Genomic DNA, 72089 nt, shown 5'->3' with positions numbered 1-72089 from the left:
GATACAAGCAAAGATACTAAATGGAAGACTTGAGGGTACAACGTGAAATTTCACAGGTGATAAAAGAGAGTAAGATTATCTTCTCTTACTCTTCCTCCTTCTGTCACTGGGTATATTTCTCTCGAAACAAACCGTAAACTGCTTAAGTCATTAAATCATTACATCTTCTTCTCCAGCTGATGGCCTCAGCAGAAAGAGGAAGTGTTTTAAGGAGCGCAGGGTCCTCAGCCTGGAGGCCTGTGTAGCATCTGCTGTGCCAGATCTTCGTCCAACACTGCATCTGCTCCCAATATGATAAGTGAGGGCATTAACAGTGAGAGCTGAAATGTATTTGGCTGGAAGATTATTAAAAACAAAGGAACAGTCTGATATTTAGTGAAATACATCTGTTCTTTTACTACACTCACTCACGTGAGAGGATTAATGTAACATCCAAAAGAAATCCACAGCGAGTACATGAATCTTCTAAGGAAAGTGGTCAAACAAAGACATTTCACTAAATGTAAAAGTTCACGAAAGCTCTACAAATTAAGCGAGAACCGCTGGTTAAGGGCTCGTTATGGCTCTTTTGGGGGAACTGTGCCAAATAAAACCACTAAAAGTGTTTGTTTTTTTGCCACTGACAGACTCAGATTGTTATTTCTAAGAGTCTGACAACATTACGGAGATGATCCCTACAGAGAGAGAGACCTGGGAGATCCTTTTTGTTTAACCAGAAGCAGCCGCTATATCACGCTATTCAAACCCGCTCAGACCAAAAATGCAAGTAAATCACAGGCCATATGTATTTTCTGCGTATATCCACAGCACAACAATTCCTCAAGGCCTCTGCATGTTTGGTTGTACAAAACAATCTCATCCGATATTATTGATGTTACAGATGTTATAACAGTCAAATGATTGGCCTATGAAGGGCTCCTCTGTCACTGGGTTGCGTAATCAAATTAACAGAAAGGTCACAGCCTGCCGGAGCTTTAAAGAGGGTTTGTATGACAAGGGTGCAAATCCATGAAGCGGAAAAGCAGAATGTGCACTGAGAGGAAAAAAAAAAAAGACGCCGTACGTTGGATTTGTTTCTAATGACAACATATCGACTTACCAGCATGCTCTGAAAAAAAAAACGCTTGATACCAGGCTTTTGTTGCATGCTTGTCTGTACCTGTCACGGCATAATGAACGGAAATTTCATAATAAGTTTTGTTGTCAATAATAAACCAACATCGTTGACAAAACTCGGCCGTGAAGTTCTTCTACAGAGATACTGATGACGAGAGTCTACAGCCATGCTAGCACCTCAGTGAGGCTATACTCAGACACAGCTGTGCGTTGAGCTAAATGCTAATGTTAGCATGCAATCTGGCTCATTTTGATAGTGCTAGCATGCAGATATTAAACAGATGTCATGTTCACCATCTTTAATTAGGGTTTTGGATAGGAATGCTAACATTAGCGAGCACCTCAGTGAGGCTATACTCAGACACAGCTGTGCGTTGAGCTAAATGCTAATATTAGCGTGCAAACAACGCTAGAACGCTGTAAAACAGATATCACCTTTATTGTTCTCATCACCGTAGTTTAGGGTTAGAAATGCTAACATAAGCATTAAGTCTCAGAATTAGTTTTGCAGGTATTAGTTCATAAATCAATGTATTGGACAAATTAGTTCTGAGCTGTTGGAATATTAAAGATGACCAAACTGTTTTTAACACATTTCACTCAACACCACAAATGTCAACCTCATGGTGATGTTAGAGAAAATGATCGCCAAAAGAAATAGGATTCATCCCGTGGGGATCATCGATACCTGGACCCAATGATATGACCCAATGTCTATGCTTATCTACTCACATACTCAACTAAAATTAATTTACCAACCGTTTATAAACCATGCAAATCATTAAAGCACCCAGTGAGGCAACATTTAAACCTCTACTAACAAACGCACATTAAAAATAATAACCCCAAAGTTAAATAAGCAACTTGAACAACTTGAGGTCCCAGAAAGAGTAGCTGCTACCTTGTTGGCAGCTAATGAGGATCTAAATACAGAGTGAAAACAGACAGACTATATTGAGGGGGCAACATGGTGGCCCGCTGGTTATGATGAAGGTGACTCATGTCATACCTTCCCCTCGCTCTCTTTGCATGGCAAAATAAAGGCAAGATACCAAGAAATGAAAAGGCGTTGGCAGACATTCAGACAGACTTACATGTTGCTCTGTCGCCAAATGATTTGCGGCGCGTCTCCTGTTGTGTTTTTTGATGTGGGTAAGTGGAATCAGCATGATATCTGATGACTCACACAGCATTTCCTTGCTGGTTTACTGTAAATGAGCTCTTGGTGTGAACACAGCCCGAGGCCAGTACTATGGCCTGCATGTGTTCATAAAAGGCCCCTTATTGCTTCTTATTTTACTTCCATAACACTTGCGCCATTAATGTCAACCAAACCCACCACAGAGCCCAAAATAATTCCAATAGCCTCATGTGGTGTGAAGACGGGATTAAAACCTTTGAGCAGTTTTCGGGGGTATGAGAACCGGTAGCGCTCAGCAGAAGCAGACAGAAGGAGGTTTGAACTCAGAAAAGACGGCAGAGCAGACAACTTAGGTCACTTTTGTTCTCATTATGTCACTAAACAGAAGCGATTTCAAGTTTGCCGGCTCTTTGCCCCACATGCCTGCTTTGAAGGAGGCAAAAATGCGGCACACTCATTAGCGGTGTGAATTCAACCAACTGCACTGAAGGCATCGGTTGTAATTCAAAGTACCCCTGTGATGTCCATAAAGAGTCTCCTTCTCAGAATGCTGTTTTACTGCCTCTGTTATGTAATTCTGGGCCTGTTTTGACACCTACGGTCAAACCGGGTTGCTCCTCACGAGGTTTAGTAATGGTTCATAACAGAGTCTTATTGTAACATCTCAACAGTACACTTGTCTGCTGTTTAGATCCACATCTGAACACAGACGGGCTTTTATCTAAATACTTCAAACTTATCTGTTGTTGATCTTTATTATAGATTTATCATGATTTCATCATTCGCATTCACTACTTGGTTAGATAATACACCAACTATGTCGAAAATGTCTGCTTCATTGAAAAAAACTGCAGGCCTACATAATGATTTTGTAGATAATAGAGGGGCTTAAATTCTGCTGCTGTGCTGCATGGGGGGGCTGAATTATGTTAGTAGATGAATTATGTTGTTGCAGTTTTAATCGAATTTAGATTACAGACTCCATTTTGCTTTAGCTGACGTCTTTGAAGCTATGTTTTTTGTTTGTGGACCGCCGTTTTGAAGCCTTGAGTTTGGCATTTTGGCCATCGCCATCTTGGTTTTGGAACCAGAAATGACGTTTGTCCCCTGAAGACCTGATCGGTTAGGTTTAGGCATGACCTGCCTCCGATTGGTAAGTTAGTAGTAAAGCATGCTTCACTTCCTGGTCTATTTCCCTCTAAATGGGACCATAATTTACTAAATGAGCATCCTGCTGTGCTGAAGAAGACTGTAAACTAGCGACTGAGACCATAAACTCATCAGGAAAATGTTCAGAGCTGATAAATCAGGTGAGAAGCTCATTTTCTCATTGACTTCCATCCAATCAGACTTCTGTTTGGAGCCAGTGGAGTCGCCCTCTGCTGGACATTGGAGGTTTAAGGCTTCACTACGACCACCTCTTAAATATAGTCTATAAACTGTTGTGTAAATGGCCACAGGATAATCATATATATATAGTATCATCCAGGAGATTATGTTGCACTGTTGAGCACAGTGAGCGCTTTTGTAAATGCACTTTATCTGAATGTACATTTAGAAACTAATATATCGATGGAACCACTTTTTTTGTCACATTATTTGATGGATTTAGATTAATATAAAATCTACAAATGTTTTTGACATTTAATGTTATTTTTTTGTGTTCACCTCAAAGACAAAAAAGGAAAATTAAAGAGCTTATGTTTAAGATAAATTACATCAATATTATATATTAATGCTTTGTAAAACAAACGCTTTAAACATGTAATAAAGCTTTTATGAATATTTCACATGCTTGTAATGATAAACCCACAACAAATTATCTCTTGATTCTCTTATATGTAATTTCTTTAGTTTTTGGGAAGCAAAACTTTACTTCATTAAACCCACAGTACATTACCTAGTCATGGGTTATCTGGTAAACCCCTCAGAGGTATAAGCAGGTGAATATTTGATCACCAGAAAAGCGACTCAAAATAAATGTTCCAGCTGCTCTGTCAAAACAAAGAACTCATCATCAGTCAGAAAAATCACAATATGATAATTTTTTCCATATTCTGCAGCTATAGACTGAACCCTGGGTCACCTCTGTCAGCAGACAAGTTTGATCCTGATTTAATTGAGCACAGGGCTTTCCTCTATACGTGTGCATGAAAGAGGTTCACTATTAAAAATCTGATTATATAACAGGGACTGGACTGGCTAGAGGCTCTGCAAAGCAAAATCTTAGGCCCCTTTTATTGCAAAGATGTCAAAGAACAATGAAACATTTGGTATCAGCGATCGAACACCAAACTAACTTTGACAAAACTTAAAAGCTTGACAAAAAGAGCCTTCAGAAGGGCTTTTCAGGATCCTTGACGTCACCAGATTTTCTACAGCGACAAGCCCTGTCTTGATATTAATACTGTATGTGTTGGACGCAGGGGGATTTTGGAGAGCTCAACGTTGTGTGTTACAGCAGCCTATTTGTATAATGATACTGTTGTCAGCCGAACCGGTCTGTTCTCTTCCCCAAGAGGTCAGAGAACGATCAGCAGGAAGCAGGCAGCGAAGCTTGGGTGCTTCCTGAAACGGGGACTTCATCTTTAATCAGAAAGTGTCTAATCCGTCCTCTAGTCTAGACCATCTGTACAGACTCCTGGCTCCTGCGTGCGTTTATTCCCAGAGATACTGCAGTGGTTCAGAGCCACATGCTCTCCTTCTCGCCTGGGACTGAATCCCACTTGTGATTTCTCTGCCATATCTGCTCTTGCTGGTCTCCTTCCCTACTTTCCCACTATCTAAATAAAGAAAACAGCCGTTAAAGGAGAAGCCCATCCTCACATCCCATTGCTCATGTGTCAGAGTTTATCCAATTTCAAAATTTCCCCTGCATTTTGGAATTATTTTCAGTGAAGCGTTCAAAACTCAAAGGGATGCTTTGACATTTTGGGAGAGGAGTGCAAAGCCTGTTCAGGGTTCGGCTGTTCTGAGCGTATGCCAGGTCAGAACGGACCAACTGGGTGGATCCTGGTATTAAAAAGCGTGCCAATTCGGAGCTGGACAATTGTTTGGCCTCCAGAAGTGATGCTTGAAGCGTTCTCATCAAATCACTTCACTGTCAAACTGCACTGCAGCGGTACATCCGTCTGTGAAATAGATGAACGGTTGTTGACAAAGGCTTAGATTAATTTGCTGTCTTACCAAGCGTTAGAGAATTGATACCATTCTTACATTTGTCTGGTAAATGTGAAGCTGTGCTAAGCTTCCCGTGTTAGCTTAGCATAAAACAAAGACTGTGAATGGATGGAAACAGCTAGCCGTATGGAAGTCTCTGCTCCGGGCAAGAAGTAGTCCTCACATAACCCTCCTGTGAAAGCACAACATGACCTCAGGCAGTTGTGTGGATTAAACAAACAGGGTATGCATGTTGTTTCCTTGTTTTTTCCACTTTCTGTGTCAAGCTAAGCTTCATATTCACCATACAGACATGATCTTATCTAACTCAAGGCAAGGACGCGAAGAAATGCCAAACATGTTAAGCCAGTCCTGAAAACTTTTAACATTTTTGTTCCCAGCTTCTCTCAATTGTTTACTTCTGCTGTGAATACTGAGTTCCTCTGTTTCCCAGAATGCTATTTGATAGTGGGTGTGATGGCAGTGGTGACAGAAACTTGTTTCTGGCAAAGTAAAACAGGTCATTGGTGTCATTAAAAACTCTGCAAACACTCCATAACTCTGTGTTTCACCTTGGATGGCTGTTTAACGGTGTCGCTGAAGCTGCTGGAAGCAATATGTCTCCTTAAGATGCACACTTGTTGTCCCTGGCACTTCTTCATGCTCAAATCAGCAGACACACTGCACTGACATTAGCACGGTGAGCTAGGAAACAGCAGAATGGCCCCGCGCCGGCCGTCTACATGGGAAAGAATTTAGTAGCTATTCCCACCAGCTGCGTTATTCATTTTCCCATATGTCAAATTTTGTATTCTCTCGCAACTGGCAGGGGCGACCCAGGCTGCCTGCACCCACATAAAACTGAGAAGGATTAAGTTTGATCTTTCTAGCGTGGTGCGGCCGTTGTTGGAATTGGTTGAAAAAGCACACTAAGAACATAGTCTCTTAATCTAAGACAGTTGTTCTGCCGGTTCATGTCATGTTAACATTTTAATGTGGATTCCAGATGACTTTGTCAACAGTAGGAAGGCTAACTTTAGCTCCCAGCACCATAAATTCTTCTTAAGAAGCACAGTGAACCAGTAGTTCTCCCCTGGGAAACAGTCGGTGGTTTCTTCCCGTGCAGGCTACCGTGTTACACGCTCATAGCAGCAGATGTACATGTTATCAGTCGTTGGCTGTGGAGGATGTGTGGGTGTCATTTTCAGACTATAAAGACTGAATTCAATTGATGTTAGATGTTGTGGTTGCTGCGGGTGGGAAGCCAGTGAGGGAACATGTCTTTGACTGGCATCTACAGGGTGAAATGCACCATTTTGGGGAATAACATGACCCTCCTGTCCTTTGTGTGGAAGCTTGGTGTGAGTAAGGATTAGACATATTAGACAATTACATCATTTATTATTCACAAACCGGCATTTTAAATCTTTTTATTAACATTAATGGTTAGAATCAGGCTGGTAAAACACTTGTGTGTTAATAAAATGGTTTCAAATGCATTTTTTGTTTTAGTTGTCTGAGTCTAAATTAACCTCAATCGTAGTTCAGTTGCTCTAACATGACTCCTCATTAACCCAAACCTTAATGAAGTTCCAGACAGCGTGAAGTTAAAATGTTGGCACTGAGACCTAAAATAAGGCTCCAGCCTGACTTACCAGGAACACGAAAGAACATACCAACGTGTCAAACATTCAAAACTTTTCTTTGTGGGGAAATGAGTTCACTAGAAAAGCAGTTACAACAAATGGTAGCAAGATGCTCCTGGAATAAAAGCCGTGGAAACCTTAAACTGTCACTTTGCTGGGAATTATGATTTAGAAACACAGAGCCAAATACGTCAATACAAAATATGATTTTTTAGATATTTGTCCCTCAAAGTTTAAGTGCTGTGCCGTAAAGTAAAGTTCTAAAGAATAATAAAAGTAATAATAATGATAGTAAACAGAATAATCAGTATCAGCTGAGCGTGCACATACCAGTTAAGGGTCAGGCTTTAAAATAGATCTGCCCACGTTGTGTAGTGATAAGATTTTTAGATATAAGACGACTAGAGGTCACGTATTATTTTCCTCTTGTGTAAACTGTTTCTGCAGCTGTCCTCTGAATTAAACTTGGGTGTTGCAATCCCTCACATTTCTCCTCGTGGTGATATGAAATCAGATCCTGTGTCTCTCATCACAGGGCATGCAGAGGCATGTTCGTGGGAGAAAACAAACAAACAGATTTATTTCATTAAAAGACATCAACGGCGCCCACTCAGAGAAATCAAAACCAAAAAGTTGAAGCAAAGACAAAGAAAGAAACAAAGAGAAAAGAAAAGGCAATGAAAGATGAACGAGGGAGGAAAGAAACACATCCATCCTCCTAAGTGCAAGCCATGATCCCTCTCCTTTTCTCTCTCCATCCATCATTCCCTCATCAGACAAAGTTTTGACATCGCTGTCCGCCAGCCGCCCCAACACTTCCCTTCCTCTCCATTATCTCCCTCCTCCCTCGTCACGCCTTCACACTCAGGCGCTGACTCGCACCTTTCTGCCTCCCAGTCGTTCAAACTCTCCAGTCTTGATGGTCCACATAATGTCGTCATGTTCAGTGAATATTTATGAAGACAGCTTTGGTAGCTGAATCCGAGGTGTCAGACGAAACATGTGGTCATAAAAACCCTGAGTGGTGCTCTCTGCATTGTGCCGTGTGGAGACCACGCAGCTCTTTTCACACCAGCTCTGTTCAAAATAAAACTAATTTAAATTGCATATGTACTGTTTTAATAAATCCACTCTTCTAATTTAACACAAAAACACAAAAAGAAATGAAATGTAGTTCTTAGTTTTTCTGATATAGTTTAAAATCTGTACATGAATTCTCAAAAGTTGCTTTAAAGACTATTTTCCATCCCAACAGCGTCAATATTTTGTGTTTTATAAAGAACAAAATTCTATTCAAACAGCTTTTACAATTACAGTCAGCCTGTAATATCAAACGGTGGCTGAAGGTGGCTCACATATCTGTTGGAAATGAAATAAATTCAGTACGTACACATTAGGTTCAGACTGTGGTGGGTGTTCAAAAGCTCTGTTGTATCAGTCAGCAGGACTTTTAACACAGGACACCAGCTAATGTTTGTATTTCTACCACGTCAGACTTCACTCAGTGTATTTTGAGAAAAAAAACACACCTGAAATCAAGAGATTTAGTCGAGTTAAATCATTTAAAGCAAAAACAAAGGAGGAAGAAGGAGTTCAGTGAACACACACTGACCACTGCAGGGTGACTCTGTATCCATCTACGCTAACTATGGTAGCACAAACTAAAACAGGTGGACTAAAATGATCGGATCTGATAATCTAATCTAATTTCCAACATGCCTCCTGAATTATGTCCTCTGTTAACATAATGAGGAAATGCAACGTACCAGGCAAGTCACCAAAAAGTTCACCGACTGGGTTTTATTTGTTTTCTGTATTTCACGTCGTACATATTTGTTTTACCAAACTCATGATCTCTCCCTAACCTTAACTCTAACCTCAAAGTGCTTTTGCTGCCCAAACTTCACTGCAGAGTTTGGACTCATAGTCTGTAGACATAATCCAGGTTTGTTAGGAAAACATAATTCTGACATTTAGTCGTCTACAGATAGAATTTGTAGGAGGCAGGGTTGGAGAGTGCGGAGCGGCTCCGCTGTCCTGAATCCTTCCCTCTGCCTCCTCATACAGGACAGGACTGTGGAAATAATTCATGTTGTGTGTCTGTCCTCCCTGGGAAAGAAATAAAAAAAATGCTGCCGACATGTCTGGGACGAGAGGAGACGGGAGGAGAGCGACGTCTGAAAATAGGAGGATGGGATGAGGGGATGGGTAGAGTGAAAGAGGGTGTGTGGGACAGAGAGCGACATGTCAAAACTTGGCCTCTTCGCTGCCGCTCCAACTGCTTTTAGCAAACCGGCCTTACTCAGGGCAGTGTGTGTGTGTGTGTGTGTGTGTGTGTGTGTGTGTGTGTGTGTGTGTGTGTGTGTGTGGCTCTGCGCTCGAACCCCCTGCTGATCTCCCATCAACTCGTGGCAACAGTTTTTAGTGAAGTAAATTAAATTCTTGAGTAGAAATAAGCAGATAAATACAGTTTTACTTAACAAGTGTTACATACATCAGATAGACTTGCAGTGAAATCTCATCTCACACACACACACACACACACACACACACACACACACAGAGCTTTGGTCATTTGTAAATGTGTGTGTGTGTGTGTGTGTGTGTTGGCATGTGCTCATCTTTATCTTGAAAACCTCTCAAGAGCAACTGAACCTCTTTCTGTAGCTCCTTCAGGGACCCTTCAGGGAAACTTCTCGTAGATCTCTGGATCCCGTTCAAGAACACATACTTGCCGCACTTTTAGCCTGAACTGCTAATGATAATGTGAAAAAGGTCTTTCACATCCTCTGCACATCCTTCGCTTCAACATAACAGGAAGAAAAGCAACAAAGCTGCATGTGGGAGGAGTAAATAAAAGTATGTAGCTTGGACAGATGGCTGAACTTCCACCCTTACATTAGATTCTTTAATGCTTGATTGGTTGTTTTTACTTGTGGGTTTCTAGTGCTAGCAGGACAGAAATATTTCTATGGATCCCCATGAAATAGACAGAATTTTAAAGGTCTCATTTTATGTAAAATGCACTTTTTAGTGTCTTTTCGACATAAATGTGTCCCTGTTGTAAAGTAAAGACCGTCCGCTCTCAGTTTCTACTGCTGCATCCTTCAGTAAATGTGAAAATGAGCATCGAGCAGCACCACTTTTCCCATCAGGCTCAGTTTTATTGTTTTATTTAGTGCTGATTTGCAAAGCTAACACACAAAATCTAGGTGGTAAACTTGCAATCAGCATGTTACAGCGACATTTTCATATTAGCATGCAGATTTTAGCATCAAGCTCACAGAGCTGCTAGCATGGCTCATTCTTAAAGTCTTAATCGACATCACATAGCTTCTGATCCACCCAGGACACATTTTACTCACTGCTCCCTTTCCTCTTTCCAACACTGTAACCCCTGGTGGCAAACGCTGGAAGCACCTCTGCAAGAAGCCCGTCAGAAGCCCCTAGAGCCCCTAGAGCCCCTCTTCAGGCCCCCCTGCAGGTTCCCAGGCCCCAGTTTGAGGGCCACTGTGTTGTGATCAGGTGGATGTTCCCGTTAAATCTATAATCCCATTATAACCCAGGAATGTGAGACATAAGTACAGCGTTTGATGTATAACACAATATGGAGCATTTACAGTGGCGGAAAAAAAAAAAAACCTGTTTGCCTGCCTACCTCGTTTCTCTTTCTCCTACACACACACACACACACACACACACACACACACACACCTACACACACACACCTACACAAATGACTAGAGGGTAGCTTCTATAGGGGCATGACATTATACATGGGATTAAAAAGGAATAGGTTCATGTTACTGTCAAAAAATCACATGGCTCTAGTTTCAGGCCAGACAGTCAGTGTGTGTGTGTGTGTGTGTGTGTGTGTGTGTGTGTGTGTGTGTGTGGGAATCTATTCAGTTTTAAATAGGCAAAGAGCTTTTGTCTATTTATGGTGTGGAATTTTGTGCATATTTAAATGAGAAAATCAAAACATTATTTATTTAAATTTCAGTTCGGAGCAGAAAAACTCTTCCTGCTTCGCTGCCAAATAAATGAATGAGCGTGAAGTTGGATCCAGTCAAAACTTTGATTGTGCTATAATTTAGCTATGAGGCAATGTGAGGCTGCAATGTAAGACAGATGATGAGGGGGGGGGGGGGGGGGGGGGAGTCACGAGGGAAACAATAATGGAAGGGAAGGGGAGAATGATAAAAAAAAATAACTCTCTGTTGTTCTCTCTCCTATTCTCCTGGCACTCCGGTCTGGGATGCTAATTCAGTAATTGATCCTGAGACGCAGCGCTGAGGATACTCTGTGTGTGTGTGTGTGTGTGTGTGTGTGTGTCTGGGGTTACAGCCCTTCTTGTTCTGAAGCAGGGATGTGGAAGAGGAGGAAGAGGAGGAAGAGGAGGAATGAGGAGGAAGGGTCACCCCCTGGGAAAACAAAGAGAGGGAGGAGGAAGCGACAGAAAGAAAAAGAGAGGAAAAGAGACAGAGAGAAGTTTGTGTGACGGAGAGCTGAGATGCCTGGACGCAAGGTTTAATGTGAAAAGGAAATAATTATACAGATACAGACGAGCTTGTGTTGGTGGAGCATTTGGCTAAATGGCTGAATCCCCTTCTGAAGAAAACATCATATAAAAGAGTAAAAACATTACTGACAAAACAAGACTGACAGCACTTGATCATCAGCGTCCTGGAGCTGAAGCCTGTCTATACTTTAGCTCACTGGACACTGGATTCAAACCACAGATGATCTAATATCTGTATGTAGCTCTTGCAAAATCTTATCAAAACTATATCACATCGATATCATGTCAAGTGAACGAACAACAGACTCCACCTTCGTCGTCAGAGCTGATTTTGCATCCGCCTGCACCACCAACCTACAGGTCATATAGAAACGTTAACTATCGTGTTCGTTCTCTCTTTTTGTTGGTAAAAGTTATCGCTTCACTTTGCGCTAGAAACAGAGCTCAGAAACAGTCTGCAGGCAGGCAGGCAGGCAGGCAGGCAGGCAGGCAGGCAGGCAGGCAGGCAGGCAGGCAGGCAGGCAGGCATTATACCAGTGTCCTACACCCTGTGAGCCTGACTAGCTTCTAGATAAATGAGAAGTACAAATGATTCAGGGTCAAATTTTTGTTTGATGTGTGCACATGTTCTTCATTTTGCCTTTAACAGAACATTGTTGCACATTTCTTTTTCTTCAGACTTCAACAAAAGCATTTTTTAACCAAAGCTGACAGTAAAGTCCAAACGATTCCTGCAGACACAGAGAATGAATTGTGAACTGATTGAATTGAGAACAGTGAGATTTATCACACTTCAACACCCTCTTACTCATCCTGAATATTCTGCTACGTTCAATAGACGGCCCCCACAGTTGGATCGGGGCGAAATAGATACGTGGATGAAAGACAGGAAGGACAAAAGAGGAGCAGAATGATGTATTCCATCTGAACAGCGAGCAGGTCTTTAGAGGACGCACGTGTTGACGTCTCGCTCAGTGCATCATGTGACCCCTGACCCACTCTGCATACATAAAGATACAGCTTTCAGAACAAAGAACGACAGCAGTATTTCACACCGTTACAGCTCCACCGTGATCTGAAGACTTTGCGGCCGAGGGCTGCAGCTTTAAGCCAAGCTGATCCGAGCCAACTGCGAGGCTTTTCAAAATAAAGAATTGCTGCTTGTGACTGTATTTGCTTGACTTTTTATATCTAAGAAAACAAGCATCCAATATCCAAAACAGACCTGAGGCACGGAGGACATAACTTCATGTCACTGAGGTTGTCTTTTCATCATCTGATCCCTGCTGCACTTGTTTACGGCCGCACATGCACCAACCAACGACAGAGATACAACAATATGCAACAGCATTTCATTAATAAGAGCTAATAAGAGTGGCCGTGGTGGTAGAGCATCATGGGAAGATTGGTTGTTTGATCCCTGGATCCTTTAGTCCGCAATCGGTGTCTTGGTGTGTTAATCATTAGTTTCCTCAGTGTGTGAATGGGTGAATGCAGTACTACAGCACTGTGAGTGGTCTACACTAGACCAATACAGATCCATATTTACAAGGCTGAGGGTGATCAAAACCAGAGACCACTGCACCTCTGTCCTCACTGAGATTCTTCAGCTCTGCGTTTCAAATTGCATACTAATCACATACCGCGGCTGCTCCCAATAAGTACGTATGTGGGTCATACTACTTCATCATAACATTGAGCCTTGACCTTTGACCCTCCTGCTGATACACCAGTCTCAGTCTGGAGTGCAAACATTTTTTTTTAAATTATATATTTGAAGATAAAAGAGGCTGATTTCAGTCTGACTGTAAACGTTGTAATGACGCTGCAGCAAATATCTTAGCTTCTGGAATAACGTGTTTGAGAAGCTCTGATGGAGCTCAGGAGTTACCTGGAGGATGGTGGCTTTACTCCAAATAATTTCACTGCATGAACCTGGACATTAGATCCTGACTGATTTAGTTGGTCATCTCTGTGCTTCCACTCAGCTAGTTGAAAAAAAAGAAGAAGCATAAAAACAGGATGATGCACAAAAGGCTCTTAATATCTCGTGCTGCAGTATTCCACACCCACAACATAAAACTGCAGATCATTGCAGAGCAGAAACATGATCTAGGGGTCGATGAGTTACTGAGCATGCCTAGAGGCCCCGGAGAGGTCAGTACTCAGCGGTCAGGGTCAGGGTCATGGGTAAGGTCATGGATAAGGTCATGGATAAGGTCATGGGTAAGGTCATGGATAAGGTCAGGGGTAAGGTTAGAGTAGAGTTAGCGAAGGTGTGCGATCACCTGCAGGGGAGGGAAATGACACCAATGCTTTCTCTTAGCTTCTCTCTCCCTCTCTTACATACACACCTATACACTTGTATTTCTATATTTATGGGCCTTATCCCAACTCTAACCCTCACACCTAAATGCCTAAACCCAACACTAACCTTAAACTAATTCTAAGCTTAACTTAGAACCAAGTTTTAACCCTATAACAGTCATTTGAAGTTGTGACGATCGGCCAAAATGTCCTCACTTCCCACTTCCCACTGTGTAGCATGTACCAGACACACTTAGACACAAATTGAATTTGAATTTGAATAATTGAATTTTCCCATCCTTAAGGATTCATTCCTATTTCTATATAGTTTGGTGTGTGTGTGTGTGTGTGTGTGTGTGTGTGAGAGCATTTACGTGTGAAAGTAACTGAAAAGCAAAGAGGGCTGTCAGCACAGATTAAAGTAATAGAGATTGATGTGTCAGCAATTCTGCTTTCAATTTACTGACCCTGGAAAATCTGTTTCTGGTATTTGCCAACGTGTGTGTGTGTGTGTGTGTGTGTGTGTGTGTGTGTGTGTGTGTGTGTGTTTGAAGGAGAGGGGCAAAAGAAAGAGAGAAACCTGAATGGTGATGGACAGAGAAAGTAATTATGGAGGTCAGAGTTGAAAAGCATTATTTGGGTTTCATGCACACTGTGGGTTAAGAAATAAACGCACACACACACACACACACACACACACACACACACACACACACACACACAGAGTTTTGTAAATCTTGTGGTAATATGTGGTAAGAGGACAATTTTTTGAAGCGACTCCATCATTTTCTGTTTCCCAGCTGCTCATAAGTACAGACATCTACTACTATTTACTATTGAATATCATCAGTCTGAAAGTATGCTGTGATCTTATCAACCAGCGTCTAAACATGCGTGAATGTTTTAAATGTTAACGTCTTGCCATCAGTCATTTATTGTTTTTTTTAAGGTTTTACTTTGGACTAAAACTCATCAAGCACTCATTCATCTCCTTGTATGGCTGTACAATATGAAAGTGATTTTAACAGCAGAAAAACAGACACATGGTGGAAAAACTTTGAGATGCCAGCGTGTCAGCTTTTGACCGATGAGCCCCCGATTTGAGAAGAGTCTGTTTTTCATCATTTCGTCAGCCCCAGCAAAGCTGGAGTGCAGGACCAAGGGTGAAATGTCAGAAGAGAGCAGCAGCTGGCTGAATCAACAGCAACTACACCCTACTGGGTAGAACGCACTCATGAACGTATGAAGAAAGCTGCATACAAGCTGCATGTGGCGGCCGTTCATTCCTATGAAAGTTGTGCAGTGGTGCATGAAGCCAAATTACATGGACATCCATGCTTTGGCATTTTGGGGCCCGAATAACGTGTGAAATAATAACTTCCACTTGGCCTTTCGCTAAGGTCAATGTAGTTAAAAGATTTAATCGATTTAAATTGGACAAAATGGTTCAAATTCTTTATTTCACTAATATTTCCCTGTTGTGGGTCTAATAAAGGAAAATCTTATCTTTTCTTAAATTCTGATAATGACGTGCCATTTCATGGGACAGACGTCAGAGTAAGTCCATCTCTAAAAAAGTCTTTTTGGCCTCCAAGTGCATCACATGATTAATCACTGCATCAAATTGGCTTCAAATCCTGGTGCACTTCCAGACGGCTCCAAGTAACTGGGCAGGAGAGAACTCCTGCAGGAGATCTGCGTTCACACACAATAACTTCAAACTGATAAATGAGAAGAGAAATCTACAACAGACCGAATAAAAACAAGTAACTTTTGAGAAACATGCACATTGAAGGATGAGAAGATCAATACCACACTAAAATATGGCTCAGCTTAAACATTGGAAACAGGGAAAATGGCTAATCTGGCTCTGTGCAATTGGAGAAAACAGCCTTTTTACTTGTTAATAAGTGAAATCTTGTCTGTTTAATATGTGCACATACAGTAATGTAACGGACAGAGCGACGTCAGCAACTTCCCCCATCAAGCTAAGCTAATGCTAACATGGCATAAGAGTGGCATCAATCTACTCATCCAACACGAAGCAGCGACAGCAGGAATTCTGTTTGGACAAAACGTGACACAGGAAGTGTCCCAGTGGTGTTTTTACCCGTCGTCTGTCTGACGGACCACATCTGTGGTTCTACTTTATAAATTACTAAATGAATATCTCACATAGCTTGCAACCGTTTCCCACATCGTACCACAAGCCCTTAAACTAAATCCACTAATTTTCTGCGATAGAGAATCAGTCACAGTGAAGCTTTGTTCGTCGTGATAAGGTGGTTGTGAGCTAGAGTCATTTTTAACCCGAACCCAAATGACATTCACACGAGCGTTTCCACAACATGTTCGCTTTGGCTTCGCTTTTCATCGGCCAGCAATAAAAATGTTGAGCGCTGGGATGGCGTGACTCCAGGCTGCGGCGCTTTACGACCTCCACATGTTGAGCAGTGAAACATGCAGCCACTTTAGGGATGAGAGGACAACAACAGATGGACACAGGTCATACTGAGACAGCGGAATAAGTCCGATCTTTAACCTGCACATGAAGGTCTGATCTCGTTCAATTCAGGTAAAACCCATCAGCAGCGAGTCAGAAAGACTTCCTGCTGTGTTAATCCCACCCTAGATTATTAACTATAATCTAATTTCTGTATAAGAAAAAGTAGTTCCAGGAGGCAGACTAACCCCATATTGACCTCTTATTATTGGTTTTGTCTTGGCACAGCTGATCTCACCCTCTGTGTGTGTGTGTGTGTGTGTGTGTGTGTGTGTGTGTGTGAGAGGGAGATTACTGGCTATTGTAGCTCAGTGGGACAGCAGCCAACCTGTTCATCTGAAGAGGAAAACGGTGCAGTAATTTATTTATTAATACCAAGAATGTCAGTCAGGTCGTATTGTTCGGTCAAGTGCGGCGAGATGATTGATCGGCGTGGCCCGTTTACTCCGAGCACCACTCCCTCGTCTTTATTCAGCAGCCGTGTCACACGGAGATGAAGAATTGGTGCACTGGGGAGCCGTTCTGCCATCCTGACTACATCATAATAATGTCTTTATTTCCATTGCACTTGTCAGTGCTTTTAAATGGCTCCTAACCCAGGCAAACAAAAGACACAAAGACTGGGTTATACATAGAAAAGAAATGAGTGCCACTGTGTAATAGGAAAGATACAGATAAATGTTCCCCTGATAAAGCTGAGAAATGCAGCTCATTGGTCACTGTAAAGACATGAAAAGGTCAGCTGTGGCTGTAGGTCAAAGGGCGTGTGTGTGTGTGTGTGTGTGTGTGTGTGTGTGTGTGTGTGTTGTGATATTACACTTCAGTTTGTACAACAATTTGTTCTTTTTAGCCAGAAACAAAAAGACAGACTTTTCTCCACAGATAGAGCTAATACGTCAATCATCATCATCATCATTTCACTACGTACATGTGGATGAAAACCATGTTTTAGCCGTGGCAGCAGCACCATTAGATATCTAAACTATCAGATAGATAACTATGATTGCCAATATTGCCATTTATCTTGTGCAGATACTCATTGTCCCCATAAAGCCTGATGACTTTGGTGAGCTTCCAATTTTACCAGCATCAGAATCAGAGTCAAAATCAGGTTTATTGCCACAAATTTGCGAGGAGTTTTCCTTGGTATGCAGGTGCATGATCAAGAAACATATTATACATAATAAAAAATGAATTATAGAAATATAAAATGGTGGATTCAAGGCTTGGTTACATAGCTAATGTTGCAACACAGTTAAAATGCTATTGTGAAGACGGCAAGAAGGCAAATTTATTTACTTAATTTTGCTGATTTCTTTTGCAGAATGTAATGCAAAACAACCTAAACAGCAGCAAGCTAAAACAAAGACAAGAGTAAAACCTACAGACAGCAGAACCAGAGGTAAGCTTTTAAGAAGCTCCTCTAAGTGTTTCTGCCTCATCACCAGAGCAGACAGAGCGTTCAGCCGCACCAAAGAAACGCTCCGCTTGCTCAGGTTTACAGATGGAGAGGGCGAGATAGCGTCCAACTCAAATGCACTTCAGCCACATGCTGTTCTCAATGAGCCAGAGACGTTTATGAGTGGTGATGAATGTATGTGTGTGTGAGTGGAGAGGTCGGGGTGAAGTGGAGGAGGAATATTGGGAGGAATGTGGAAGAGTGTTATATGGCTGTTTATCTGTACCTGTGGACATGAGTGATTGACTGTGTTGATTTTGCCGGTGTGTGTGTGTGTGTGTGTGTGGGTGAGTACTTTGTCCTTGTGTCATGTGAAGTTCCTGTTTTACGACTCATTACGAGCCAGTCGAGAGAGGAGGCACAAGTCTGTCACTCCTGGCTGGTAACTCCGTCTTTATCAGCCCCTTTAATGCACAGAACATGGAGGTGTAGCTGGGCAGGTAAAGAGAATAACGCTCTCCTCCCTCACCTCACCTCACCTCACCTCACCTCACCTCACTTCTCCCATCACCCGCCAAGTTTAACAACGTTGCATTCGAATTTAAATTTATATGTTATGATGTACTCTGTCAGAGACCTCATGTTTCACCGTTCTTGTTTTCATAAAGAAACATGTGGAATGTACTGCCCTGGGTTATCAATGCACTCTTTTACAAAAATAAAAAGTAATAACCTAAAAAAAACAGAAAAGAGAATAACTCAGATGGAGAGTCCTGTGATGAAGCTATAGATATTTGCTGTTGTTCACTCTGAAACACCAAGACAGCATCAACAAAACAGTCGACTTTACCTGCAAAGCTGATTTTTTTTAACACTTTGGGGCAAAAAAAACAAGCTGTGACCACAATTTTGACACATTATCATCTAATAAAAGTTAATATGGCAAACAGTTAGACACCGAGCATTTATTTAGAGTCGTGTTTCGAGTGTTCTCCGGCAACTCTTGAGGGAAACTAACTATAGTTGTTAAATAAAATGACACTATGAATGCTAAAAGATGCTAAAATGCCCCGTAAAACTAAAAGGACTCAGCAGGTAATTCTCTGTGGATTCATCACCATGAAACCTCTTTCACATACAAGTCATAACGTGATCTCTTAAAAATATTTAAAAAATATTGATTATAACCCACATCAGCTGTGGTTTTTTGTTTCTTTACAAAAAAGATTCTCATTCATTAAAATCTGTGCAGCAGCAGCTTGTTCAGTAAATAACTGAATACATATTTAGTCGTCAGTGCTGAACAGAGCTGCAGCGTATAATCATAGAGGAGGTCAAAGGACATGGTGGAGGTCAGTGCATTCAGCCGGCAACACACACACACACACACACACACACACACACACGCACTGTACAGTATTGCTGGTAAGAGAGAGTGTCAGCTGTGACTTCAACCGATTAAATGAGAGAGAGAGAGAGAGAGAGAGAGAGAGAGAGAGAGAGAAAGGGGGAACGATGACGCAATTTAATGCACAATGCCTCATCTCACCTTAATCACTGATACCAGTGTTGCAGCTGTGTGTGTGTGTGTGTGTGTGTGTGTGTGCTCAAGGTCGATCACTCTCCGCCCGTCCGTTGACCCTCTTGACTCCACGTCTCTATCACAGCATCCATCCCATCACCTCCTGCTCGGCCGCCTTAACCTCGCGGTGAATAACTGACATTCAGATGTGTATCAATTAATTGAATCTTCCCACTGATCTATTGATGATCCCAAACAGCGACGCCCCCGCCGGGTTCACCTGTTGTCGAGGCTTAAGGTCACAGACGTCTGCTGATCATATCTTGGTAGCGATCGGACGTTTGAATCACTTTGTCGTCTCAACACAGTAAACAGTCGGGGGGGTTGTCATGGTGACATTGGTGCACAGACGGCGACCTTTGTTTACAAGTTCATCCTCTGGGGAACATAAAAAGATAATCCCTCCAATCATGTTGAGATATTTCAGCGATGGACGCTGCTAGCATGGCTAACGATGCTACACTGCTATACATGTTTTTGCTCTGTATGATTTTCAGCACATCTTCACACGGAAGTAAATAAAAAAAAAAACTAGGTTTAAATCTACAAAAGTAGCTTTGAGCAACAGACAGTGTTTCCAAATGTAGTTATTGTAATGTATGTTGTTTTCATTATCTTCCAGGCTAAATGAATTAGGACTCACTTGATATGATGGAGCATGTTTTAAAGTCTACAGGCTGCACAGTACATGTCGTACATGAGCAGTAATAACTGCAGCATGCTTCATCGTATTAATGAAAGAACACCGCGTTGGTCGTGACATTAATCTTTTGAATGCACAGCTTAAATGGAACCAGTATGGACAGTTGTGGAGGTTTTACATAAGACATCTACGTGTTGCTGCTCACGCCCAGGTTAGACTGTGAGGAAAGGGCGGTGCTGGAAAACGCTCGCTGAGTAAATAGCGCTTGAAAAGATATCAGACATGTGACATGAAAACTCTCCGTTGGGTCAAACACAGCAGGGCTGAATGTGAAGGTTCAGATGGCTCCTTTCAGCAGCGACGGACAGAGTTCGTGGCGCCTTCAAAAGGCCCCGGCTGACTAACAAAGCCAGTGGAGAGTGAAAGAGTTGAGCAAAGAAAATAAACTCTATCAAAGTGCTTCTAAAAAAAACACCACAGATTATCTCCAGCCAAAACACAGCAGAGAACACAAAGTGACAGATTATGAGCCTCAAAGAAAACATGCTGCTTTCATGAAAGCATAGTGAGGATGCTTGTCGACTTAGTCACCAGGTGTATTATGTGTCAAAGGAATTCCTCACTCTCTCCCTCACACACACACACACACACACACACAGTTGGCACCTACAAGGAGTTGTAATGATTGTTTTGACCTCAATACAAATATCAGTTTGAAAAAAGACTGTGGCTGTTTTTCTTTATTCTACCTCATGCTATCTCGCTCCACCCAGAAATCGTGGCCCGTCCGCCATCATGAAACATCTTAAAGTCCCTTAAATGCACCTCGATGAGAGAGACGAGGAGTGAGGAGGCTCCTGGAGGAGCACAGGTGTATCCTTCATATCCTCTCTCTCGATGGCGGACAATTTCCAGCTCATCTTCATACCGAAAACATAATAAATAGCCAATTTTTACGTTGGTGAAATCTAGCGGCTACAATGATTATTGACTAATTACTGATTAGTGACAGCAAAGATGAAATTTAGTGATGTAGCACAAGGAGCAAAAGAGTTAGTGCAGGGACTTTGAGACAGGAACATACTTATTTGAACCTAAACCATCATCTTTTCCTAAAACTAACCAAGTATTTCTTCAGCCTAAACCTAACCAAACTGTCTCACAACGTTATTTTGGGTTATCTTGTTGCTGGTCCCCATCTGTTCTGTAGATTGCGTTTAGAGAAACATGAAACATGAAACATATACACCCAGCACTGATTGAAAGGGTTAATGCTGCAGGTGAGGGTTTGCCAACATAAGCAGTTCTAACTCAGTGAACCAAAGAACAGGAAGTACACTTCTATTAACATGTCAGCTGTTTAATTTGTATAGTTCAGGACTACAGACTGTATAAAGGAAGTGGAAGCAGCTTTCTAAACTCCAAACACACAGGTAGACATCTTTCTAATGAGTTTATGGTCTCATTCATTGGTTTAAAGTCTTCTTCAACACAACATGATGTTCATTTAGTAGATTTCTGTCCCATTTAGTGACGCATACTCTATGATCAGACTATGTTGTGACTAACCAATCAGAGGCAGTCTACGTGGAACAAACGTCACCTCTGGTTCTAAAAAAAACCAAAATGGCGTCAAGTCAAAGCTTCAAACCGGCGGTCCACAAAACAAAGAGTGACGTCACTGAAGCTACATCCACTAATATACAGTCTATGTTTAGGACTCACACACACACACACACAAACCTCTTCTCCTCTTCCTCCTCCTTCGTCTGTGGAGTGAGGAAGTGCTCACAGTAGCCCTACAGTCAGCTTAGCTACACCTGGATGAAGCATTTCTACAGACACGTGGTTGACTGCAGGACGTCTCGGTAGCTGAACTATGCAGTCCTTTGATACAGAGGACATTTTGCAGTGTAAATAATGAATGCTGGCTGGCTATGGATGACATCACTCGTCACCACATATGGGTGGTAGGCCTACGGGAGGAATAACAGCTCCCATGTATGACCTGATGCGGCTCTTCAAGCAGGTTGTACTTGATTTGTTGGCATGGACCAGTTCTCTGTCAGGCAGCAATAAATCACATGTGCAGGGCATGCATAGAACTAAACAAAAACAACACCAGCGCAATCACGACATCACTGGGAGAAGAACCGCTGAATGAAACCTGAAGACGACTTCCTTCGCACATGAGTTACATAGAAAACATTACATACCATTTTAGTAAAAGCTGATGTCTCAGAATCCCTCAGCAAACACACCACAGGCACAAGCACTTTGTGACAAAGAGTGATTAACTTGTGGATTAATAATTCAGATGTTTGCACTGCTCGACTCAAAGCAGATAAATGCATCAACAAGGTCTCAGTAATAATACAATCCGGGCGTTGGCTTCAACCCGGTGACCCCTCCTATACCCTGAGAGGAAACTTCCCGCTCCCTCTGACCCTCCAGCAGGTGAACACACCACGCTGCCGTGAGAACAAGAGACGGAAAGTCAAGTCGACAATGAAAGCCTGTTCATTTCTCTCCTCCTTTCTCCTCGAGGTCGACGTTCGGGGTAGAAGCCTCTCTGTTTCTCTGCTGTATCACTTTACTCTGTTATCTGAAAACATGCACAGTTGTTGCCAGTTTTAGCTCCACCTACACAACAGCAGCAACTTCATTGAAACTTCACCTTGATTTGACGCCCCCCCCCCCAGGTCCTTCCTGTCAGCTATATGATGGGAAACGGAATAACATGTTAGGGCTTGTTGTGGACATATTTTGACTGTTGTTGTCCCACAGGATGTCGTCACCCCATCACCAATCAAGTCAACTATCAAACCTGAGACAGCGTCTGTCACCCTCCCTGTTGGCACTCTGTAGTCAGTATTAGACAGGTTTTAGATGGTGGTATATGTTTGCTATGAGTTTTAACAATAAATCATTTCCCGTCTTTATTATTGGAGTTATTGAATGCTGAGAGATAAATACGTTTATTAAGGTAAGCCATAAGAGTAACACTTAACCTTGTAGGTGTTTGTGAACACATTAAACTGAAAGTTTAGCTAAATATAAGTATATGCATTAATTGTGTTTATCCTAATATATTTATTTGGTCAGACATTGAAGTTGTATATATTTTTCTGCTGCGTTTGCTCCTCCTCCTCCTCCTCCACCAATGTTTAGATATTTTAACTACTATAACTGTCACAACTTGAACCATGAAGCAGAGACAGCTAATGCTAGCTATAGTAATGTTAGCAGACTGGTCCAATTAGCTTCCACATTCTGAGTGGAGGTTCGGTTTCTAGCCTCCACGCAGACACACGCAGCAAAGATGGTTTCATTTGCATACGGTTGAAAAAAAGCCCAATTTGTAACGGGGCTGCTTAATTAAGATTATTTTGGTTAATATTATTTAACAACAGCTACTCTCTCTTGTCTTTGGAAACATCATGCATTTATTAGTATATTTTTACCAAATTTTAATACAATACACATGTAGCGCAGGTGGAGGGGGTTAGTGGGGACACAGGCATCCCATGCCTGCCCACAGCTCGAACCTGAACCCTCCAGTGGAGCACTTCAGCAAACCCGTCCAGAGAAGCAAGAGGCAGGAGAGCGGCTGACTCCTCTTAACCAGCTGGTAGCGGCTGCAAGTGACCAACAACTGGTTCATTTTGAATTCACATAGCAACGCTCAGGACAAATCTGCCATGCTAAAAAGAAATCTTAACTAATTCGTTGCTGTGGCTCAGAAACTGAAATTCACTATTCATTAATTCTACACATGTTATGCTATGTTCCACTTAAGTGAGGCATGATACATGATGAGTAAATCCCTGTGTCTGTTATCTCACTGCCACCCTGACAGTAAGGAAGTGGGTGTTAACAGACGCTGTGCACTACTAAAGTCCTGATCTTCATGTTTCATTGCTTATGTTGGTTTAGTAAAATAAAAACACTGGCTCGTGGCCTCCAGCTTGTCTCAACAGGCTTCTATCTAGGAACAGACTACCTCCTGAAGCTGGTGGAGCTTCTCCTAGCAGAGCTCTCAGACGTCGGTCAGCCACACTGTGAAGGTGCAGCATCGACCCTGACTCTTCTGTTACCATCACTACCATTTTTAGGACGCTTAACTTGACATAAATGTTACATGAGCAACGTTATTAAAAGGTTTTCTTACACAATGGCAGCACCTCACACTGTCACGCTCCCCCCGCAGGGTGACGCCCCACCCAGCCACACCCTGCAACAGACCCCAGATGGCCGGCATCACTCACCCTGAGGTGACACGCACGCCAGCGGGACAAGACGACAGGTGCTTCACGTACGAGTGGCCGGTGCAGAGCATTTGGAGGATATTACTGTGGCTGCATTCAGAACGTCCAAACAGCATCAACGGAGTTTTAAAAACTGCTTGTTTTGAGTTTCCAAAGCATTTCGAAGTCTCTAGAATCGGTGGGTTCTTCAGGTTGTTAGCGTTGGGGTCGGAGGTCAAGGCTCGTGTCCTGCATGTTACAGCCCAGTGTGATAAAAGAAGCACATCAGGTTGGTTGGTGAGGACATTTGATAAATCCCTGTCTGCCCTTAAGTGCAGAGGCTACATAACACACTTTGTCCTCATGCATAACACCCTTCCTGTCTGCATTTACCTCTTCTGGTGATTGCCGACTGTTTTGTCCCTCTAAAGTCCCACTTAATTCTCCACAGGCAACACCCTTTTCCTCTCCATTGTGTGTTTCCCCCGTTCTCAGCATCCACTTTACGGCCTGCTGCTTTATTGGACCCAGTGTCTTTGTACGAAAGCATGCATGCTCCGGTTATAGTGATAGTAAACACTGATGTAGTCATGGTGGTGCGGTGCAGCGGGACCGTTTTATAGTTCTGTGCTTCCTTGAGTTTACAAGTTGGACTCCCTCTGCTCCCACAGGCGAACAGGCTGAGATATCAGGAACAATATTCACCTGTTAATGGCTGCAGTTGTTTTTTTTTTTAACGCCCAATATAACTGTCAGATTATGATATACCTTATTTAATATGAGGATATTTTAAGATTCTACTGTAAAAGGTTTCCTTCATTATTTGCCACATTCAACAACCATTAAAATGAGCAGAGACATTCCCAGCTTCTGTCCACCAACCAATATGGGTCCTGCATGTTTTACAAGAGCTCTGCCATAAAAGTTCGATCATAAAAGTATGATGAAAAACAACAGGGTGCACTGCAGTATGAAATGGTTTGTGTCTGACTTTTAAATCCACTGCTTGCTAACAGTTTGTGGGAATAGTGGGACCAGCATGTGCACATATGACTTTATACGCTTGTGTGTGATGTAGTTTCATTGTTTATGCAGCTTATTGTTGCTTTATTGTCTGTATTCATTCTATGTTTTCACTGCAAACCTCGTCTGAAGACTTAATTTCCCTTAAGGGACAATAACATTTTGAGTTGAACAGAAGTGAAACACCACAGTGCGAACTGTGTTGCATAGATTCACTGGATTTCACCTATTTGGCTGCTTTTTTTTTAATGTATTTCAATATCAATCAATCAATCCAAAGTGCAGTAAACAGCCTTTTAACCCTTAACAACCCAGTTTTCAGTCGTATACTCTGTTATTTACTGACACTTCTCACCTAAGTTATTAACTCATAATGACTTTATGGTCTCAGTCGTGAGTTTCATGGTTTTTTCAACACAGCATGATGTTTATTCAGTAAATTATGATCCCATTTAGAGTCAAACTGACCATAAAGCAGGGTCTGCTTTAGGGCGGGTCTATCTTGTGACTAATCAGAGGTGGTCTGGTTCCAAGAAACCGAGACGGCGACGCTCGTGAAGCCAAACTTCAACACAGCCGTCTACAAACCAACCATTTCCACTTCTTATATACAGTCTATGATCGTACCTGGATTAGAGCAAAGACCAAAAATACGAGAGCTGAATTTCCAAACAAATATTTAACATAATCATGTTTGTGTAACATTTCATTCATCAGCAGTCTGTGAATGTTCCACACACAGTGGTGCAGTGCTAAACGCAGCATGCTAACATGCTCAGAGTGATAATGCAAAGCAGTTACAGCCTAACATTTGCTAATTAGCATGAAACACAAAGTACAGCTGAGGCTGATGGGAATTTCTTGCAGGTGGGGGCAGCAAAGCCACTCATAATGTGTAATGTCATCTGTAAATGACATGAGATGCTGAAAAGAGTACAAAGACGGTATCAACAGATAAAATTATGATCTCTGATGGACAGCAATGAGCTCAAACCACCAAAAGTGTCACTTTAAATTGATATATTTGTCCCACAGACTGAAATTACATTCGCTCTGTGCTGAACTGGACCTGAAAAGCATCAAGCTGCTGGTGGGTCAGTAAGGAAGATGTCAGATTTTTCCTCAGTCTTGGCTCCAGGTTAAGAAAACATTTACTCAGTTAAGCTTTTATGAAATATTTACAACCTGTTTTCTTTATGTTTCGGTGATGTTCCACGATATATCATAGTGGCTCAGCACAAATCCACAGTAGCAGGGTTTTTATTCGGTGCAGTTTCCCAGGGCGGACGTTGTCAGTTTTGGCTTTGATGGGACATGGCTTGGTTCAATTTGTAAAGGATCAGACAAAATTAGTCATAGTGCTAGCTGACAAATTATCGATTAAGAGGGCTTTCCTCCTCTGTTGACTTTGGTACAGAATCTGCCATGGCCCGTCTCCTAAAAAAACAAACAACACTGAACTCCAAACCTCGAAGAAACAAATCAGGGCTCTGCTCTCCGTTATCAGCCTTCACTCTGACGTCAAACACTTCCAGTCAAGCGGTGAAACTCACCTGAACAAACCTTTCCTTGTTCGGCCGTGTCTTTGTTTTGAAATATCACATCAAACCGCTGAGAGAGGTCAAGTCCAAGCGCCGCACGTTCACAGCTGCAGTAAATAAGTCTTCCAATATCCACACGGTGAAAGTGTCAGTGAATGTAACACAAACATCTGGGTGTTTTCATCCCGTGAGTATCTTTTGACACGCATGTGCACTTATCTCTGACACCAATCAGACACGGGGTGCTGAAGGAAATAAGCCAACGCTACAGGAGCATACCTTTAAAATCTCCAACTAATAAAACCACCACATATTTCTTTTTAACCATCACCTCCCTCCCTCCCTCCCTCCCTCCCTCCACCCACCTGCCTTTTTCTTCCCATCCAACATCCCTTTCCACTTAAAAACACAAGCTTTGATCAACACGTAAACCGAAAAGTTCTCTCATTTGCACATGACTGAATCTAATAGCTTCATTTAGGCTGGTTTTAAGAAGTATTTAAGACTTTACAGACCTGGCAGCCGTGAAATCTATTAAACTTCCCACATTTATAAGTAATTACTGAATATATCCCAGTGTTGCAGCTGTTGCTCTATTTGCTGATATGAAAATCCAACAATGAAAAGGTGCTGAAACAAATACATTAACTGCAAACATGCTGAATACTGGATGAATTTCTGTGTCATAATTTTGCTAAAAAAGGAGCCAGGTTGTGCCATTTTTGGGAAATGATGGTGCCATAATCTAAAAAAAACATGTGGGAAGAACGTTAAGATTCACATCTGCATCGTTTTAATTGATTCCACTTAATGTCTTAACGCTGAGGGGATCAAATGCAGCCTTGTTCTCAGACTTCCTGTTGCATTAAGGCCAAACGATCACTGGAAAAAGGAGCAGCTCCAAAGCAGCAATCTTCTCTGAATCACAAACTCCTGTAATGAATGAACGAACATCTGAGTGATTCAGTTATTTTATATTATTCATGTGCACGTACGGGGGCCGCCATCTTTGAATGGCTGCTCCCAAATCCACAATCCTATGGACGTATTAAGGAGTTTATTTTCTTGAAGAAGATGTTTTAGTCTTTGGTGTCTGTTTGCAAATCATCTGTACTACATTTCTAATCAAGACGGCTTTAATCTTAAAGTTTAACTTAACTTAACTGCTGTATTAATTCTTTTTTTTTTACTCCAAACCTGCAAAACAAGAGGCTCACTCAGCAGCTCACCTCAGCTCCATAAACGTTTCAATTGCCTCCCCAATTCCCCTTCGCTTTTCATTGAAGAGAAGCCTTTATTTATTCCAGGAGGACCACTTATTCTAGTGTTACCTGTTACCTTCCTACTCCCATATGGGAACTGCAGACTTATCGGACAGGGCAATCTAACCCGACAACTCTCCTGTGCGCTGGTACACAATCTTATACACACACACACACACACACACACACACACACACACACACACACACACACACATATATAAAAACCCTCTCTCTCTCTCTTCCTTTCCCTCTCTCCTATCTGGCAGAGTGATCTAACGCAGCAGCTCTCCTGCCGTCTGGCTGCCACGACAGGTAAACTAAACCTGCGGCCTTGAGTTACCCTCCTCCCGTCTTCTCCTCCGCCCTCTCCCCCGTCCTCTCCTCCTTGTCTCCCCCTTCCCTCTTTCTGTCCTCTCCCGTTTCTGTGTCCCGCTCCATGGTCTCACGCTTTAGGTTAGCGATGCGTGGTATTGCACTTGCCCTTACAGCAGATGGTCTGTGTGAGTTTGTATGTAAATAAGTGAGAGGTAGGGAGGAAGGGAGGGAGGAAGGGAGGGAGGAAGGGAGGGATAATGGTAACTGACACAAAGCACATCCTCACTTTTCTTAAGCTGCAGCAGTCATGTCTACTCCTCCTGCGCTCTGTTGGTGGAGTTTGTGCTTCCTGCAGCTCTTCTATAGTTACTTCAGATATAAAGTTTTACATACTACTTCAAATGAAAGTAACTAGTTACTTTATAATATTACTGTGTGTGTATAGTAATGCACTACTGAATCACATTTTCACGGACTCACTTTGTTTTTGTCATATTGTTTTGTGTCTTTTTTATTCGCTATCAATTTCTGTCTTTTATCTTTTTGTATTTTTATTCGTATGTCTTTATATTTGCATTTTTAAAAAGTGTTTTAATGTCTTTCATCTCCTCCCCCTCCATCTCTCTACTGTTTTTGCCTTTTTCTTCTTATTCTAAATTCATCTTAATCCGTGCTGTTGTTTGGCTTCACTGTTCGGCTCTCTGCTGTTTTACTTTGTCTTTTTAAAGTTGCTGTACAAATAAAGTTACTATTATTATTATTATTATTGCTGAATCCCAATCCAACAGTTGGATTTGGGAAATTTTGGAAGATCGCTTGTCACTTAGGGGCTTCTGATGGAGGCAGAACGGCTGTGGGAGGTGTGAGGACGAGTACAGACAAAATAAGAGAGCAGAATTCAAACACACACAGTGAGACATGAGAGGAGACATGTAGTAAACATGCAGACCTGAAATCAGAAAACCCCCACAGGGCTGGAAGATCCCTCCGACACAATCATATAAGCGGGCGCCCATGGATGTGTTTATTGGAGTCACAGTGCGCTGTAACACACTGCACTCCTTTAGTGTGTGTGTGTGTGTGTGTGTGTGTTTCTGGTGGACACGTCCTGTGATGAGATGGTGTGTGTGAGCAAGTTCCTCACAGATTAAATGTTGCACAAGTAAGCGGCAGCATGTGTGTACACAGAAGACAGACGGAGATAAGAAGAGAGAGAGTGTGTGTGTGTGTGTGTGTGTGTGTGTGTGTGTGTGTGTGTGTGCTGGAAGAGTGTAAATATGAGACTGAGCCAACAACTGAGCCGAGGAGTCAGGAGGCTCCCTGAGGGAAAAATCTAAAACGTCTCACTGAAAACTTCTACCGAGCAGCCCTGTTATATATAAATATATATAAAATATACATGTGTGTTTTATTTCTTTAAGTCCTAAAGCTTCTATTTAGTCTTCATCACCGTCTTTTTCTTCTTCATATTGTTCTTTTAGACACGTTTAAACAGTGGACTTGTTTTGTGTGTCCATGTGTGTTTCTTGTGCATCTATGCAAGCGGTAAAAAGCGAAGCGACGACCCGTCACACTGGGTAGAAATCTGATCCGGACAGTCTTTGTCTCACATGTTCCCTGTTCTTCTATTTTCCCACTTCATGTCCACCTCCTCTCTCCTCTGGTGGGAAACGAAGAGACACACAGAGAGGAGTCTTCTGTGTGTCTTTTCATTTTCCACCTTCATCCTGGTGGTGCTTCCTCCTCCCTTTCTTTCTTTCTTCCTCCTCCCATGCTCCTCCTGTCCTATTCAGCTCCAGGCCAAGGATCACTGTCACACACACACACACACACAGAAGAATGCAGTAAGAGGAGAAGAGGGTCGGGGTAAAGAAAAGAAAAAAGATGCGTAACTTAAGGTTTACTATCTCCTGCCCTTGTTGTGTGAAGGACTGACGGCTCTGCGGCCTGCTTTTCCTCTGCCGTGACTTTTATTGCTTGATGTTCTGATCCAGCAACAAACAGCACGTGACGTTAGCGCAGTGGCTAACCAGCTAACATGTGCTGACCTGTTGCCAATCCATTACAGGCGAATGACGTCACCGTGAATAATTACACACAGAGAGAGGCTGCCTGCGAGTCGACATTATCACGATGAATTATGAGAAGTGGAATTACATGGTCCACAAACTATCTACTGTATCGTGGATTCGATCAGATGACTTTTCATATCATCTGTAGTTTAATAGAAAAGAAGGAGTTATGACGGCCTGGGGGGGGAGTTCAGACGCATACCGAGCAATCTGTGTTGCGTGTTGTTCCTCCCTGTCTGGCAATTTAAGGCAAAATTATTTTTAAAAAATAAAGAACACGTATTTTTTGCTGCTTTTTCAGCTGTAATTGAGCATTTGCTCTTTCCACCTACACACAAACTGATGAGTGTGACACCGTTCAACTCTCATGACTGAGGCTAATGAACCCAGTGTAAGTCATCATGTTGCTGTAGAACTGCTTATGAACGCAAAAAGGAAAGAAGCCAAAATAAAGAAGCGATAGCGCTCCGTCACAGTGGGGGAATTAACAGGTGGGTGACTCCAAACACACGTGTGCTGGAGGAGGCGTGTGGTTGTCTAAACCCCATCCAGACCCCCAGTTGGCGGTAACGATGTAAAGGGGAGGGGCCCAATTCAAACTGGGAGGAAAACAGGGAATAAAGAAATAAATACTGGAAAGATGACAGCACTGGTTTTTTTTAAAAAAACAACAGCGTCAATCATTACGTTACGCCCGGAGCGAAGAAGAAGACGTTATCAAGCAACAAAATTAGCTTTTACCAATTGCAGTTTGTCTCCAGTTTCTCATTGGCGTTGACTGACTACATCTTTTCAAGGTGAGTTTGTCTTCACGCCCACATAGTTGAATTTATTTTTTTTCCTGTCTCTTGAGCACTTTTCTACTCTTCTTCTATGTCTTCTAATCCCTGTAGTCCTGCTGCACCCACCCCACATTCAAATTCCACAACACCCCAACGGACGGATATATTTCTGCCAAAAAAATTGCCTGTTTTAAGTCCTTTAATTCGCCGCAGATGCTGAGCGACACGCAACATCTTCCACATCTCTGCAAGAGCAACACATTTTCCAAAGCACAAGATGGAAAACACCTACACACATACTGAAATCAGACTGGGCAGAGCACAGGAGACTGTCCCGTTGGCTGTTAATAACAAACACACACACTGAAACCCAGTTGGGTACATCTAACCCAAACACCCAGACTATTAATAAAATCAGAGGAGGTGTTTTGACAAGACTGAATCTGGATGAAAGTTCCAACAACTTGATCATTTCATTACTAGATCATCTGAGTTTGTTATTTTGTCATTGACTTTCACTCCATCTTTGTGATTTCAGAGCTCGATGAATATTTATAGAAAAAATAAAGCTCCTTGTAAAACAATTCGTGTCTAGTTTTTTTTTTTTTTTTTCATGTTCACACAAACATCTCCAAACCTCCAAAGACACCAGAGGCTGTGAGAAGGCTCCGAAATCGGCTGGCAGAGTTATATTTTAGCTTGGTTATACAAATAATGGCTGTCAAGCAACCTGATGCATAAAAATACTGCCAAAAAAAACAAATCACCATTCACATGGAGGAGTGTAGTCCAATTCCAGAGTAAGAATAAGAGAGAGAGAGAGAGGCGGCCGCCGTTTAGCTATTTACACCCGGTCATATAAAGAACTCCCCGTCAGACTGATGTGGGTGTGTTAGATGAATGGGTCGGTTAAAGGGCTTTCACCATCAATTTATCTATAAACTCAGTTAACTCATTTCTTTTATCATCATCAGTTTTAGTTGCAGTTAGGTTAGGTTTAGGCACCAAAACTACTCTGTTAGGTTTAGGAAAAGATGATGGTTTGGGTACATTGAACACAAAATAACATCTTTCCATCATACACCTGCGTGTAGAAAAGCCAATGTGGCTATTTACACCTGTGTGCACATAGCATCGGCCTAAAAAGAATCAATTTGTTCAAAATAAAAAATAAAAGTGGGGGGAAAACCTCTGACTTGGGGGTCTTATGGTCTTATTAGGCATTAAATTCCCACAGTTTATTCTACAGATGTATTTGTGCCACTGATTCGTGTCCATTAGTGACTCTGTCTGCCTAAAGGTCACCACCATCAAGACAGTATTGACTTTTGTAATTCCATTTTTTAATTTATTGATTTAGACACAGAATTGTGCTGCTTTAACTGCTGGTGTGACCTCGATCATGACCTAAGATCTCGTTTTTTTTCTTCCACATACGGTGAACTCAACTCCATATAAGTCATATCAAGTTGAATCTAGACCTCATTAAAGTGGCCTAACAGATTTGTTACATATGGACTTAAATCCTCCGAGAGCCCAAACAGCACATGTGGTACTTGGAGTAAACACTCGTTTCTCATCACACAGACTTTGGTTGAAATCCCTGCATCCCAGTTTTAATTAACTGTGTCTACATGCAAGCAGGTAACTGGATTAATGTCGGCTTTCTGCGGTAACTTCATGTCTTAAATGTCACGTGAATGAGAAACCTGGTTTCTGTAAGCGGGTAATCTTGGTAATGTTTGCACCTGACCAGGTTAGAACACGTTACATGTTCAGTAGACAGGTGTTCTAATAAAAGGTACATATCCCACTAAAACTGAAAATAAAACTGTGGGAATCCCTAAAAACCACGGTGACTAGTGCTCTTTGGAAAGTCTTTTACACTCTGTTGGCAACGGGAGTTCTTATCTATATTTTAGAGCTTTAGCAATGACTCACCATTCAAAGAGGACGGAGGCTATTGTTTGTTAAAGACGCATCGCTCATGGACGTCACCAAGGCGCCACTAAAGTGAACCCATGTCTCCTGGAAATTGTTGAGAGAAATTCTGTGGAAATCGCTGACCGAAGAAGAGGAAGACGAGCGGGCAGATGGTTTATTATAACATCAGGAAAAAATACCGTGGAGAACACAACTGGTATTTATCAAGACTGGATTGTGCTTCAGTGTCTGTCAGACAGGACACAGAGCAGCTTATGTGGAGCAGAAAACTATTAATTCACTCTGCCATTCAGCTAAAAAACCCCCAGAAATGTAAGAGTAGACACGGAGGTCACACACACAGATAGAAACACAACAAAGCCCACTGGAGTCCCGTCTATTATGAGGTTTTTTTCCTCCTCGGGCAGCTGCTTGTTGTCCTAAACCAACTTGTCGAACTGGACAAATAGCGAGGAGGAGTGGGAGGAAAGCCTCTTTCACTTTCTCCTCATCTTTTGTTTCCTCTGACGTGCAGAGCGATGGATGGTCTGATGCTGTTTGTTTGTTTTCACAACGCTTCGTTTAAACCGCAGAACAGAAAGTGAACAGGAGGCAAGACTCACTTCTGCTACCAGATCATTGCCTCTGACTTTTGTCCTCATTCACACTCCAAGTAAAGAACTTTTCAAATGCTTTCAAGGTCTTGGTTGGTGGTCATAGTCCTTTGTGAAACTTTTAAACTCAAGAACTAAGTGTGTTTTTTAGTGTAGTGCTCATGATGTGAACTGTTAAATACATACAGTACAGATGAATATACATTAACAGCATTTTTTAAAGTTGTCCCTTCAGTTCAAAAACATTAAAAACCTTATTTTATTTTTCCAAAATCATAAAAAGACAGGTTTTCCTCTACTAATGCAGAGAAAACACGACATTATGATCGAGACATTGCTTGTTTTATTCCTAATTATGTTTGCAGGGATCGTTTGTATCGTCTGGATACTTTTGGAGGTTGGAAGACTTACTGTCCTAAACATTAAATCAATTTGAATGAATGTCTTGCTGGCTGCTGTTCAGCCTCTCCCTGTATGAGCTGGGTGAAAGGTGGGGAAACACCTTTGGCAGGACACCAGTGTGCAGAGCGGACTGTGCAATCTATATTTCAATATCAAACACAAGTATTTGATTTGACCAAATAATCAGCCTGTCCACCACATTTGTAAATATTGGCGGTCATGGTGGTTTTCAGGGACGGTGACGCTGCACAGTGTTTGTGTGTGTCTATATTAAATTAAATTAACCTTTATTTACTCAGGGAAGGTTTGCTTAGAACCAGTGTTCCTTTAGTAACGCCCTAATTCAGGCTCACACAGCCATTCACACTTGGTTCAGCTACTTCTCATAGCAAAATTATAACAATTAAATGTTTAAAAAGAATGAAAAAATAAGAGTCAAAGATAAAAAAATAATGTAAAAACCAATAATTAGAACTAAAATCTAATCTAATCTAAGAGAAAATGTACCATTCAGATACCCAGTGATGCTCTCAGCAGTATTTTAATGGGACACATTGGGAACATTTAAAGGAAAAATGATGCATGGATGGGAAAAGTCATTTAAAGATTTAAAAGCAGGTAAAAGAAACTTTAAAATCAGTTATTTCTGCACCTTTTCTTGGGTTCTTTCTTGTTCAGAGTGTCAGTGGCACCACATTTGCATGACCTGTTGACAAATCTCTGTTTTTACGTGAGTTCACACCAGAAAATGACACAGCAGAAAACCCAGCTCATGAGAAAATGGACGGCTCCGCTCAGCGGCTCAGTCGTCCAAAGAAGTTAAGGGGGTGGTTTTCAATCATTCAATGAAGGCGCTTGACTCTTCAAAAATTTAGAAAGACTTTATTAACCTTGGCTAATTCATAACGCACCGCTGCATTTCTGCACATCGGCCCTCGTTGGGTTGTTGCGTTTACGTGGCAGCTTTCCAGCCAAATGTAATTTTAATTCAGTAACACTGATGTGACTTCATCAGAATCTCTTATGTGTGCAAATAAAAATAAAAAGCAACCGTTTCAGACGCCAGAACAGTCAAACCGTTACTCCGCTCCCCTTCAGTCACGGTGAATTCCTTCTCGCTGATGTTTTCTGCCTTTCGCTGAAACCGTCATGACAGTCCTTAACGTCTGACTGATGGCTTTAGGTGACTCACGCAGGACAAACATACCGGCCTTATATGCAAATCTGCTGCAGGGGCAGAACAGCCAATGGGCTCATTTCCATGATTTCACAACAGCCTGTAATTTGGAGGATGACACCAGCTGAGGCTGTGAACGTTATCCAAGCATAGTCCTCAGATGTTTTTGACAGGGACGGGCCTTTATCGTTGGTCTGGTGGAGGAGAAGAGTTTTGGTGGGAAGGATAAAGTGTCTGCAAGCTGTTAAGAATATTCCCAAAGAAAGCATGCAATGTTATATTGATTCAATATATTTCAATTTGTTTTTTTAGCCTCTACAAGGCTGCTCCCAATTTGGTTTTGGCCACAATGCTGATCCGAGTCAGCATTATGGTATTTTGACTCTTTTTTTTTTAAAACCTGGGCCTTAATTACACATATTTTAGGATTGAAATGACTCATTTTGTTTTGGAACTGGTCCAGTAAATCGCCGCTGCCAGCAGCTAAGAACAGGCAGCAAAACGGGTCGTGTTGGCTGCAGTGTGGAAACTGTGTGCATCAACTAAAAGTGCTTGTTTTAGCCACTGACAGGCTCAGATTGTTATTCAAAGTGTCCGACAACATTACAGAGAGGATCCCTGCAGAGGTAGATCTGTACACTCCTTTTTGCTTAACCGCAAACAACTGTTATGTCACTCCTTTCAAAGATACCAGACTCCATTGACAAAAACAGCAATTTTACCTCACAGAGCACAGGAATGGCTGCCTCGATTGGTTAGTTTGTTTGTGCTGCTGTGTCTCACACAAATACTGTGTTGTATCTGAACTAACCCTTTAAAACACCAGAGTCACACAACAACACAAACAAACTGAGTGATTGAGACAGCGGTAGACCAGAAACTTCTCTATAAAATTACTGTCTTTGTCAATGGAGTCTGGTGGCTTTGAACCAAGTAATACAAAAGCTATTTCTGATTAACTGATTGATTAATACTGGCAGTCTTGCTTCAAAACTATGACAGTAAGGAGCATAAACTATTGATATTTGAGTTTAACTGGGAGAATGGGACTCCTTGACCTGACGCTGAAATCATTTCTCACATGTCACAAACTCTAAATCTCACTAAAAGAGAGCAGTGAGTCGGTAACAGCAATGAGCAGTTATCAACAAACACTTTTATTACTTTTCAGAAAGATATCACTACATCTTAAATCAATGAAGTGTTATTTAAACAAAACTTTGGGAAAATTATGTGAAAATATCATTTGGGTATAATTTTCTTTATTTAATTTTCCTTTTCTGCCACAATTAATCAGAATACCAGTTGAAAATTCTTAAACTGTGGCATCTCTTTTAACAGTCTTGATCAGATAAAGTACAAAACATTTGTTTTTGTTCCCATCTACTGGGAGTAACCTTTAAACAGTCTATTTAGCTTGTGTTTTTCATAAAAAAAAGAAGAAAATATGTGGAGCTTGAGCTGAAATAACATCTAAAGTGCTTTAAAAAAAAATCAGAGACTGCAGAAAAATGTGCTGCAGAGACGGCAGCCTTTTAATCAATCGTTGCACTGCTTTTCCCTTCGTCAAACACCACTTCATCAGAAGACAACCGTCATACCGATCACACCTCCAATTATTCCTGCACCAACTTGTACTGCACAAGAAGCTCAGACTCTTTCCAAACACGTCCAAAGAAAAAATGTACACACAACGTTTTCTTCTATAGACAGAAACATAACGTGGCCACTTTTATTTTCCACTCTAATGTATGTTTAAGATGAAATATTAAACCTGCTCCCACTGTGTTTGTGTTCCATTTCATTGATCTTGTGTCTTCTGTTGTTCAGCAGGGGAAAAAACCATCATGTTTCTGTGTGGTGTTAGTAAAGAGACACACACCTATAAAGTCACTAAGTCATGTTCTCCTCCGCTGCATTCACACACTTTGATTTGATTTTTGTAGATCATTTGGCGAAATCATTGTCCTGTTTGGTCATTATGAGCCACCGTACTTTGCATGTGTATCCATGGCAACGCAGTTTAGATCACTGAACTCATTCCTACAATTTTCATCCCACAAAAATTCTGTATTTTTATTTTTTGACCACCTGCTCCCACACGCAGCAAAACCCAGAGAGTCTGAAAAATATTTAGTCAGCAGGTCTAAAGTAAAGCGGAAATAGACCGTTTAAATTAAATAAAAGTATATCTGTTCAGTTCAATTTAGCAGAAATAAACAAAAAGGATTAGTGTTCAGAAACAGTAGAGACAGGCTGACTAATGTGTTAGCGGTTAGCTCGCCAGCTAAAACAGGCCACCAGTAGCCGCTACATCACCATGAAGGTGCAGATTAGCCTTTAATCCAACTGTTATGGAGGACACAAAATGTCACAGGCACTGAGATTATTATGACTGAACTATTTAAAGAAGCACTGTGGAGGTTCAAAGAAGAGACGAAGCCTTTTTCTTCCTCTTCATCCGTATTTACCTGCTCAGCTTTGGCCTCCTCTGTCCACTACTACCCTTCTTCCTTCAGCCTCCTCCTCCTCCTCCTCCTCCTCCACTTTCATACCTCTCTCACTCCATCACTCCTCCTGCTCCGTCTGAGAGTTGGATGAATAATGCAGTGTTCTGCTCTGATAATCATCATCATCATCATCACCATCATTGGTCTTTGCTCCAATTTCTCTTTTTTCATTTTCTAGTGAAATATTCTCTCCCTCTCTCTCTCTCTCTCTCTCTCTCTCTCCCCCCTTTGGCTTCTCTGGACTTCATGCAGGCACAACTGCTCAACTTGCAAAGCAGTCATGAAATACTGCAATGATGATGATGATGATGATGATGACGTGTGCGTCAGTCGGTTCATTCAAAGGTTAAATTCCTTTAATTTACTTGTTGTGCTTTATATGTACATAAAAGAAGGACAAAGCCTCGATGTGAGTCGCTGTTTAAGAGCAGAGGAGGCCCAAACTGTCCATTAGACAAAAGGGCTTTATGCTTTTAGTAATTGGTGTGAACCTTAAAACATGGAGCTACATGGGATTAACACACACATTTGAAAACTACACTGATGTCGTACAAATATACTGAACAAAGTACATAAATTGATGCCCAGAAAAAACACACACACACACTCTTCACACACCTCTATAACCAGCACCGACACCGATACCGACACCGAGTGTGTGTGTGTGTGTGTGTGTGTGTGGCCAATAGCCTTCTCTCTCCTCTTCCTCTATTTATTTGTCTAAATGTCTGGGACGCAGTAGAGCAGAGCGGCGAAGCCTCCTTCACCTTCTCCCTGTTTTCTCTCCTCACCCCTCCATCCCTCTTGCCTCCCTCCATCCCTCTCTCCTCCCCAGTGGTGGACTCAGGTCCTATGAGGGGCAGAAAAATAGAAAAGAGGACTTATTAATGTTAAAGTGGTTAAGATTTTAAACAGGGTCTGATTTCCAGATAATATCCACACCCGTCCTCACCCCTTCATTGTCACGTCTCTCTCAGGTGTGTTTGTTTTGTGTGCCGGCGCACACCTGTCTGTATTAATTATGAGTGCACATGTGTTTGTCTTCCTATTGGAGTTTAAATAAGCAGGCGTGTGCTGCATTCATCTCTTTTTAATACGAGTGCGTCCGTCATCGCTGCCGTTTAATTTTCCATGGAGCTGGGAGTCGTACGTTGTGCAGAACGCCGTGACAAAGACTCCCATCCATCAATTACTCCCTGTTGATATTTTCAGCAGGAGCAGCGTTTGGGATTGTTCGCTGCTGCCCATCAAACAAAGAAGCTGGTGTGCAGTGCTTTTGAGCAGGCGTGCGTGGATCTCAGCATAAAGCACGTGGAATTTAGTGAGCAAACAAATCTAATCCCGTTCATGTAATTTAGGATGTTGCTTGTGATCTCGTCAGGATTTAGTCTGTCAGGAAAGACTTTACTATCTGGGGCATCCCAAGATGGCATCGTGTTTCAGGCTCCGCGGACCAGTCAGGTTCACACAAGTCATATTTATTTATGAGGAGGTTTGAACAAACTTGTGAACAGACAAAACTAAACGAGAAAAAAAAAGACAGCAGGGACAAAATTCAGCCTCAGTGATTTGATGATTTGCTGGAAAATGTTAATACAGGAGATGTGAGTTCACATCCAAACACAAAACCAGAAAAGTTTGGCTTTTATTTGTCCAAATTTTGAAGTAGTTGTCTCTCCCTCTGTCCTAATAAACTGACGGGGACCTGGAAGTTAGTTTGTGTTGCTCACAGCAGAACGATGATTTGAAAGAATTTTATTTCTCCGTTATTCCACATCAAACCCTGTTTTACTCGTAAAACTTACATTTGTGTTTTATTGCCGGTGCACATCAATAAAATAAACTATTAGCATTATTTTTGCATGTAATCGTGGTTTCGTCACCCCCCCCAGAAGGGCACAAGGAAGAACTGGGCAGTAACCAGAGTGGTGAGCTAACGGCTTAAGTGCATTGCCATAATGAAAAGGGTGCATTGGATATAGGTCATGTGACAGTAGCAGTAAACTTGAGTTATCTGCCTGGACTAGTTTGCAAGCTATTAATTTAATTGATTGACAGTTTCAGTGCAAGGAATGAATTATTGTTGCTCTTTATTAAGAAGATCTGAGCCACTATCAACCTGGAAAAGAGAGCTGCGTACATTATGTGACAGTCCTCTGGCTCATTTACCTGCTCTACTTGTTCTATCTCTATGTGCATGTGTGCACAGTGTTTATGCAGGTAGCTGCTGACAACAGATGATCCAACAGATGATCTCTTTTAGTATTTTAAAGGTGATAAGGATCCAAAAGCTCCAGGGCCATTGATGGGGAGTCCAGCAGACTCTGGATTCCCCAAATGACTCGCTTAATAGGTGTGACATCTCTTTCCTGTCGAGGTTTTAAAGAGTCGGACTGTTCATCTTTACGCCGAAGCCCAGACTGTCCCACTCCTGACAGGAAGAGGAGAAAACTCCACCTGATCGATCTCCCTGCAGGAGCTTGTTTGATACCAAAGAACCTGCAGCAATAGTTGAGGTCGCCCCCGCTGGTCGACCTGGATCCCAATTTAAGGAGAACAAACCCACAGCCGGGCGATTTCACTATTCTGTGCATCCCGTATCCTCCTACGCTCCATCTCAGAGTTCATCTGTCTTGCTTTATCGTTTAGCTTTGAGCGGCTCCAGATTTGTAAAGGCACTGCTACTGAATTTATAGAAGGATTATATTTTTAAAAAGTTAGCTACAGAACATTAAACCTACCAACAGCAGCTTTTATTAGCCCGGAACAGCCTTTTAATCAAAATACAGGCAGTGCAACCAGGACAGCTGCACGGCGGCTCATGACTTCATCTGAGGGCCCTTCAGCAGTTTATGGTTTATAGTTATGAAGTATAGTTTGTGTTTTATCAGCGCCTGTCACACAGAGTCAGAGTCTTAATCGTGACCACATTTACTGCGTTAAAACACTGAGTTGAACCTTGGTAATATCTACAAATGCCTCACACACACACACAGACGCTGTAAAACGCCTCAGACAGCATGAAAAACTAAAAAAGCTCGTCTCAGAGCTTCTGGTGAGTTTTTTAATTTCTGATTTTAAAACAGTTTATCTGTTTTCTCCATCACCATCCCCTCTCTCAGCGCCCTCTGCCTCCCTCTTTCTCCTCTAACCCCCCCCCATCCCTCGCTCCTTTCATATTTGATGACTTCACTGCAGTCCAGGATAATAATTACACAGTTGTCATGTCACGTGGGGGCCCCCTGGGACCTGCTGGAGATGTGCGTTGCCATTGTGTTCGTTAAAAATTGAACACATCCTTTACAGTGATGATGCTGAACAAAAAGGGGGCGGTATGAAGGGACCTCTCATGATGTACGACTAATGCTTAGTCATAGAGGGGGAAAAAACAACGTACAGTATCTCCCCCTCACTTTGTAACGTGCAATGTGCTGATGCTTTAGCTCTGACAGGATGTGAGGAAACTCCACATCTCACTTCCTGTGCAGGAAATGTGGAGAAACGTCAGGTGCAGGTGAGAGTTTTAATATCGAACTTTCTTTTTGTAAAATACAGCCAAAGGAAACTGGGTTACTGTAAAAGTCACGAGTCATCTGCAGCCACAAATGTGCTGAAAGGCTTTGTTTCAAACATGCCAGCATCCCTCATACCATCTAGTGGTGCCTGGAAAGATCATTCTGGATGTGGTTTTACCTTGAAAGCATCTTTCTTTCTGCCCCTTTGCCCCCCGACTGTTACCTCTTCTACCTCTGGTGGGAAACTGCAGAGATTTATAAAAAGGCCCAAAACCTGGAATGAACCTGGTCTTGTAAAATGCATTTGCCAAGACCTCAGATGTAAGTGAGCCCAATAAAATAAAGTCTTTTCTGCCACTGAACTAATATTTGCTAAAGAGAAAACATTGTTGGAGCTACAAGCGTGCCTGCAGCGTACAGGAGCGAGGTACGTGTGACAGCACATTAATGAAATATCAGTGATTGTTTCCAAAATAATCCAGGAAAAGCCAGATCCAAAGGTGAAGGCTGCAGAGAGAGGCATGTGCAGCGGACACAGTTTGCAGCCACACATTCGGAGCTCTGTTAAGGGCGTCAGCTTTGTTTCAACATTTGGGGGCAGGAGGGGATTTGGGGCGTCTCACACTTCATCTCCTGCATTCTGGTGCTTTTCTGCATCAACTTATGGTTGAAAAGACAAAGTTCAGGCGCCAGGTGGCAATTCAAAATCTAATGGACCATAATGCAGTAAGGCTCTTTGAATTATGTATTGCTTTCAAATATTTACTCTCTTTTACTTTTCTGGTTTAATGTTTCCCCTGCTGAGTCAGCACACGTGCAGGCAGGATTCACTCTTCGGTCCTCTGCTGTGTGTCTTTTGTTTGGGGAAGTGACGCCTACAAATGTTACTAGTAACAGTAGTTTTAGTGTAAAAACAAGTTTCTGTCATCTTTGAGACAATCAGGGAGGGAAAAGGCTGCTGAATGACTCGGTTATGTCTGTAAAGAGATGAAGAAAAATCCACTGGTCTACTTAATAAATACCTTTTAGCCACTAAAACAAGGGTAATAAGATGGAAAAATAAATATAAGTATGTGATATAAATGTGTTGAATTAAACAACTTTATGATGCATCTTTTAAATGGTGATACTTCCCTTTGTCAAAAACAGTTTCTAGTCTCTCACCCTCCAATAAAACAGTGCTGTAGAGTTTCCTCAGCTGCAGTGATAAAGTGATAAACCAGGTGCAGCAGCTACCTGTACACATTAATATTTCTGTTAAAGCACCTGCAAGCGCCTAAACATGCAGTTTTCAATTCCACTTTTCTTCTGTTTCACTGTCGCAAAACCTCAGTGCTGGTAGACGCACAAGGATTATCATCAAAATATGGCTCAACAAGTTAAAAACTTTGCAGAATTTGTCTTTTAGAAGGAGGCTTTCTTGCCCTGAATACAGACTTTCATGCAGAGCCGCTGCCAAACTGTACAAATCTGCATTCATGGTTGAGGTTTGGCAGCTTCAACCCCTTTAAACACGGTCTAAATCCAACCACCACTATGTGATTGACTGGTGTAAAGCCTGAGAGCACACCGCCCACCTGTCCAACTATCCGTCAGGTCAGGTCTTGCGTTCGTGCAGGCCAATGAGAAAGCATCCATAGCTTCACCAGATGTGCTGTTGAGATTGACAAGTGATGGAGGGAGGCGGGGGGGACGACCAGATGTGCAGCTAACAGAGTTGCTGCCAGGTCTGTTTTGATGTCTTGGGTTGTGAAATCAGCTCAGAAGAGTTTGCCCAGAAGGATAAAAAACCTGAATCCACTGAATTAAACCACATTTGACTGTCAGTGGTTTTTGTGGCTTTTCCAGCCACCAACCAACACCATGACGGAGCTCTGTGCAGAGTAACTACAAGTGTCAATCAGTTTTAGTGTTTGTTTCTAAAGCAAATGTGTCTGGAGATGCACTTCAAGGATCTCCAGCCTGTCTGAGTGTGTGTAACAATGGTTTCACCCTCTTAATTTGCCCTCAGATATCAGATGTCTGTGCTAAAAACGACAGAGTTCTTCAAAGAAAATGAAGAAGCGTTAGTCAGGCGCGCACATGCACACACACACACACACACACACACATGCACGCACGCTCCTAATTCGGTGTCCTAATTCATGTCTTGCTGTGCTCTGCTGACAGACAGTGGCAGCATGCATGCAGGTCTTTGCAGCAACATGCGCCAAGAGCCATCTGTCCCGTAAGAGAGAGAGAGAGAGAGAGAGAGAGAGAGAGAGAGAGAGAGATGTAGATTATGTTGTCGGGAGAGAGAGAGAGAGAGAGAGAGAGGGAGGGAGGGAGAGAGAGAGAGAGAGAGGGAGGGAGGGGGGCATTACGCACACCCTGATCCTCTCCACACAGAACCAGTGCGCACAGACCGGCGGCAGCCCTCAGAAAGTGGGAAGTTTTCGCCAAAGGATTCTGTCTCCAAATTAATCACCTTCATGTCGACTCTGTTGGATAGTAACCTGCCGATGCTATGGTTACCTTTATTACGGTAGGAAAGCTGCTTTTACTTTGGTTTGGTGCCTTTGTGTCGCTGAAGAAGTCTTTGGTTCTTGGGGAATCTGACCCGAAAGCAGGGACAGAGACTCCCCCAACGTGTGCAGGAGACATTAACAGATGCCTCACACACACTTGTATTTTCATGTGTGTGTGATGTGCAGCTTTAAAACTGCATGAATAGCTTTAAAAAGAAAAAAAAAAAGTTTTGGAAACTGGACCGGGCACCACGGAGGCGTCTGTCCTGAGTGCTCCAGAGGAAATATTTACTGTTTGTATATAGGAGACCTACGTGGTGTGTTCAGGGACTTATCTGTTCCTGTAAGCTTGAGCTTTGGCAGGTAAAACTAAGTAGAATATGAGACGCAGCGCAAGTCAGTGCGGCCGAACTCACTCCCTCTGCCCGTCTCTCTCCCTCTCGGTGTGCGCACAGGTAGACACAGGGGGCTGGGTCTCTCCAAGGCTCACAAACATTAGAGCCTCCTGCGGCTCTCACGCGCACACGGTAGCCTCAGAGGCGTGTTGGAGCGGGAGCTGGCTGAGCGGTTCAGACGTGGTTCAGCTTGTACCTTTGGATTAAAGACGCGCTAATTGCGCCTCGGCTCGCCGTTAGTGGGAGTGAAAGCTGATATGTCACAGATGACTCCCATAAAGTCGGACAGCGGGTTTAGAATCGCGCTCCTCTTCCTCCCCCCCCCCCCTCCCCCGTGTGTGTGCATGCATGTATATTTGTTTGTGTGTGCACAGGTGGAGAGAGAGAGCTGCGTCTGTGCGCACAGACTCTCCAACGACTTCTGAAGTTTCCCAAACGTGACTTTTTGGATAAATGCAGCTATAAAAGTGTCAGTAACCAGACAGGTTTCATTATTAGATTATGGGCTGCAAAACTGTGATGGTTAAAGACTTCAGGGCTCCATTTACAGACCAAACTTCACTGACACATTTAGCCAAACAAGATGTGCAGCGTGCAGATGAATGTATGTTTTGGATCAAGGTGTGTGCACATGTGTTCCCCATCCGTGTAGGGGTCATCTCCCCCCTCACACTCCACAATTTGTACGTTAGTAGCTGTCGTTGGGATTAGAGCCAAACAGCCCAGTAACCCAAAACTCCTCCACGCTGCGTGCCTGTTCGCGTGTGTCCAGTGTGATGAGGCCTTTCAGTGTAATGGCCTGAAATGAGCTGCGGCGCATTTGGTTATGACTGATATGACATGTGGTCCCGGCAGCTTTGCGTAATGCAGCGCATCAGTGGGCGTCTTGAGCCTTTCGTGGATGCTTTCCCGCTGCTGTGGAGGTCCACTTGTGTGTATGTGTGTGTGTAGGAGTGCGTGCATGAGCGCGGAGGCCGCCGGAGCAGCTGTTGCAGCGGCGGATTTGACGCAGAGCCCCGCCTGACATGCAGGCACACAGCAGGACAAGGAAATTAGGACGCAAGGAAGCAGGCGAGGAGAGGGGCTGGATCCATTCTGTAACTCCCTTTATGGGCACTTGAGTCCAAAATGACCTCTCAGATAAGCTCCTCTGGTGCAGCTGTGGGCTGCTGCATGCACGTTAGAGCTCTGGGTGCAGTGCAGCTGCAAAGACTCACTTTAATCACGTTCATTTTATAGTTTTACTGCGGGAGAGAAGAGACAAATTAGGAGTGAGGGGTGGTGAACTCATCAGGGGCTGTGCTCATGGGAGGAACATCAAGTAGATAAAAGGGTAGAAAGGGTCCAAATGGCTCCCAAGTGGTTTAATAAACTGATATTTCTACCCTGTTGTCCCTTCAGGCTCTGCATTCCAACCTTTTTTGTTCTGCTCACTGTGTGTCTATCTCCCCTCCTCGATCTCCTTCACTCTTCTGGTTTCATTTCTCGCTCTGATTTCTGTTACTTGTACGTCGCAGCGCTTCCTTTTCCCTCTCTGGCAGCTGCTACACTTGTTGGTGTTGTGAATGACTGCGGTTAGAAGCGTGCAGGTGTGAAAATGCACATCTGTCAAGCAGGTAATTGGCTCCCCTTGCCAATTAGAGGTTTAAATAAACAGAGGAGATTATGTGTGGTAACTTTCCCTTGTGCCGTTTAACTCGTAAAGTTGGTCACTGGTGGATTAGAGCACCACACTTAAAGAGGAGCTGCTGGTGTGGGTGAGTCACTGGCCACAGATGTTTCATTCATGACTCCTACTGACACAGAGGGACTGACAGGAAACACTGGGGTCCTTGAACCTCCCTGTTCTGGAAATCTGTTTACTCACCATGTGATGTTTCACACGTCTTCACCTCATTCTGTGTGGTGACACGTTGCTCGATCCACACGTCACCATTAAACCTTCCTCCAAACTGCAGATTTCACGACAGAGAACAACGTGTTAGAAAAGTCATAGCTGCAGAGTTATTCCGTGTTGCTAGTTTTCCAAAACCAGGTGTTGGAAAACCCGTCTCACATTTTGAACGATACATTCTTTATGGGGCATATTCCCAAATAAATCTGCGTTTTACTCAAATTACCCCAAACTAGCACTACTGAAGCATTCCTCCAGCTCCAGGGTGCTGATTGCACTGGACTTACAGACAGGATCACTATCACCTCTATTTGTAGCAGGATATCTGAAAGATAAGAAGCACCTTAGAAGATAGGTTCATATTTCTAAAGTCTGTCTGTGTTTAACTAATCTGAGGCTTCATTTGTGTGAGAGGATTAAATCAAGTGATGTTTGTGTCTGAATTCTGTTTTTCTTTGACCTCAGATGCGTCTCTGCTAAGCGTCAGTGATCACTTGGTTTGTCCAACTCAAATCACTGAGGCCTCATATTGATGAGTGGCCAGCATGAGCAGGATGAATGATTACAGCAAGCACAACTGTTAAATGTTCCTGAGAGCACCTGACTGCAGACAGACTCTTGAAAACTCTGAACCCGTCCTTTAACTGAGATCTGCTAACCAGACTTCCCGTGGCAGCAGGCAACATCTGGATCTGGTCCTGATTCAGATCTGACACTTTTATTTTCCAGCCACATTTGAGTTATGCTGCATGTGGGAGACTCCAGTCTTCCACATCCGAATCACGAGCTTTGCATTTAGATGCTATTTGAGGAAAATCTAATGTCATTATTACACAAATGTGTGCGAAGTTTGGAGAAGGATTTGAAATGAAAAGTTCAAGTCCTTCATTTGTCATGTGCACAATGATTATAGTGGCAGTGAACTCTCAGGCTCCCTCTAACAATACGTAAAGGAGAAGCACGCGAAAAAAACAAGAATCTAAGAGTTTAAGAAACACAGTCAGTTAAAATACAGGAATAAAATATTCAGATATATATATATATATATATATATACCTGCTGTAGTGGTGGTTAAACAGCTTGTATACAGTAGCTGGTAAACATTATTATTATTATAAATACTGTGCAGAATAAGGAGCAGCAGTAATAAATCTATCTATGAGATGTAAATAAGGGTAATGAGTATTAGTGCTGAAGTAAGTGAGCTTGAGAGTTCAGGACTCTTATGGCCTGTGGGGTGAAGGATCCCTGAGTCTGGTGCTGCAGGACTGGATGCTGCAGCACCGTTTGCCAGATGGCAGCAGGCAGAACAGGCTGAGGATGAGGAGGAGAATGGTTTTCCTCCTCATCCTCTGGGTGCAGAGATCCACCGTGGGTGGCAGCTCCGTTCTGGTGATGACAGCCAGTCTTTGCTTATGTGAACCCCGGGGACCCTGACCACCTCCCCGAAGGCCGTCTCCTCGCCGATAGCTGTATTGAGGGTTGGGCTGGAGGATGTGGCGGTGCCGGTATAGTCTGCACTTCATGAAGTCCAGGATCCATCAGTCTGTTTGCTCTGTATGCAAACTGAAGCTGGTCCAGTGAGACCTTTGGGGCCATGATGGTTGGGGGGAGTGCTGCGGGGCAGGAGCTGTGCAGGCAGAGGGTTTGGGGAGGTCAGTCTGGAGCAGCGAGAGGTGGAAGACAGCTACCAGGTGATCTGTTTACATCTTTAGTGCTCGGCCAGATGTTGTTATAGTGCCAGGTCAAGGTAGTTTAATAGTTCCACCGCCCTCCACCCGTCACTCTCCAACTCCAACAGCACTTCACAGATGTTTCTTGCAGGCTGTTTCTGCTTTTCAAGACACTGAAGGGGTTTGCAATCATAGTCAAGTGGAGCTCAAGTCCTTTTCTAACAGCCAAATGTTTGTAAGACTACCAGAGTCAAGCACCGACAGGGCTTGTCGGGCTTTTTCTAGCAGGTTGGTGAACATGAGTGACATTACGAAGCGAGATTTCTGGGTACTGAAGTCCTTTAAATCTGCGTGAGACAGGCTCAAACTGAAATACGCCGATGTTGTGTGAGTAACTGCAAATGTGCATCATTCCAAAGGGATGAGACGGACAAAAGATGTGTTTAGGACAAAGTTTGGATGTTTTTCCATCCTGTACTTTGCTGTTCTGTGTGGATCAAGCTGTTCCCCTCCTTCTATATGGTTGCAGCTCCACAGCCGTGCCTGCTCTGACATGGTTTACACATTTAGCCCAGTGTTTATACACGGGACATTCTTATGGCTAGTTAGAGCAAAACATACTGTAAGGATTTGGCCTCGACAGCTTTCTCTGCTCCGTGCAACAGAGACGCACACGTACATGTCAGGACATTCATTCGGGGGCTTCATTCCTTTAACCTGTAACCTAAACTGCTTACCTTCATGTAAACACTCCTAAATCTTCACTGAGATCGTGGTGCAGTCCTGTTGAAACTAAACTTCCTCGCCTTGTCTTCTGTTTTTAAATCGTCTTTCCCCACAATTCCCTGGGACGGAGCAGATAGAGATCATGTGGTTTCAAGGTGAGGCTCTGCGTTCCCAGCAGTTCAGTCATATGACAGCTCTGCCCTCCTCCTTCTGTCCGTTTTGACCCGGTAATCTGCCTCTCTGTCTCAACGATTTTCTTTATCTCCCTCACGTCTGGATCTTTATGTCCCTCATTTGCTCTCTCCCTCTCTCTTTACATCCCCCTCTCCATCTCGGACTCTCCCTCCTAGCCTGGTCGTCTTTCCACTCTCTTAGTTTCCACATTAAAAAGGCAGACTTGGTGACTGCCTGATACAGCTGATCATGATACCGCTGACCGGGATGAATTCCCGTAGAAGCCTATCTTTCATTTGCTTATGTGCCTCTAAGGTTTGTAGACTACAACATCTCTGAACCACTTCTACATCCACATTAACCCACATCTGAAGCCTGGATTGTGTCGAGATCCGATGTTGCCGAATTGTATTTAAACTTAGCAGCAAAGTGCACGCAGCGTACAGTAAATCCAATCAATCAAACCGACAAACTTTAATCTCCTGTGCTTCAATAATCACCTGCAGAACTGTATGTGGCGCCTGAGCTCTTCCATCTGCTAAAGACATTACACATGTTTAGAAGTCTGGCTGTCAGATGAGTGTCCAAAGAAGTCATGGCCATATTCCCTTTAAATGAGCTAGATGAGTCAGCCTTATCCAATTTGCTACGGGATTATATTTACTGATCATATCAGATAACGATCTGGGGCTTTCTGCCATTAAGACCATTATTGTTTCTTAATTTTAACCAAATTCATGTCGAATGTACTTAAAAATGTGCCGCTTTCAGCTGAGGTTTACACCATCTGAGTGGCGTCTTGTTAATCTGCAGTCGTTCCCAAATCTGCCAAATAAAAGGTTATTTAACTGAGACGTGTTTTCACTTTTCTTACATCATTTCCATGAAAACACAAGAAAACTTCAGCTTTTTTAATCAAAGGACTGTTGTGTTTCCTCCTTAGACATAAACGATCTGGTCACAGCAGTAACACCAGATATTTAAAGTACCTCTAACAGCTCTGATGTGCCGCGGATGGTTCGGCTGAAACTATCTGCTGTATAATAGAGTGGCCATCTTCATTTTCCTCCTATAGAAGAAGAAGCCTGTAGGTGACATCGGCGTGGACTGATGTGGCAGGTTATTGGTCACCTTTGATATTTGAGCTGACAGATGTTCAGACGGCCTGAGGGTGAAACCTGCTGCTTATAAACCACACACACACACACACACACACACACCGCAGACAAACCCAATCCCTGCTCATCCCCTCGTTGGGTTGAACTCTAACACCAACATGAGACTGATCCTAAAGTTGAGCTTCACCCTGAAGCCAAAAGTCTAAATTGGACCCTTGAGGAAAAAATGTGCTCAGAAAACCACGTGTGAAGAGTTCATGAAGCCTGTTTTTATCTTATGGATCCATCAGAGGATTCATTTGGGTGTTTAAATGGTTCATCTCACTCAAAACCATACAGGGACACTCTATCCCAGTGTGAAGGACTGAAACTGACTTGAGATATGTAATCAAATTCAAATGGCTTCATTGGCGTGACCATAATCAGATGCAGTCCTGCCAAAGCACTCTGTGAATACTGCCATCAGTCATGTGTAATCTGTCACAGATAACGCTCCTGACAGCCTGGAGGGATTTTTAAAAACTGCGCTCGGACATCTGAGACTTCAGAGTCGTGTAAGTGTGTGTGTTGGTGTGAATTTACTTATAAAAACAGATCTTATTGATCCCACGGGTGTCTCTCTGTGCAGGGATCCTTTTCTATAACGCTGTCAATACTTAGAATAACACTCTGAGCCTGTCGGCGGCTAAAACAAGCACTTCTAGTGGACCTACTGTGATCAGACACAGTTGTCCCAAAGCATTGCATTTCATTCATTCCAGCCTGTTTGGCAGCTGCTGGCTGAGACGATGTACTGATCAGCTCCAAAACTCTTTGTATGTACAAGTTATTTAGGCACCAAATATGACCCAGGTTTAAAAAAAAAAAACAGTGGCAGACACAGAATTTGTTGTCCACCTGTTAATGCGGTCTTTACCCACACCGCTGCTACGATATCCCAATTAAAAACGTATTAACACGTCTCACACGGATTGAGACAATCCGACTGAACGCCAGTCTTCATTTTCACGTACAATCAATTTAAACTTAACCAAATAAACGCATAACTGACTATTCCAACTCGATCTGATCCTTCAGCTCACCCAGAATCACCCTTTATTTATAGATACATTTGTACCAGCACCAGTCAGGCTCCTTTAATATGGCCATTTGGTGGTTTTATATTAAAGCTACCAGTATTAAAGCACAAAACGAGTTGTTCCGAAGCACAATATAAACCTGATGAAGTGATTTTACCTCCAACATCAACCAAGATAAATAGAGACTAAAATTAGTCTCCATTTATCTTCCATGTGACAAGAGCCTTATGGTTGATATCCCCAACTGCATGATATGGTTCTGAACAGCACGCCTTCCCGTCTCAGTGTGTGTGTGTGTGTGTGTCTGGACAGCAGCAGTAGTAGTTAGTTTGTTTACATCTGCAGTGATAAGCACTGCAAACACAAATGATAGGAGGACAGGACTTAGATGTAGGAAAAGCATGGTCTCTTTTGTACTGGAGGTGCGTTGCGTGAGACGCAGAAAGCTGGAACAGTCAACAGAGCCGTTAGCATGATGTGAAGGGAAATGAAGCCGATTCACAATTCAAATAGCTGCATTCATTCAAATATATGACTACGGCAAACACTGATATCAAGTGATATATGTGTGTTAATGTGACAACCTGAGTAGCACAACTCTTTCCAGTGCATGATCCTCAGGACGTACTTTTATAGCAGCACCACTCAGAATCAGAATCAGCTTTTATTGGTAAAAGTATGTGAACACATACAGGGAATGTGACTTTTTCCACTGCTCTCGTCTCGTGTATTTAGGTTTAAGAGAAAGCACCTCTTCTGTGGAAGGACTGTTCTGAGCTCTACGCTGCTAAAGTTGGCAGCTGCTCTTATTTCATTGGTACCAGCAGACTTCAGCCTTCACCCACATCTATTCACCTCACCACCGTGTTCACCTCTGTCGTGCAACTACGAGCTCACGTGTGTCAAACTTGGTAGCAGGTAAAATGCACTGCAAATGGTGGAGAGTGGAGAGAAGAGCTGATATTTTCACATTGCTTCTGGTATCTGAATGTTAAGAATACACAAGTAAAGTTAAGGATCACCAAAGTCAGTAGGGTTCATCCTAGTTCTCCAGATATTTCACCCTGATTTTCAAATATCAACCTCATGACGCCACTAGAAAACAACTGTGTGTGGATATGTGGCACAGCATCAGGTATAGTTCTATCCGACCTTGCCATCTTTTAAAAATAAGAGAAAATGAACAGATTCGTCATAGTTTTGGCATCTTGGATGACGAGTGTTGGCGTGGAGGAGAGGACAGAGTAAGGAAAAAATAATAAATATGCAACTTGAGTAGTTTTTGGACTGATTCCTCACTTTAATCTGAAGGCTTGCAATTATTCACAGAAATGTGTCGTATCCAAATGGTTTGAAAGGAAAATAAATATATATATGTCGGTTCTTTTGTTACAATTACTGGAGGCAGGAGATGTCCTGATGATAAAAGTCAGTGCACGTTGTTGTTTTATTGTGGGAAAAGGAAAATAGGCGCCATAGCATCAACAGGAGCTTCACTACAATGTCCCAATATTTAAAACTGTAACTTCTAGACCTTTTAGCACTAAAGACTTCTCCTTTTAACGCCTAAAACATCTGATTTGACACAACGTTTACAATGTCAGGGAGAGTATTTACAGTAGAAGGAAAACCCTCATATTTACACAACACCTTGTCAACACCACCAAATCTGTGGTAGAATGAAACACTTCTGCTTCTCACCAGCCTCAAGCTGAGAAAAGCAAAACCATGAAATTCTAGAAATTGTTCCACTTGCCAAACCAAAAGAAGAACAAAACCTACAGCCAAGCAGTTGTCAGGAAGTCGTCCAGCATGAGATGCTCTCCGCTGTTAGAGATGAAAAAGCTAAACATCTGGTGAGTTACACTAAGAAATCAGATATGTTTCTTAGCAAAAGCAATATCTGCCCTGAGAATGATGGGTGGTGCAGAGTGGAAACATACTGACTGAGAGAGTAATGCGTTATCTCAGGCATCGGCTGACTGTGCGATAAGATTCAGGTGAGGATTTGTCTGATAGATTGAGGGATCTAAAAGCAATAGAAGTATTCCACTGCTCGAGAACTTTACGTCTCATTTGCAGGTTTTGTCTCTTCACTATATATGGAGAAGATTTTTAGACGGGAGCCATAAAACAACACCGAAGTCAAACAGGAATGAAGCTGATGGCTTTAATATTTAGCAGGTGAGACAGGAATGTTCCCAGCATATAAGCGCAAACTGTGCTGAACGTTTCTGGAAGTAAAGTAAAGCAGGTGCCGTCCTATGACAAGTCTGCTCAGTTACATTTAGATTCACTTAATTCACTGATTTCTAAAAACCGAACTACATCTGACGGCATCACGGTGGCATCCTGACACATCATAAAACCTTCACCCCAAAAATAGTTGCTGTAGGAGCCTGAAGCGTCTCACAAACTGTTACGAAATATTGACTTTAGTTTCAGATACACATGTGCACAGACATGCAACAGGTTCAGGGACGCTTTCAGCCGAAGCACCTGACACCAGAGGAAGAGCAGGTGTGTTCAGAGGCACGGCTCGCTCAGACTTTGTGGTAGACGGCAGCTTTGGACTTCACTGCCTGTGGAAGTCGGTCGCAAAATAAGATGCAGGATTTTCACTGGAGGAAAATTGTAGAAATGAGTTCCTTTATTTGTGTATCAAGAATAAACACGAGTTTTATATTTAACGCAGAGGAGGGAAATGTAATTAGGACAGACAGGTGTGCATGACAGGACAAAGCAAATCATCCAGGTGCAGATGGTTTCAAACTTTGCAGCATTCTTTCAGAGAAAAAGAAAAAAGTGAAACATGAAACAAAGCTATTGGTCCAGTTTTCTGTCTTTCCTCTGACCTTACACAGGCAGTAAAAGTCACAGTCAGATGATAAATAGTGCCTGGGAGAATGAAACGGCCACAGATCCTATCTTGGAGAAATTCATCATGACTTTTGTTACGAAAGCTCAGGAATCGTCTGTTGTTGTTGTTGAAATGCAGAAATGTAGTGCAGTTCATTCTCTAATCACTCAGGGGAAAGCTTGATCATGTGTGCCTCATGTGACTCGTTTGATCCGTATCTAATAAACCGTGGTTTGAAAGTTAATTAATGCCAAGTACAAGGAGATGTGCAGATTTAATTTAATTTAATTTGCTCAGATTTCTCTCACTTGGCATCAGGAACTTCATGCACCGCAAAACAGTTGTCATATCAGTTTAAAAAAATGGCTAAATACTTGGGATTTGATGTCTTTTAATCAAACTTAAGGGATTCTCCATTATTCTGTGGAAGCTCCAGCTGCTGGGCACCTATTCACCCTCCATCCCCTCTACTCTCTATGCCAGTTATTCTGTGCTGGGATATTCAGTCTGAGCAAACAGGACTTCAAACTGTATCAAATATAAACTTTTTCATCAAAATCAGGCGATAAAGCAGAGCCCAATTTAAAATCTGTGATTAAACTAGAGGTACACTGTGCTCCGAGCACCGGCACAAGTCGGATTCAGTGGTGTACTGACTCAGGGCATCGAGCAGGACGAGTCCAGCCCTGAATAGAGCTTAAACCAGTGCTTAAAATGCTGAGACACCCTCCTGCGGTGCGCTCTGTCAAGATCCGTCTGGGTCAACGCTTCAATGTGCTGAAAAACTTAAATAAAACAAAAATGCACAGTCGGCCTGAAGCTCTGGGGCTCCGGGGAAGTTGCCTATTGTGCCCAGTTGTTCATCCAACCGTGACTCCTGGACCATTAATCCAGGAAATACTACCATCACACACACACACACACACACACACACACTGAAGGTCAAAGCCACTGTTGAGCCCTACAGTCTATTCCTGTATCTGTGATTCTATTAGGCCTGGCACAGGATTAGCCTCCCTGATCTCTGCGGCTGATTTGGGTTGGTTATTATAACCTATTACTGCTCCGTCTCTCTCACCCTCACACAACCGTCCGCCACATCTCTCACAGGAGGGTCCAGATCACACAGGTCTCGTTTGCCGAGCGACTCCGGTGTTCGGTTTGCGTTCGCTCTCCTGAGGCTGCACGTCAAACCTGTGTGTGAGCTAAACTTCTGGGTTTAAGTGTGATATTAAGTGTGTGTCACAAAGTGTTTGAGGGGAAACAAATGATGCAGAAAATTGATTTAAAATAAAAAAAGGAAACAAACCTCTGCTCAGTATGTGTGTGTGTGTGTGTGTGTGTGTGTGTGTGTAATCCAGGCAGAGTGAACCCTGTCAGATGTAGGGCAATGAAAAAAAAAAAGATCACATCAAAGTAAAAACACATTCTCTTCCTTCTCTTTGAGCAAACCGCAGACATCCGACACTGCGGCCTCCTTCTGTGTCCGTCTGGCCTGTTGGGCAGAAAAAGAGATGGAGATTTCTTCCGCTCTCCTCCACACAAGGACTAAACAGGCGTGTGTCGGCACCGCTGCACTCGTTTATCCAGTAGACGGTAGGAGAGCCAAACGTGCCGCCGACGGTCGGAGAGTCTGCAAGATTCACTTTGCCACCCAAACACTCCAGAGGCTGCTTTCACTTCAGGATCGTTTTCTGTGTTTGTAGAGTGATAAACAGAGCGTGCTGTGGCCTCTCATGGTAACAAACGCTCTCTCAAACATTTATCTGATTTAGAGACGGTCTAATAGAAAACACAAATGAGCTGCATTATGGGAATTGTAGGATCTTTAAGAGCTTAAGGCGTCTGCTGCAATGATTTGACTTTTTTTCCAAATGTGTCTCTAACAAGATCCCTAACTTTATGGGAGTGTGATTCTACATTGCTGAATTACTTCCTAAATGTGAAAATTGAAATGGATTTGTTCCACAACGAACGTCTTGACGAATACAAGTATATAAAGGTTATAGTAGATTTAAAGGAGTAGCCAGAAGATTCATACAAAACTTGGCCACGAAAACAAACCCACGTGATTCCTTCTGCATGTAACAGACAAGCTTAGCGAACATCAGAGTCACGTCCGTAATCCGTCCGCTGTGCTGCAGTCGGCCCCAGGGATGGACGTCCTGGGAGCTGGACGGTTTGCTGGTGGATTTATAGAGTAGAAGATGAACTTGTTGAAAGATAAAACTACAAGCAACAGTCAAAGCGATTAATGGTTCGACCTCTGGTTAAAATACATCCGTCAATCTAATATGAAAGTGACTTTTGAATACAATTCCTTCCTTTAAAATGTTGAAACTTGCATTATTCACATCCATGTTTATTTTCCTTGGCATATATCAGTGTATAGGACTGTCAGGAATGTGGATCGGTGCCGAGCGCCATCGTGCTGCTCGAGGTCGTAAACGCCGCAGGGTGCCTTTAAGTTACTTCTCTGCCAAAGTTCAAATTTCTCAGCTACAAATCACTGCTGTTTGGAGCCACTGGCTGCTTTGACTTGTGCTTTGTTTTGTGTTTTCGGCTCTACTACTGTTTTATCTGGGTTCATTTGAGACCCGTCACGGTTGAAAGCAGGGCTTGTAAGGGGGTCGGTCCTGCTGGAGGAATCAGCTTTGTTTGATACTCTGTGTTTGTTTGTAGTGCTTTCAGGAACAATCTGCGCTTGGCCGTCATGCTGATAGTAACTAGCTAAAAAGCTCCACCAGACCTCTGGTTGGTCCCCCAAAACAACTGAACTGAACTGTAGTTTGACTATTACCCCATCGAAAGCCTGGAAACAACAGAGAGTCACATCAGTGTGCGATATATCTGCCATAAAGGATCAAAAACACCGTCGGCATTTGTTGTAGTTACAAGTCCAGACATCCATTAAGAAAAAATCTGCAACCAACTAAAATCCTTCTGTTTGGCTCCGTCTGGATCCCTTCAGATTATAAATGATCAACAATTTGTGCAATTAGATCCATGGAAGGGGGGGAACAGTGATGAGACTCAAGAGAAATACTACATCTTTCTCCTCTCGGTCGCTGAAAGGTGTGTGTGGAGGAATGTAAACTCTCTAAGACTCTTTGGTCTTAACATGCATTCAAACTTTCCCCAGCACTTTTTAAATCACAAAGCTTGAACATCACCTTCCCTTTCACAAACACCCCCACAAACACCCACCACGCCAGAGACTCCTGCTTATGCAACCACAACGGGCCACAAATTAGTTTTCTCAAGGGGTAATAGCCGCAAATGCAGATGACTCACCTGGCAGGAGACAGAGGGTAATTCACTGTTATGATTGGAATCCTGCCCTGCCCTTCACTCAAACAAACACCCCGGGGCTGAAGAGACAGCAAGGTGGGAGGCGGAGGACGAGGAGGACGAGGAGGAGGAGGAGGAGGAGGAGGAGGAGGATAAGGCGCCTTTCTCAACTGCCTAATTCATGTTGTGGGGTTTCAAATTTACTCAGGTCACAGGAAGTGGAAAACTGCTCGACTTAGTGAAATATAAACTATAAAAAATATACTTTCGCAGAAGAGAAGATTGATATTCTCATGTGTGTGCGTGCACTAAATATGAAGCTATTACCTGCAGCTGGTTAGCTTAGCTTAGCTTAGCACAAACACTGGAAACAGCTACCCTGGCCATTAGTAACAAAACCAGCACGTCTGAAGCTCACTAGTTACCACGTTACACCGTATTCTTATTCACATGCTGTGGTTTTAGATGAGATTGTTAGATATTTTATATGAATTTACTCTGATGATGATGTGATGAAGAGGAGAGAAGTGCTTGGCAAAATATTTTAACATGCGTGTTAAGCTAAGCTAACTGGTGATAGTTTCATATTTAGCACAAAGACGTTTTAAAAGGGATTTCAGTCCAAGAAGAAAGCTTAAAAATACCCAAATGTTGAACTCTTCCTTTCAGTGCAGCCCTCTGAGCGGCGTTTTGGAAAGAGAACCTAATTGTTTATAAGTTAAAAGGAGAGACAGGAGTGAGAAATAAGAGGAAATTTAGTTTACTACAGAAAGAAGGTTACACAACATGCAACTGTCTCCCCCCAAAATCACCTTTTCACACCTTCCCTTTATCAATATCAAAGCACTTCCATGAGTTCACGCTGTTTTTCTACCTGCTTTCTGAATAGGTTTTCCAGTCTGACGTCTGAGGGCCCAAACTGTGAAGCGAGCACTCGTTGAATAATGGAGCTGAATCTATATCAGGAACGTGTTGAGCAGTGGAAAACTTGGTGGTAAAATCCACATTGTTCAACTCCGGCGGTCATTTCAGGACCACAGGAGCCACTTGTAAATACTTGTGTAATTAAATAGAGCCATTCAGCACAACCCTGATTCCAAGCATATCCATATCTTTACAACAGCAGTGTTAATCACATTATTTCTGTTTATGTCGACACCTGCACGGAAACTCTTCGATATTTTATCAAGTATTGATATTACTCTGTTGATGAGTTATAATTTGCAGAGCAAACACTTGGCAGGAAACTGAGCTACCGACTGGGTCCCTCGTTATTTTCGCTCTCTCTCTCTTTCTGCTGTAACATCTGGAGTCAATTGGACAGTATTAGGGCTCAGACATCGCTGGGTGAAAATCCCTGTGTGGGGATTTGCTGGTTTGGCACAAACTGCTCGCTAAGCCCCACCGCTAAGCACCCTGACTGCATCATCACTGGGGTCTCCACGGTAACTGCAGCACACACACCATCGGTGTCCTGATCGAGCTGCTTGGAGAAAAAGTTACTGTCGGGTGTGTGTTTTAATTATTACATCATCTAACAGTCTTGCTTGACGAATAAAGGTGCAGCTCGTAGATTAATATGAATGAGCAACGCTGAGTTTATCACATTTCATTGTGGTGCCAAAAGCCCGACTGAGTTTAGACTCCAGCGGTTTACAGCGTGTCAGGGTGAGCGGTCCCACACTGTTGGTGGTCCAGGCTGGACAACAGTTGTTTCCAGCCCTGCGTGTGCTCACTAAAGTTGTTTAACTTCCATATTCTCCCCTAATTCCGTCTTTTCTAACCCTTGTTTGTGCTGCATTATTGCTTCTGTCCCGCCTGTCTCCTCCCTGTGTGCTTCATTGTAGAGTCAGTTTTGTGATCCAAAGTAAACACGTAATTCTCCATTACAGTGGAAATGATATGCGCGTCTGTCTGTGACCGTGTGAAAGTACACTAACCACAGTTCTAAAACCTGTTGTAGTGCTTTTTTTATCTTCAGCCTCCGCTGCTGCTTGAACGCCAGCTGTTTGTTCATTGTGTTCAAGTGAAAGTTGGCTTCTGATGTGGAGCTGTGTTTAAGAAAAGTTGCCTCAAGACATCATAGGGTTCAAACTTCAATGTTTTAAAGCAGACAAACGAAATTAAGTTATGCAAACAACATGACAGTTTTATGATCAAGTTGGTCACCTTGATTTTATTTTTCACTGGTAAAAGCAGTATAATACCGACACTCAGCTCACCACAGATTTGCTGTTCTACTTACAGCCACAACCAGACGTGGATCAGCGGATCACGGTGTGAAAGCTGGGAAATATTAGACCACAAATAAAGAAGGCGTCTAAATTACTCACTTTTTCCTGGCAGACGCCGGCTTGGTTTGTTTTACTTTGACTGCTGATCAGTTATCTTCCTTGATCTGAACAATTTGGAATCCTTATTTATGCTATTTATAGTTTTTACAGTGCAGCTTGTCTTCATCTTTGAGACTGACAGGACAGCGTTTTCCTTCAATCACACCGCTTCCTTATTTGTTTCTTCGTTTATGCGTTCAAATCTGTAACCTAAGAACGACACTTTAATTACCCTTTTTGCACATCTGACATGGATAAGACACAGTACCACCTCTGCAGCCTTTAACATTACACTTTATTAAGCTGGTAAACATTCTCATGACCACTAATGTGAACACAGCTCGTACAGTTAAATGTTAATCTTTGTTACTTGTGGCGTTTTCTTGTGTTTGCTGCAGGTGACTGACTATAAACAGCTCCAGAGTGAGGTGCAATATGTGATACAGAAAAAGAAGTAGGGTTGTGCACGGCTTGTAAATTCTGCCTCAGGACAGCATGCATATAAATAAAACACACACACACACACACACACACACTCACAAAGGAAAGGAAAGGTTCCTGCCACCATGAAACACATATAGCTGTGCTTCAATTACAGCACAGTGGCAACCTGTTTGACTAATCAGATTGCTTTGCTGAAAGCATCTGTTGTGTAACTGAGTTGGTAGAATAGCTTTCATCTGAAAACACGCAGTACAAACAGGCCTGTAGGCTTTATGACAAGCCAGATGAGTAAAACAAGTCAAAGCTAAATTCAGGGTTTGTTTTCACTGCTGGGATTTGGGAGATCTCTTTAAATCTACGGTCCGCTGCTCTGCTTTTATGAACCGTGACGCAGCGACTTATGTGACAGGCACACTTGTACTGCACAACATGCAGCAGTGAATCTGTAATTAGTTTAGAGCAGGTGTCCTTACATTTCTAACCTGGCAGTCAAAACACAAGTTAAATCTCTTGTCCTTAGATTCAGGGTCAGTACAACACAGACCTCGTGTGTTTAGGTCACGCCTGGACGCAGCTGACTGACCCACTGGTTGTACCTGGGAGGTAAAGGAGCAAGAAGAAGATGCAGCAGTCACTTTGTTTTGCCACCAATCTTATAAAATCAATTTCAATAGAGAGAATATTACATCTTCAGTTTTAGTTTGGGTCAAATGTGCAAAAAGTCTTTCCCTCTGAAGCATTCGCAGCAGTCGGCTCGGCTTCTTAAGCTCTACTGCCCTTAGATCACCAGGCCGGCGCCCCAGTTAGTCAGTTCAGACGCTAGACTGATTTTATAGTCACTGTTGTTTTCATCCCAGCTTCTTAAAATAGTTCATCTCCTCTCACTTTTCTTCCTCCCACCTCTCCTGATTTTCCTGGACATCGTCACTATGTGATGTAACTTGAGGTTCCTCACTGACACTTTATTTTCTTCCTCCTCTTCATCGTCTTTCTTATTCCTGCACATTCTCAAGGGGGCTTCACGTGTTACAGTTCAACTGACAGCATCTTTGTACAGCTCAGTGATTGATCTGATATATATGATCAATTCATGAATTATATATAAAGCAAATGCACAGATTACATATTGTTGGAATCTAATGAAACTTTTCCAAATTAAGTCCAATACTCAACCTCCTTTTAGCTCTTAAAACGCTTTAATCTACATTTCCTCGGTTTTACGGCTCAACCAAATGCACTGCATTTGTGTACAACTGGGCCAGTTGCTCCACTATGTTCACCAACTAGTTGCCAACTGTGGCCGCCTGCCGTTTGGTGCCGGGCAGCTGATGAGAGTGGAGTCAGAAACCTGGAAAACCAACATGATGGTATATTTCTCCTTCGTTCCCTTCCCTTCTTCCCTCTTATGCTCCTATTCCCCATCTTGGCACATCATCTCAGCTAGTTTACCCTCTTTCTGCTGCCTCCCTGCCAGACGTGGATCATTACTTCATGTTAATCAGATGGATGGGCTGGCGTCTGTCTTGCTCCAACATGCTACTCCTCTATGCCAGTAAACAGCCCTTTACCTGTTCATGCCCTTTAAAATTGGAGTTCACCAGAACGGAGTGGAGCGGTGTGTTCAATTTCATGTGCCAATTAAGGGCAATAGTGCAATGCCTCTTCAGAAAGTGCAGATTCCTTTGGCACCTGGTATTTCAGCACCATTAGAGGGGCCGTGCATGTTTTTTTGAGTTTACAGTGTTGCTGGACACTACACTGTCCTGGGCCCTCAGCAAAATGAAGTCAGTGGGATGATACGATTCTTGAGATGTGCACAAACATCTGCGGTAGAGAGGCCGCCATTTTGGAGAGGTCACTATAATGTTCTTTTAAAGATTTCTTTGTCGTTTGGTCAGCTGCACAGTGTGAAGTCGATGAAGTGAATGACTGTCAAGAGACTGTCAAAAGTCCTGGTCCGTGATATTCTGTAGATAATTATGTAAGACTAGACATTTAAAACGTGCACTTAAACTTACTACATTCTCTGTGGATGATCTTGGGAAAATAAATCTGTATGTTTGTATGTTTGCCTTGAAGCTAAAAGGCTGCTGATGCAGCTTCATGTTTGTTTGAACTGGCCTGCGGTTCTGTACTTTATGTCCTTCCTGATCCGCCATGCACACAAAAACAACCACTGAAACACACACACAGGCTCAAGGACAGACGTAAAGAGCGTTGTTACATATTTAGTCAAACAGATCCGCGACAGGAGCGTCGTTTCTGAGGCTCCGTGAGTTAGACATTTGTTCATGTGCGTCTCCTGCTGCTGCAAGAGCCAGAGCATAAGAGGCTGCTCTTTCATCTTTGTTAGGTTTACATTCCTCATTGTGTTTCCACATCACTCAAAAGTCAGACACACACGCTCACACACACAAAAAGGAACAAACCCCAACATGATCTGACTTACACTGCCACAGGCTGTGCTGCCATTTGCAACAAACAACACACACACACACGCTCTCTTTTGCTGCAATTAGGCCTTGAGATTGTTTTACTTTAGTTTTTTTTGTGGTGAACTGTTTCATTTACAAACATGAAAATCCAAATCTGAAATCTAAACATGCAGTAAAGCTTTGCTGCCTGCATATTACTGCACACCGACGTCGTCTGACCATGCTGGAAGCCGAAAGTATTGAATAGCTATTCTGAACGGCCTCAGTCGAAGGTGTGGGTGTCGGACAAACATGGGGTGATACACAAGAAGTGACAGAAATAGTTGTGTAAAGTCAGAAGCAGTGTGGAGGAGTGTGTGTGTGTGTGTGTGTGTGTGTCCACTCCCTGTGCGCGTATGCATTTGCACATGAAGAACACCAGACATCATATTTATGAGACAGCCCAGCTGCCATCCATTACGTCTGAGTCTGTGCGGCCATCCAGGACGTCACCGCCGAGGAAACCCGCCTGTGCTTCTGCTGCCACACTGAATATCTGCATCAATCCCTCAGGAGTTCAAAAACTAAGAGCTAATGAGTCTGTGGCGCTCAGCCTGCATGCAAATACAACCTGAGGGCAGCTCTTAAATCACTTAAATCATATAGATCAGCTCTCTCACATCTGTGCCTTCTCGCAGTGCTTTTACATTGTGTGCATTTCTACACTTGGCTGCTCTGAACTTCAACACAAGCTTGTGTCAGATTAGCAGCTTCAGTGAGCGTGGAGAGGAGGTGAAAAGAGGATCATGGCAATTTACCCAGCTCTGTTTTCCGGGGAATGATAAGCACAGGTATTTTGAACACGCAGAGAGGGAAATGGAGCTTAGAAAGTTGGATACATTTATAATGAGAGTGGAGATTGTGCTTTCAATGCTGGACAGTCCGTAAATATGGAAGTGATAAATGATGCTTGAGTACTGATTCTGTGAAACAGAAAGGAAGTTTTTCACAGTGTGTGTGTTGTTTCTGTGAGAAGAGCTTTAGGAACAGGACGGAAACTGAAGCGGACAGAGAAAGAAGCAAAGTGAGGATGAGTATGAGCAGATAGGAGTGTGAGATGATGAGCGGATGAAGAAGGGATAATGTTAGAGGGAGGGGGCTGGAAAGTGATCTAATGGGTTTTGAGCCTCCTAAGCTGGTGATATGAAGGGATGAAAGGGAGTGAGACAAACACTGCTAACTCGCCTGCCAACATTTGTTCTTCTGAAAATGAAATCAAATTCTGTGTGAACGGTTTTACTCCTCTTTCAGCAACACGGGGTTGTTTTGATTCGGACGTGGAATCTGAATTATCTGTTAAATATAACAGCAGGTCTTGTGATTCGTGGTTCGTCTTTGTCTAGGTAGCAGGTAATTGCATTCCTACCTGGCTGATGGGATGTTCCTCTGTAAGGGAAATCTTTCGAAACAAGATGAGAGACAAAGATTTATGGGGAAATGGTCATGCAGCTCGCTCCAGTTCAAGCGGACGTCACTCAGGTTTTACCAAAGTCCATGCACACTCTAAAATTAGCATAATAAAGAAGCACAGAGCATGGAGATAGTGACTAATAAAACATTTACAGTGTGTATCTTTGGACGTGAACAAGTGTCCTTAACATGTAGCCAGCTGTTTCCCCATCCGTTCTCAGTCCTTATGCTAAGCTAAGCTAACACACCTTTATGTTTACCTCACTGACATGAGAGTGGTGTCAACCTACTCGCCCCACAATTAGGGGGCATCCTGACAGCTGAGTGGCAAAAGTGCTTACCACATAACTGCAAAGTCCCCGGTTTGAGTTCCTCAGGGTGCCTTTGCTGAGTGCCCGTCCACTCTTGATATGCAAATAGATAAATGTGAAAAAAAACATTTGCATGAGAAAATTACACAAATATATTTTTCACCCCTGAAATCTAAGTTATTCATCCACTTGTCATTCGTACGTCTTCTGCCCAATTACAAACCAGCCGTCCAACTACATTACACGTCCATTTCTTCCCCTCCTTCACTCCCTCTTTTGCCCCAGCGACCAGCCCCTCTTCTTCTCTGTCCCTCGCCACTGCCTGAGGTGCAGAACTACCCAGATGACTCTGACATTTGCATAAAGGAAACCGGTCTCTTTTTGTGTACCTGCCCCGTCAAGTCCTGACCTGTCCTCAGATGTCTGCTTCGCATGTCAGGGACAGAAACTCAAGGCGGATAAAGCTTCATCCTTATTCACTTGTAGTCATGTTGTGGCTAAACGTGTTGTCATAGCACGAGTAAAGATCATCGCGCTGAGGACGTGGTCCTGAAGCGTGTGTGATTGACAGTTGGATTTCCGCAACAGTGCTGATTTACCGTCATGAGCTCTGGGTCGTGACTCAGAGGATGAGATACAAGTGGCTGAAATAAGTTTCCTTCACAGGGTGTGAACATCTGAGCTGCGGCTGCCAGAACGAACCTTGTGCTCGTCTGGGATGTTGCCTGCTGCCCATGGTGCTCCTTATTGGCATGGAGCCGTCTGCTTTTTCCATTTCTGCTTCGTCTGCCAAACTCACTTTTATTGAATTTCCAGCATTCAGTCAGTTTGAGTTTGGCTGAGCTGATTTTTTTCACAGCATGTGTGTGAGACTAAAATGTTGTTAGTGCTGTTGTATGCAGGTTTCAAATTTTAGTTAAGTAGAAGAGGGAACTAACCATATATTATAATTATAATAAAGAAAGGTAGAAAATCGTTAGGCTGCTTAGGTGTTTAGCCTCTAACTGGTTGATGCTGCCTATAAAACACTCTAGTCTAGTCTGCAGATTGAAAAGTTCACCTGAACACCACAAAGTACAGCTTATTACTGAAATCTGGCTTCAGTAGGCTTCATCATCTGGGGACCATGAATGTGTGGACTTCTATTCATCTAAAGCAATAGACTGACAGACTGGCATCGTCATCCCTTGAGCCCTGGGGCTAAAAGGGTTGGGCAATATGAGGGTAAAAACCGTGCAACAGTAGAAATGTGTCTATTGGCAGAGATTTAGAAATACTGTTTCCACAACGGGAGCCATTCTCTCATGACCTCGGTGCCACATGATGTTTAGTTTTGAGTCTTTTTCAAGTCAAGTGTTCGCCCCATGTGAGGCAGGTGTTTTTGCTTGTATCGAAGTTCCACATAAAAAAAAATGCAATGAAGTACGGTTATTTTCAAGCATTTCTGTATCGTGATATTCACCAAACCTGCTCACGTTTCATTTTCTGCCTTCTGTTTTCGTGCTCTAGAAGTCTGTCAGGATGGAGGATGATTTAAAAGCCACACAAAGCTAAATTACATAATTGGCAGGTTTTAGGAAGAGGAGCCAATCAATACAACAAGCTGCAACAAGCTGATTTCAGTGTCTTTTTGATCGTGTATGGAAACATCTCGTAAAAGAAAAACTGTCCAACAAATGAGCTCTTTGAAAATAATCGTATGGAATAGGCGACAGCACCCACAAGGTCTGGTTTGTTTGTTGTTGTGTCTGGGGCAGACAGGGACAGTGCAAGGAAGAGATTCATCTTGTTCTATTACTCCATTTATCATTTTGGCAGATTTTTGGCAACAGAAAATGCCAGAAAACATTTATCCAATATTCATGTTAAATTCATAGAAGTCACATGGGGCGAGGCGACAAAGCCCCAAAACCCTGCAATCCAGTTTCACCCAGTTCTGCGACTATTTTCAGGCCACAGCACCATCTGAATGTCACATGAAAAATATATTTTCCTTGAGCAATTATCCATTTAAGTGTGAAGCACATCTCTCAGAGGCACACGGTGAGTCTCTTGTAAATATGCTTCCTGCTGTGTCGAATCCCTTCTGCTGTGAGGGGAAAAGTCGGTTTAAGGAGGATTGTTTGCTTCTAAAAGCGATGCTGATGGTAACTTTGCCCTAAAAAACAACAGGAGAGGACATTCGTAACCGGTGCTCATTAAACAGCTTGAACGCAACCCCACTGAATCTCTGATGACCTGTAGATAAATGTGAGGAATCCTCTCTGACTGTTCCCGGAGGCTTCAGATGTTTCTTCTTGCCCAAACCTGCTCCTTTAGTAATTTACAGTATTTACACAGTGCATTCACTCCAAGAGGTAACCAGCGCGCTCAGAGCTTTGAGGAAGATATCGTGTTTTAGTGAATGCTGCAGCTAAAGGATCACATGGTCCTCCATGGGTCGAGAAAATGCTTTGCCCTTTTTGGGTCGTGGAATATTTTAAATCCACCAGAATATCTTGAACTTGCCAAGACCTCAAGCTTGGGGCATCGCTGATTTTAGTTCTTCATGAAAATGTGACATTTTGGAGAAACAGAGTTGTCGGCTGAGGTGTAACCTCATCTTCAACTCAGAGCAGAGCGAAGAAGAGAGTAAAAGTTGTGGTATGCTTGAAAGGAACTGGGCTGTTCAAACATGTCTTAGAGTAAAAGTGTCACTGGGGTGACATTTGAAGGTGAAGGAATGAATCTGCTGCCACAGAGAGGAGGAGACATGTTGGATCATAACAATGGGAATAACTCATTAACCATGGAGTTGCATGAAATTTGATGGATGCGACTTTTTAAATATAAAAACGAAACCTATTTGCAAACATCATATTAAAAGTCGCATATCTGCATGAAGTCCAGATGTTGAGACACTTGTGATTTTGAAGCACTCTGACTCCTTAACTCACAAAAGACATCACAGCGTCGGCTTCCCAAATACCTGCTTGTTTTTCTTTCCATCAGTGCGTTTCGTCGTCGGACATGTTGGCCCCTGATCTTTGGACAGTTTCAGCTGCTGTGTGAATCAGGCAGACTGAAAGACAGAGAAACAAGCACTCATTATCAGCTGTGTGGTCACAGAGTCGTTCAAACAGAATACAGTCCAGCGTCTGTAAATAGATTCACCTTGATGCCTTTGAAACAGGTGGACTCATAATATCCTGACAATATATTTTATTGCATTTTTACGGTTATGAGTATTAACATCTGTCAGCCTTGTTCTTTCCTTTATCTCTCTCTCACACATACTCTGACTTTCAATACCTAATTTCATTCCCTAACCGTAAATGTCAACCAACACCTAATTATAAGCTTCACCCTGAACTCAAGCCCATGTCCTAAAATAGCCTCTTGTAGAGGTGATTACGGACAAAGTGTCCTCAGTGGGAAAGTGTTTCCTCATTTTTTCCCGTCCTTGTGCAGATGTTTGTTCCTACAGTAAGCATTACAGCGCACGCTCAGCCCATTATTGCCCTGCCTACTGAGAAAGTTATCGCTCACCCACTGTGCGACGTTAGCCTCCGCGATCCAGAATGTCAGCATCATAAACTACAGTGAGGGCTTTTATGGCAGTGATTATGGCAGCAGTTTTCATGGGGCCAGGCGCCTGATTTACAAAGAAATCCTTCATGCAGTTGGACTGAACCACCAAAGCAGAGGCGAAGAAGCTGAGTGAAACGGTTGTGTCAGTCTCACAATAACTGGTTAACATAATCCCCTTCTCTTAGGTAGGCAGATTATTCTAAACATAAATCATCCCAAAATATTAACAAACTTAACCGCACCCATGTGTGATTAAAAGGCCAGATCAAAATTTATTTTGCATTTCATAAAATATTAAAATTCTTGTCCATTTAGCATGCTTTAGCACTAATGCTAAGTAAGCTAGCATTAATGAATGAATATATCTGTTGTTCAGTCTGTGAATCTCATGTGACAGTTAAAATAAAAGGACAACTCCAGCGATTTATAAGTCTGCTTACAGGCTTCAGGAAGTACTGTGCTGAGAAAAAGTTGTATCAAACATTTCGTGGCTCCAAAAGGAGCTGAAATCTGATAGACGTCCTCGAGTGATGTCACTTGAGTCAGCATCAGTCGGGTCTGAATTGTGCAAGTTTGAAAATAAAAAGAATAAAAAGAAACGGGGGTGTGGGGTCATGAAGAGGTGAGGATGGTAGACCTCTGTAGCCTCTGTGCTAGAGGCTCGTAGCTACATTAGCTGCTACTAGCGCAACACACCCAGGTCATTGTGGGTAATGTAGGCAGCAGCTTTTGACACGGGATGAAGAACTACGTCTATATCTGGTTCTGCTGCACCAGTTCTCACCAATCCCAGCTGACACTAGATGAGTCCGGGCAGCAGTCAATCACATGACACATTAAGCTAGACAACCAGTCATGCTCACATTTCCACCTACGGGCAATTTAGAGTCACCAGCTAACCAAACCTGCATGTCTTTGGAGTGGATATGTGGAGAAAACTCACACAAGCACGGGGGAGAAGACGCACACTCTGCAGAAAGGCACCAGCCGAGCCTCTTTGGACTCGTGTTGATAAAATAATTTATCTAATAATCTGTTATTTAGTGTTATTTCACTTTATGTGCATGCTGTTGTATGTCTACCTGTGTGAGATTAGAGTTTAGAGCATCAGAGTGACAATGTTCTCAGAAAGTGAGGATATTTTGGTTGGATTGTATTATTATATTGTAAAATATGAATGAATTTAATATGTCAGTGTGGGTGAGTGTCTTCGGACAGAAGCGGAGTGAGATTAGCCGTTATGATGTAGGGATAACAAGGCTATGTGTGTGTGTGTGTGTGTGTGTGTGTGTGTGTTCATGCCTTTTCCGAGCCAGTGATTGTAAGGTGACATTGCTGCTGAACAGATGCCCCTCCCTCCCTCTCTCCCTCCCTCCCTCCCTCCCTCCAACAGCTGTATCATCCCTCCATAACATCGCTGATGGGAACGAGTCACCTCTTTAAGTTCACAGCCGTCTGTTTGCACATTATCCCTCAACTTTTATTTCCCCTTTTCTCTCTCTGAAAGACGTTCGCACCTTTCTTTGTCAGGGGAAGGGTTAGCTAAGCACGTGTGGTTGCATTGGATTGCAACATAAATAACAACATAGAATACATGTCACCACCTGCTTATTTGTGGCAACACGATAATTACACAGGGTGGCACAGCAGAGAAGTATGCAGACACCTCGTGCTCTTCTTTGACTTACTCATAGATTTTGCACATTTTTCAAGGGAATATTAGGACTTATTAGGCAGGAGTCATGAGTTTGTCATGCCAACGTGTATCCAATGCACTCCACATATCAGTTATTGGAGTGATTGTGAAAAGCTAATCAAATGAAATGAATTAAACAGCAGTAGAGAACTGTGGCTGCAGTTGGAGGCTGATAGTATGTGCAGCTTCATGAATGAGGGTTAGTCAGTCACATTTCCTGAAGGAAACAAGAGAGAACAGAACAAAAAATGAACAAAACAAAAAAAAAAAAAAGACCATTTTTCTAAGAACTAGTCAGAGATAATAACACTTCCCTGAGGCACACTTCATGTTCACATCCTGCCCCGTGCCTATTGGTAATAAGCATGAGGCACTGAAACATCTGCTTTTTTTTCCCACATGCACAAACATTTGAAAAATGCCTCTAACATGGTGTTATACTATGTCCCACTGATCACCACGGGGGCTTTAAACTCCTTGGGCAGATGATCAGGTACCCGAGTAAAAGCCCACAGATAACATACAGTAGTAAAAACAGACGTTACAGGTTCTTAGCTGCAGCTGGAGGCTGGAAGACACGGCACAGCGGCTGCAGGCTGCAATCTTTAACGAACATTTCCAAAACCACTAAAAATGAGAGTGCATCTTCGTTTATTTTGGAACGTACACGTCGAGGAAGTGTAAAGACACGGAGACATGGTGTGACCCAACTGGCTTGGGTTGTTTCTTGGAGACCAGCTCTTTGTCTAATTGGCAGCTTCACCCGTCATGACAGAAAAAGTGAGACGATCTGACGTGCCAGTATCTCTCTAATTATCCAGCAGTATTGGTTTCTGACAGTTCTGCAGCAGAGCATGAGTCACTGTGTTACAGCTCAGTATCATCCTGCTGGTCCGGGGATTCAAATTGGCAAACTTCCCATCACAATACTGCTTCTCTCCTTCACCTGAAGTACTGTAATTTAGTTTTCACCTTGGTGTGTGTGTGTGTGGGCCAGGTTTCATTCTGCACACTTTGACATGCTCATGCCAAGCGCTTCCATGTATCACTCTAAACAGAATGATCTAAACAGAGGTACTTTAAGGCCACACGGTGTCTTGTTCATGTAGCAGCACATCAGTTCCCATAATTGTGTTCATAACGAGACACACACACACACACACACACACACACACACACTCCTACTGTTATTTACATTGTGGTAATAAGGTTTAGGCCAAATGTTCCTACAGAGAGACTTTCACAACTTTAATCCTCAGGGAAAATCTCAGACAGGTTCTGAACATGTTATCTTCTCTCTATAATTTAAATAAAAGCGGATGTATGGCTCATTTACTTCACACAGTATCACCACCCTGGAGAGGTGCACCTCAGTTTGTAAACCTTGAATGTTAATTGTTATTAAGAGAGAAAGTTCTAGTTTCTGTGAGGAAGACAGCCAGAAGTTTTGCACATCTCTTGAACGTCTCCCCCTTTCTGTCTTTGCAGATCTTACAGGTGAATCTAGTGATGTCCATCCTGCTGTATGTGATGGTCCTCGTGTACCTCTATGGTATCCAGGCAACCAACATGGACAGCAGTCGCCAGGGGCAACAGCAGCAGCCGAGTCCCGACCCCTTAAACTCCCTAATCATCCAGCTGCTTCAGGCCGACCTGACGAGGGGGAAGACCAGGGGGAACCAGAGCCAACAGGGGAAGAGCAGGGACACTGAGCCCCAGGACATGCTGCCTCCCGTCCTCAGTGCAAACTTTCCTCTAGAGGAGCAGGGCGATGCAGACCAGTGGGGGATGGGGTCTCGAAGCGGCGGGAGCAGCGACGACATGGTCGACCAGCAGGTGATGTTGTTGAACTCGGACCTTCTCAGGCAGCACAAGCGGTACAACTCACCTCGAGTGCTGCTGAGCGACCGGCCGCCGCTGCAGCCGCCTCCGCTGTACCTCGCAGATGATTTCACGAGCAGCAGACTGGACGGCGGGGCAGCAGGAAACAAAACACGGAAGAAGCGTTACGCCGAGCACAAGAGCTACCGTGGGGAATATTCTGTGTGTGACAGCGAGAGCCAGTGGGTGACGGATAAAACCCAAGCAATGAACCACCGGGGGGACCCAGTCACCGTTCTGGCCAAAATTAAAACCACTGCCACGCAGGACATCAAACAGTACTTTTATGAGACGCGCTGTCGGACCCCGAGGCCCTTTAAAGGCGGCTGCAGGGGCATCGATGACAAGAACTGGAACTCGCAGTGCAAGACGACGCAAACGTACGTCCGAGCGCTGACGCAGGAACGCAATTCAGTGGGCTGGAGGTGGATACGCATAGACACTTCCTGTGTCTGCGCGTTGTCCAGGAAACGTCATAGGACGTAAACAAAACAATACAATCCCTGCTGGGGGACTACCTGTTTGGAATTCTACTTCCTGTATAGGATTTTATTTCCTGTTCACAGTGCTCCCCACCACAGGATTATGTCTTACGGTGATGAAGAGCAAAAGTCTGCTATAAAATTATTCTTCTACTGAAGAAATCTTGGGTCCATTTAAAAGATATTTTACATTAATGTGCTGCAAATCCACAAGCCGGTGCAGCGCCGCTGTTATGGAGGAACTCATTTGAGAGGGTTTGGGGAGGGAGGGAGTGAGTGTGTGACGGGGAACTGTACATATAAATTATTTAAATTATATAAAATGCATGTAGTTTATACATGTTTATCTATCTATATATGACGTATGA

The 72089-nt window shown here is 42.9% G+C and overlaps 1 protein-coding gene across 1 annotated transcript; it reads left to right on the top strand.

The window, feature by feature from the left end:
* The first annotated feature begins 43805 nt into the window (after positions 1 to 43805).
* Positions 43806 to 71777, top strand: ntf3 (neurotrophin 3). Its single transcript, XM_070853935.1, has 2 exons — positions 43806 to 43927; positions 70847 to 71777. The coding sequence occupies exons 1-2, from the start codon at positions 43910 to 43912 to the stop codon at positions 71723 to 71725; spliced, it is 897 nt and encodes a 298-aa protein (XP_070710036.1). The 5' UTR covers positions 43806 to 43909; the 3' UTR covers positions 71726 to 71777.
* The last annotated feature ends 312 nt before the right edge of the window (positions 71778 to 72089 follow it).

The sequence above is a fragment of the Pempheris klunzingeri genome, chromosome 22 (genome assembly GCF_042242105.1).
Source record: "Pempheris klunzingeri isolate RE-2024b chromosome 22, fPemKlu1.hap1, whole genome shotgun sequence".
In the NCBI taxonomy this organism is placed as follows: domain Eukaryota; kingdom Metazoa; phylum Chordata; class Actinopteri; order Acropomatiformes; family Pempheridae; genus Pempheris; species Pempheris klunzingeri.
This window is presented reverse-complemented; position numbering and strand designations above follow the sequence as displayed.